The sequence below is a fragment of the Hyperolius riggenbachi genome, chromosome 9 (genome assembly GCF_040937935.1).
Source record: "Hyperolius riggenbachi isolate aHypRig1 chromosome 9, aHypRig1.pri, whole genome shotgun sequence".
In the NCBI taxonomy this organism is placed as follows: domain Eukaryota; kingdom Metazoa; phylum Chordata; class Amphibia; order Anura; family Hyperoliidae; genus Hyperolius; species Hyperolius riggenbachi.
The window spans coordinates 105,020,626-105,092,714 of NC_090654.1; the positions used below are offsets into that span (position 1 = coordinate 105,020,626).

At 43.8% G+C, this 72,089-nt stretch overlaps 1 protein-coding gene across 3 annotated transcripts; it reads left to right on the forward strand.

Moving 5' to 3' along the window:
* The first annotated feature begins 1,366 nt into the window (after positions 1-1,366).
* On the forward strand, positions 1,367-41,305 carry LOC137531696 (receptor-interacting serine/threonine-protein kinase 2-like). 3 transcript variants are annotated; one of them, XM_068251653.1, is made up of 10 exons: positions 1,367-1,512; positions 7,914-8,232; positions 14,888-15,015; positions 18,386-18,435; positions 21,765-21,923; positions 26,427-26,533; positions 28,881-28,935; positions 35,200-35,246; positions 39,838-39,874; positions 40,647-41,305. In XM_068251653.1, exons 1-10 carry the CDS (start codon positions 1,379-1,381, stop codon positions 40,904-40,906), a joined length of 1,296 nt encoding a protein of 431 aa, XP_068107754.1. In that variant the 5' UTR covers positions 1,367-1,378; the 3' UTR covers positions 40,907-41,305. The 3 variants fall into 3 exon arrangements, with proteins under 3 accessions (XP_068107754.1, XP_068107756.1, XP_068107755.1); XM_068251654.1 differs by having other exon boundaries at positions 1,472-1,512; positions 7,919-8,232; XM_068251655.1 differs by lacking the exon at positions 21,765-21,923.
* Positions 41,306-72,089: the final 30,784 nt, after the last annotated feature.

Here is a 72,089-nt window from a genome sequence, read left to right on the forward strand (position 1 = left end):
TTTTGCCCCAGGGCACCATTGTAGCTAGAACTGGCCCTGATTCCTGGACATAGTGAGTGAGTGGCACTGACACCTGAAGCTTTCCGATTTCTCTGATGAATATCTGCATATTTCTTCTTGAAGTGCTACAGATAGCTTGAAGCAACAGTGTATAATCATCATTCCTCATACTCTTTGACCAAATTAACTTACTGATAAGGAGAACATTTCTAGATTTTCCTTGGCAGATTTGATTATAGTGATAGAATCTGCCGGAGATTTGTGCGCGCACATGACTACCAGATCGTAATTTTGACTCACTTCCGGACAGATTAAAATTATCGATCACGCAAGTGGGAAAGATGTTGCTCAAACACATCCCCCAGTCTAATATGTGCTCCCCCTGCCATGCAGTGTAGCAGTGTTCACGCTCACTTATCCGCTGGTGGGATTCTTTGTTGTCCTCTATCCATCGTTGCCTGGGTGCCTGTACCCCATAACCCAACACCACATATGTGGTCACGTAAGGTATGTGCCACCAGATCAAGGGTACAGGTAACCCAGAGGTGATGGTGAGAAGACGCAGGAGTGTTGTGCACCAGTGAGCTCTGCCAGGGACGGATCTAGGGGGGGGCAGACGGGTCTCTTGCCCCAGGCGCAGTTTGTTGAATTCTTAAAAAGGCGGCAAAATTTGGATGGGGAATGGCAGTTTAGGCGCCAAAACCTGATTTTTAGGCATCAAAACCTGACCTTTAGGCGCCAAAACCTGACCTTGCCCAGGGACGGATCTAGGGGGGAGCAAGCGGGGCTCTTGCCCCAGGCGCAGTTTGTTGAATTCTTAAAAAGGCGGAAAAATTTGGATGGGGAATGGCAGTTTAGGCGCCAAAGCCTGACCTTGCCCCAGGCGCAACTTGGGGCAACTTGGTCTAGATCCGTCCCTGACCTTGCCCCAGGCGCAACTTGGTCTAGATCCGTCCCTGAGCTCTGCTGCAACACACATAAGTAGAACACATTACATGGAGGTCGACCTGGGGTGCCTGACGAGGGTGGGTGGCAGCTCCACAGATTTTCAATAGATTTCTTCTGAAATCTATTAAAAATCAGTAAACAATGTGTGGCATCAATAGATCCCTATCTGATCAGATTTTGAACACAAAGGGGATCTATCTGATGGCTGTGATCACCAGGCTCAGCGTAATAAAGAGGAAGATACTTTAGCCTCCTACAATCCAGAATCTGTGGTTGCAGCACACTCCTGAAGGTTGCACAAGGCTGCCGCCCCCGCCCCCTGGCGTTAGCTTCCTATGCTGGGGGCACCGAGCTGTCACTGTCAGCGCTGCGGGCGTAGGGCGGGAGGGAGGCTACGGGGACTCCGCTATACTCGCACCAGCGGGAAGCCATGGAGCAGCTGCCAGCGGGGGATCTGGAGGGGCTGGAGCTGGTGGCTCGCGGAGGGTTCGGTGGAGTTTATAAGGGGAGGAGCAGGAAGTTAGGAATGGACATCGCCTTGAAGATTCTGCATGGACACACTCGGTAAGCTTGAGCAGCAGGCTTATGTGAGCGGGACCTGTACAGAAAGCTTCTCTTTAGTAGCGAATCGATAGGAAGGGTTTGAAAAGCTGAAGGTTGTTTTTTTCTTTTTTAATGTACTTTTCACTTTGGTCTTGCTTTGATATCACATGAGGACATAAACCGAATGAACTTGCAATAAACTCTCCGTCACTTATATCTGATCCCTCTTGCATGTTCTGCACAGTGGTGATGTTACACTGGGGCACGTGCCATGCGTTGCACCTGCTGGTTACTTATCTCCAAGCAATAGATAATGGTGCTGCTAGTAGCTTCCATCTGAAAATGGCGCCTGTGAATAATGGCGCACAGTGTTGCCGCTAATCCGTTTGCCGCTTATCGCTATTTAACGTTAAAGCCTTATTGTTATTTAGCGTTAAAGCCGTATTGTTATTTAGCATTAAAGCCTTATTGTTATTTAGCGTTAACACACAGAACCCTCTCTGTACCTATCCCTAAACCCCCCGGTGGTGCCTAACCCTAACCACCCCCCTGGTGGTGCCTAACCCTAACCACCCCCCTGGTGGTGCCTAACCCTAACCACCCCCCTGGTGGTGCCTAACCCTAAGACCCCCCTGGTGGTGCCTAACCCTAACCACCCCCCTGGTGGTGCCTAACCCTAAGACCCTCCTGGTGGTGCCTAACCCTAAGACCCCCCTGATGGTGCCTAACCCTAATCACCCCCTGGTGGTGCCTAACCCTAACCAACCCCCTGGTGGTGCGTAACCCTAACCACCTCCCTGGTGGTGCCTAACCCTAACCACCTCCCTGGTGGTGCCTAACCCTAACCTTGACAGTGTTACATTAAATCCATTCATCGTTTTGCAGTTAAATAACTTCTGCAGTTTTGCTTATGTAGGGCGCTATTGATAAATAACGTTAGTGTGTGCCACTATTGATAAATAACGTTAGTGTGTGCCACTATTGATAAATAACGTTAGTGTGTGCCACTATTGATAAATAACGTTACTGTGTGCCGTTTTTCTTCTTTTTTTCCCTGTGCGCCATTATTATGCAGTACTAACGATAAATAGCGATAAGCGTATCTTTTTAATGCGGCGCCATTTCTATGCATAGGCACTGTGCGCCATTATTCACTGATCCCTACTTTATAACCCAGGGAGGGAGGCTAAGCATGGACAGTAGACATTAAATACTTAGTTTATGCTAGTAAGTAGAAATTGTACTTTTTGTTACAGTAGTCAGTTTTCCCTTTCAAAGTACATAGCTCCCAACTGTCCAGTCCCTCTTTGGGAGCCCTGTCCCTCTGTCTTCCTCATTTGTCCCTCTTTCAGGACTTTGTCCCTCTTTCTATGTAAATATATATATATTTCTCTACTAAAAATGTGTTTGATTGAGTCTAAACTTTATTCTCATCCTTTAAATTGATATATTACTAATATTAAAATGTTAAAGGGAAGGTTCAGGGAACTCTTGAAAAAAATAAAAATCCCTATCCACTTACCTGGGGCTTCCTCCAGCCCGTGGCAGGCAGGAGGTGCCCTCGCCGCCGCTCCAGAGGCTTCCGGTCGTCTTCGGTGGCCGACCCGACCTGGCCAGGCCGGCTGCCAGGTCGGGCTCTTCTGCGCTCCATGGCCGGGCTCTTCTGCGTCCCACGCGGTCGCGCTGACGTCATCGGACGTCCTCCGGGCTGTACTGCGCAGGCGCAGAACTACTGCGCCTGCGCAGTACAGCCCGGAGGACGTCCGATGACGTCAGAGCGCCGGCGTGGGACGCAGAAGAGCCCGGCCATGGAGCGCAGAAGAGCCCGACCTGGCAGCCGGCCTGGCCAGGTCGGGTCGGCCACCGAAGACGACCGGAAGCCTCTGGAGCGGCGGCGAGGGCACCTCCTGCCTGCCACGGGCTGGAGGAAGCCCCAGGTAAGTGGATAGGGATTTTTATTTTTTTCAAGAGTTCCCTGAACCTTCCCTTTAATATGAAGGAAATGACCCAGGATAGAAAGGACCAGGGCGGTTTGAATTATAAAACAACATATTTTTCTTAAGAAATCTTTATGGTATGTGTGACGGGGGCATGATCAGGGGCGTGGCCTGGCGTTCTATGAATTATTTTTTTTAAATCATGTAGCTAGCCTAGCGCTAGCTACATGATGCCCCCCTCCCTGCGGTGCCCCTCCGATCGCCGCCGGCGCGTATGCCCATAAGGAAATCCCGTTCTGAACGGTATTTCCTTTAGGGCTGCCCCCGTCGCCATGGCGACGAACGGAATGATGTCATCGACGTCGTGACGTCACAGGGAGTCCCGATCCACCCCTCAGCGCTGCCTGGCACTGATTGGCCAGGCTGCGCACGGGGTCTCGGGGGGGCCTGTAACGCGGCGGCGATCGTCACCAACCAAAAAAAAAAATTAAGAAAATCGGCCCAGCAGGGCCTGAGCGGTGCCCATTCGGCGGTTATGGACGAGCTGAGCTCGTCAATACTGCCAAGGAGGTTAAGTGTCCCTCTTTCTCATCTCAAAAAGTTGGGAGGTATGAAAGTATTACAGAGAGCAGGGAACTAAACTGAAATGGTGAACTACTAGTTATGCAGCTTGTTCTGCTGAAGGAGAAGTAATGGGGGAGATATATAAGGGGCACCAGTTTGAAGAAATTCCATTTGAAATCCCTAAAGCGACGTTCACAATAGTGCAGTGTATCGGCTGCTTTGTAACGTGGCTTACTACTGCAGTGCACATCTGTTCACAGTGTGGCATGTGCGTTGCGGTCCATGCAGTGCATTACCGGTAAACGTGCGCGTTAAAAGTAGGGGTGAAGCATACTTTTCATTGACTGTTTGCTTAACTGTACGCAACACAAGCATAACGTAGGGCGCCACTGTCCTGATCCATTGCGTTGCCCTCCTGCTCTCACATGGAACACAAAACAATGGCGACTGTGAATGTGGCCTTAGAGGGCCTACACAAAATAAGGGGGACACTAATCTATCCAGGTAGATTGCTATGTGGAGACCTGAAGGAGAATCTAAAATATGTACTTGTTCACATAGATTCAAAAGCAAAAAACACGCATTCAGTTAATTAACGACCAGCTAACGCCCATAGGCGTCGGCAGGTCTTAAGTGGTTTACCATGGAAAGCGGCCTTTCCATGTCAGTTCACGGAGGGTGTCTCCGTGAACAGCCGGAGAGCCGCCGATCGCGTCTCGCCGGCAAAATGTAAACACGCGGGGAAGAAATCCCCGCTGTTTACATCATACGCCGCTGCTGCGCAGCAGCGCCGAAAGGCAGATCGGCGATCCCCGGCCTCTGATTGGCCGGGGATCGCCGGCATATGATAGGCTGCAGCCTAGGAAGGAGAGGGAGGGACGGGAAGGAAGAGAGCGCCGAAAACGCTGCGGAGGGGGCTTTGAAGAGCCCCCGCAAAGCGCAGCAAGCCGGCGGCGATCAGACCCCCCCAGCAGGACATCCCCCTAGTGGGGAAAAAAGGGGGTAAGTCTGATCACCCTGGCATAATCCTGATCTGTGCTGCGGGCTGGAGAGTCCACGCAGCACAGATCAGGCAAAACACCCCTGGTCCTTAAGTGGTTGGACCACTATCGCAAAAAAAAGTAGAATTTAACTACCTAACGACCGCGTCACGCCAACGGGCGTGAACGCGGCGGCAGCCCCAGAACCGCCTAACGCCAATTGGCGTCAGGTCCTGGAGCTGGCTACTGAAGGAGATCGCGCGCAGGGTGCGCGCGCATCTCCTTCTCGGGGGGGCGGAGCTCTGCCCCGTTTTCAGGCTCCAAGCGGCTATTGCCGCTCGGGAGACTGTTAGACGGCGTGATCGCCGTCTATTTACACAGTGCAGCGCTGCGATCAGCAGCAGCGCTGCACTGGGCACAGCCATGTGACACGGCTGTCCCCCTGGGGGACAAGAGAGTGATCAGCTCTCATAGGCAGAAGCCTATGACAGCCGAACGCATGATTGGCCGGCTGGGGGGAGGGAGAGGATTTCATAGAAACAAAAAAAAATAATAATTAGTAATAAAACATTAAAAAAAGTAACATAAATATTCATTAAAAAATAAATAAGCACAAGGGGGGGCAATCAGACCCCACCAACAGAGAGCTCTGTTGCTGGGGAGAAAAGGGGGGATCACTCGTGTGCTGTGTTGTGCGGCCCTGCAGCTTGGCCTTAAAGGGATACTGTAGGGGGTCGGGGGAAAATGAGTTGAACTTACCCGGGGCTTCTAATGGTCCACGCAGACATCCTGTACAAACGCAGCCACTCACCGATGCTCCGGCCCCACCTCCTGGTCACTTCTGGAATTTCAGACTTTAAAGTCTGAAAACCACTGCGCCTGCGTTGCCGTGTCCTCGCTCCCGCTGATGTCACCAGGAGCGTACTGCGCAGGCACAGACCATACTGGGCCTGTGCAGTACGCTCCTGGTGACATCAGTGGGAGCTAGGACACGGCAACGCAGGCGCAGTGGTTTTCAGTCTTTAAAGTCTGAAATTCCAGAAGTGACCAGGAGGTGGGGCCGGAGCATCGGTGAGTGGCTGCGCGGGCACAGGATGTCTGCGGGGGACCATTAGAAGCCCCGGGTTAGTTCAACTCATTTTCCCCCGACCCCCCTACAGTATTCCTTTAAAGCTGCAGTGGCCAATTACACAAAACACAGCCTGGTCTTTAGGGGGGTTTACCACTGTGGTCCTCAAGTGGTTAAAATACATGTGTTTAAGGCAGGGAAAAAAAAAAAATGAGTTTTACTCACCTGGGGCTTCTATTAGCCCCTGCAGCCATCCTGTGCCCTCGCAGTCTCGATCGGATCCTCCTGTCCCCCGCCGGGAGCTACTTTTGTTTTCGGCGATAGGCCTGGCCACGATACTGCTTCTTTGCGTTCCTATCCGCAATAGCATGATAGAGGGCACTATTGCGGACAGGAACGCGTAAAAGCAGACGTGTGGCCAGGCATGTTGGGCCTGTCGCCACAAAACAAAAGTAGTTACTGGCAGGGGACAAGAGGATCCGATTGAGACTGCGAGGGCACAGGATGGTTGCAGGGGGCTGGTAAAAGCCCCAGGTGAATAAAACTCATTTTAAAATATTGTATTGAATTTGCAGCTAGATGAAGTAGATTTTATGCTGGTGGTTGCTGTTTAAAATTCAGTGAGACGTCAGGAAAGTACTATTTACTGTTAGTACAATTAATTCTCATGCATTTTTTGGAGTATCTCCAGTATAAAAGACAGAACCTGTCATTTCAGGCTCTCTCTTAATGATGCACGATTGGTCAGGTCACGGCTGATCCGGTAAGATATTAACCCCAAGACCCCGCCCTCAATCCTGCACCAGTCCTGCCTGACATGACAGCCTCTGTCTTTTATATTGGAGGTACACTTAAGCTTTAACTTACAGTACTTTGTGACTTGGTAGAGAAGCATGCCGGCACTCTAGAGCAGTGCCAACAGGCGGTGCGTGATCTCTTACCAAAAAATCCTCCACTATGTGCAAGGGACTGTGTGTGTGTGTGTGTGTGTGTGTGTGTGTGTGTGTGTGTGTGTGTGTGTGTGTGTGTGTGTGTGTGTGTGTGTGTGTGTGTGTGTGTGTGTGTGTGTGTGTGTGTGTGTGTGTGTGTGTGTGTGTGTGTGTGTGTGTGTGTGTGTGTGTGTGTGTGTGTGTGTGTGTGTGTGTGTGTGTGTGTGTGTGTGTGTGTGTGTGGTATTGGGTATCAGTGTGTGAGGGATGCTAGTATGAGGTTACCTGAAATAACCTTAAAATTCAGATTGTAGTGTATAAATCAATCCTGAACAATCACATTACCAATTATTTGATTAAACAAATGGTCGATCGGCGTAGCATTTTTTTTTCATAGGTACGATTGCCACTGGTTTAGATACAATCACAAGTTGGTTGCTGAGGATCCTTTAAAAGTAATGTTTCTTTTAATATGAATGATTGTATTAAAAATCTGATTGTTTGATTATTGGGCATCTAGTATAGAAGGATTGTTATCAGGGCTGTGGAGTCGGTACAAAAAATCATCCGACTCCAACTCCTTCACTCTGAAACCCAAAATGGCTCTGACTCCTCAACTCTGACTCCTTAGTCTAATACTTACCAGGGCTGTGTATTGGTACAAAAATCATCCAACTCCTGACTCTTCAGTTTATGAAACCTTTGACTCCAGGTACCCAAAATGGCTTCGACTTTTTGACTCCGACTCCTTAGTCTAAGACTTACTAGGGCTTTGGAATTGGTACAAAAATCATCTGACCTTAGTTTATGAAACCACTGACTCCAGGTCGCCAAAAGTGCTCCAACTCCGACTCCACAGCCCTGATTGTTACCTTGAAATGTTGCATCTTATATTTGTGGATCTACTGTCACCCTGTAAGATGGTTTTCTTCTTCAATTTCAGTGCAGATTTTGAAAGTCTCATGAAAGAAAAAGACCTGATGTGCAAAGCAAATTACACGTATGTTCTTCGCGTACTTGGCATATATGAAATAAAGAATGGGACTCTTTTGGAATATGGACTGATGATGGAGTACATGCCCCATGGATCGCTACACTCTCTTTTTGGCAGAGTAAAGGACATCCCGTGGGCCTTGAGGTTTCAGTTTCTTCACCAGGTGGCTCTAGGCATGAACTATCTCCACCATGCTCTTAATCCACCAATAATCCACCGAGATCTAAAGCCCCACAACGTCCTGTTAAACAAGTTTTTAGATGTCCAGGTTAGCGGTATAAATAAAATGTTTTATATGATCAGGGTTAAAGTGGAACTTAACTCAGAACTTCCTTTTTGCTTCAAAAAATTACAATATGGTAATGTCTTCATTACGTCTGAAAATCCTAAACAAAAACCTGACATTTTTTTAGGTTTCATTTTGGCAAGGAGCACTAAAATGATTAAGAAGAACTGTAAGGAGATCTTTTTTTTTTTTTTTTACAAAACAAAGGAATAGAAAGTGTGTTATGCGGAGAAGAAGAGGAGATAAGAAAAAGAGAGAAAAAAAATCCATGTCAGCGTCGTGTAGAAAAAGTGCCCATTGCAGTATGGGAGGAATCATGTTCACTACTGGCATGCAGGGCTAGAGGTTTTTTTTTATTCCCATAGATGAAAACTTGCCCCTTTTTTCTATATATAAAAGCCCAGGTTTATCCACTTAGCTTAGGGCCTTGTTTTATACAGTTTTTTTTCTTCTATTTCTCTGCCCTCCACTATGCTGACATGTCAGGGCTGTGTCTGATCCTGTGCTGCTGTTGTTATTTCTCTGCACTCCACTAGTTGCTATGCCGATGCTGTGTCTAATCCTCCTATGTCTGCAGTATTATATTATGCTACTGATATTTATATTGATATCTCAGCACTCATAGCTTCTACACACTCCAAATTTTGAGGGTAGAGAGGGGACCCCCCTCAAACTACCTCTGTGCCCTCCAGTCCTACTAGTTCCTGATAGAAGGTATATCGTATCTACCTTGTTAACCAGTGCGGCTGGGGCGCTGTACTTTGGTACAGAAGTGGGTCCCCTCCCTATCCTCAAAAAGTGAAAAGTGTAGGAGCTAGGAGTTATCAGGAGCTATGAGTGCTGAGATATCAAGCCTTTAATGCTGCACAGGGCTGTGGAGTGGGAGTCTAGGAGTCTGAGCAATTTGTGGGTACTCGGAGTCGGAGTTGGGGAAAAATACACCGACTCCGAATGAATTTAAACTGTAATTAAAATAGAAAATATGATAAAATGTTCTATTTCTCAGATAATAGTCATCATAAATAATTTATATATACAGTAATTGCTGTGCTTAGTCCACAAAAATGAAATAAACCAATCAAAAAATAGTTACTTGTGCTGCTTCAATAAAGCAGTCCCCGTATTTTTAAAATCAGATATACATATCTGATTGTGACTGTATATATGATGTGTGCACATGAATCTTTTATATATACTAAATAACATCTATGCTGTAAGAATAAAGCATGATGTGTAGCTGTGTCACTAATAGAGATGGTCACTGAGATGAAAATAATTCTGCGTTGATGCTGGTTTATGCAATTTTATGCACTCCCTTTGCTCATAAAATCAAATAATTTTATGTTAAATTATTTGGTTTGGTGACTACAAATTAAAGGGTACCTGAGATGGATGAAAATAAAGTTTTATACATGCCTGGGTCTTCCTCCAGCCCCTTCAGGCTAATCAGTCCCTTGCTGTCCTCCTCCGCCACCTGGATCTTCTGCTATGAGACCCGGTAATTCAGCCAGTCAGCGCAGTCCCACCACAGGCCGCTCCCAAAGCCAGGAGCATTCTGCACCTGCGCAACAGTGCTGCACAGGTGTAATACTCTCCCAGCGGCAGAGTGTGTGCATACGCACTACGCCCGACTGGCTCAAGTACCTGGACCCATAGCAGAAGATCCAGGTGGCGGAGGAGGACAGCAAGGGACTGATATGCCTGAAGGGGGCTGGCGGAAGTCCCAGGTGTGTATAAAACTTTAATTTCATCTGTCTCAGGTTTACTTTGTTACACATTAGTACTATACGCTACATATGCACTCCCCACAGAGCTGCAAGGAATCCACTGAGAATGTTGTGCACATTGAACACAGAGGTGTTGTCTATCACCCATAAACCTGGTTCAGATTGTACATGAAGAATGTGTAATAGAGGAAGAATAGCCTTATTCCCCTGCAGAGTACCTGCACATCACTCTTACATGTACCCACAGTCACATTGCCTAGGGCCTGATCCATTTTCAGATGTGTAATAGAGGAAGGATAACCTCATTCTCTGGCAGAGTACCTGTACATCATTCTTACATGTACCCAGAGTTACATTGTCTAGGGCCTGATCCATGTTCAGATTGTGCATGAAGAATGTGTAATAGAGGAAGAATCCCCTCATCTGCAGAGTACCTGCACATCATTCTTACATGTACCTACAGTTACATTGCCTAGGGCCTGATAGATGTTGTTTGTTCCTGTTTGTACTGTCTACAAGTACTCTTACCAAGGAAGGACTAGTTTTAGTCTATGACTAAAAGTATTAGAGGCAGAAGATCAGCCGGCTAGCCAGGTAACTGGTATTGTTTAAAAGGGAATACATATGGCAACCTCCATATCCCTCTCACTTCAGTTGTATTTTAAAATTCCTAAGCGTTGGCAGTTAAGAGATGCATTTCATGTTACATAGTTTCAATCAACAAAATTGTAATATGCAAATTAGAGGAGTCGGAGTCTGTGGAATCCTAACCTGAGGAGTAGAAGTCGGTGGATTTTTGTAATGAGATGTCATTAGCCACAAGGCTGTGCATCAGTAGGCTGAATATTAATTAGGCCTACACCGTGGGAGGGGTTTCAACTTTTCCTGCAGTGCGATTGCTCTACCCTTTGTCTCATTTTTGCTGCATTGTTGAAGTGTGTCGCGGGGGGGTGGTGTCACTGCAGGGAGAGCGAGGTATCGGCGCTGGAGACTTGGGCGCAGGCCACAGCCAGTATATATGGCTGTTCCTGCTGCTGCACAAGTCCGGCCGTGTTAATTACTATTCCCCCTCCTCCAGGCCGCCATGAATAGTAGGGGAATGAAATAAAGCAATTGCTGGAAGCCGAATTATTGTTTTAAAAGCAACTTCAGCTGAAGTTAATCCCTGTGCCTGCTATAGCCGTAGTTCCTATTACGGCCTATGGTGGCGCCGGCTGCGCCCAAGTCTCCAGTGCTGGATTTAGCGTGTTCAAATGCAGGGCTTAGCACCGATGTAACTATGACATAGTCCAGTTAATTCTGACCACAGGAGGGTACCTACTTGTACTTCAGTTGCTTGATCCCAGTTTAAGACCTGGGTTTACATTCCTTTCTGTATCTACTACAATGTCTTAAGGTCGTACCCACAACACCATTTTTGCAGTGACTTTTGTGGGGACGAACAACCTTTTCCCATGACGAACAATCATCTTTTGTGATGTGTAACATTGTTTAATCTAGATTAAACAGTGTTTAGTCAGACAATGGGACTAAGATCGTGCACACAGTCTCAAAGATAAAGAGATACACTATCTCATAGTCTGTGGCCCAAGAAGATCCAAAAATCGTGAAGGCTGGGTTTACACTGTAAAAGATCGACACTTGTTGTCTGTCGCTCTCTAGAGCCAGACCCTCACCTTATATGCAATAAAAAACAAACAAATTCATCACATAGCGTATAACTGCCAGGACCAATCTCCAAACACCTTTCCTCTGTTCTTACTCTGTCACCAGGAACCCGCCCGCACTCACCCTAGAAACCTCCAAAATACCCGGAGGCAGGAATGACAGTGTTGGGGGATAAAGATCCAGCAGGCAGATACTCAGTTGCCACTCTTCTGAACAAGTTACTGCAACTAAAAACACTCATATAGTGTAAAACCAGCGTTTAATTCGAGATAAAAAAGTATTGCACTCACATGAGGTTAGTGGAAAACAGGCACATAGTATACAGTGATGGTCCCAGGGAAACCACTCAAACTGATGCTGCCTAAGGTCCACGCTTGATCGCACGCTGCTCTGCTCTCCTTCCTTTGCCAAGCATTTTTACATATTGTTTTAGCATATTTTGCTTTACACAGGCAGTTTTTTGAGAACGCGAACCACGTGTGCAATCTTTTTTATCAGGTGGACTTCATAAGCGCATACTGTTTTTAGAAAATCTTATAAGTGTTTATTCAGGGCTGTGGAGTCGGAGTTAAGGAGTAGCAGTCGGAGCAATTTTTGGGTACCTGGAATCGCAGTCGGGAAAAAATGCTCCGACACCTAATGAATTTAAACTGTAATTAAAATAGAAAATATGATAAAATGTTCTATTCCTCAGATAATAGTCATCATAAATTATATATACAGTAATAGCTGTGCTCAGCCCACAAAAAAAATGAAATAAACCAATCAAAAATAGTTACTTGTGCTGCTTCAATAAAGCAGTCCCCGTATTTTTAAAGTCAGATATACATATCTGATTGTAACTGTATATATGATGTGTATGCAGGAATCTCTTACATATGTTTCGGCCAGAACCCAAGGTTTGTCCACTTTGCGTTCTGGCCGACCACTTTGGGTTCTGGCCGGCCAATGTGCGAACTGGCTGCGGCGGTGCAGCCAATGTTGGAAATGAAATGATTCCAGTAAAGATTACTGCATGTTCTGGCCGTCTCGCTGCGGCCAAATGTGTCAAAAGTGTGTTCATTTAATGAAATAAAGCCGGCGGCAATGTAACAAATGAAGCCGCCGGCTTCAGCTTTCTCTCGTCCCCCTGCCCCTCTCTCTCTCTCCTGGCAGCCGGCGGGGACATGCGTGTCCCCCCAGAGTCGTTTGTCGCAGCAGAGAATCCTGCCGTTCGTTCCTGCAGAGCGGGTGCTGGCAGAAGAAATGTCTGCAGCCTCGCCGCTCTGCTGCCCTGGCGCGACGAACTGCCCAGTGTTCTATAGGAGAGAGAGGCGGGGGGAGGAGAGAGAGCTGAAGCCTGCGGCTTCATTTGTTACATTGCCGCCGGCTTTATTTCATTAAATGAACACACTTTTGAAACATTTGCCCGCAGCGAGACGGCCAGAACATACATTAATCTTTACTGGAATAATTTCATTTCTAACATTGGCTTCACCGCCACGGCCAGTTCGCACATTGGCCGGCCAGAACCCGAAGCGGCCGGCCAGAACGCAAAGTGGCCAAACTTCGGGTTCTGGCCGTAACATATATACTAAATAACATCTATGCTATAAGAATAAACCCTAATGTGTAGCTGTGTCACTAATAGAGATGGTCAATGAGATGAAAATAATTCTGCGTTGATGCTGGTTTATGCAAAATAATGCACTCCTTTTGCTCATGAAATCAAATAATTTGATACGTTGTTAAAATTTGGTTTGGTGACTACGAATTAAAGGGTACCTGAGACGGATGAAAAGAAAAGGTTTATACATACCTGGGGCTTTCTCCAGCCCCTTCAGGCTAATCAGTCCCTCACTGTCCTCCTCCTCCGCCACCTGGATCTTCTGCTATGAGTCCCGGTAATTCAGCCAGTCAGAACGCTTCCACAGCCAGGAGCGTTCTGCATCTGAGCAATACTGCTGCGCAGGTGTAGTACATTCCTGGCAGCGGAGTGTGTGCATGCGGACTGCGCCCGACTGGCTCAAGTGCCTGGACCCATAGCAGAAGATCCAGGTGGCGGAGGAGGACAGCGAGGGACTGATTAGTCTGAAGGGGGCTGGAGGAAGCCCCAGGTATATCTGTCTCAGGTTTACTTTAAGTTACACAGTAGTACTATACTCTACATATGCACTCCCAACAGAGCTGCAGGGAATCCACTGAGAATGTTGTGCACATTAAACAAAGAGGTGCTGTCTATCACCCATAAACCTGGTTCAGATTGTACATGAAGAATGTGTAATACAGGAAGAATCCCCTCATTCTCCTGCAGAGTACCTGCACATCACTCTTACAAGTACTCTTACCAAGGACTAGTTTTAAGCCTTGTTCACATCTATGCGGTGCAGATGGCCATGCGATCAGAATGCAACGTGTACAATCGCACGCCATCTGCACTGCTACCCGCTGCACTGCTGATCACATCCATTGACAGTGAATGGGTCAGCTCTGCGCTAGTGGGCAGAATGCATGCAGCAATACGCAAGTGCATCATAGCGCATCGTACTGCTGTGCAGCGCATTTGATGTGAACGGCAGAAGGCTTGTCTATACCCTTCTGCCGTTCTTGCATGTTACCATGTCATACGAGCTTCCAAATGTGCACGGAAGCGCGTATGATGTGAACGGAGCCTAAGTCTATGACTAAAAGTACTAGAGGCAGAAGATCAGCCGGCTAGCCAGGTAACTGGTATTGTTTAAAAGGGAATAAATATGGCAACCTCCATATCCCTCTCAGTTCAGTTGTCTTTTAAAATTCCTAAGCATTGGCAGTTAAGAGATGCATTTTATGTTACATACTTTCAATCAACAAGATTGTAAAATGCAAATTAGAGGAGTCGGAATCGAGGAGTCGGAGTCGGTGGAATCCTAACCTGAGGAGTCGGAGTCGCAGGATTTTTGTACCGACTCCACAGCCCTGTGTTTAGTGACGATCCCAACCATCAGGTCGGATCATTCAAGAACAATCGTTCAGATCCCCATTGACCACTGCGGATAATTTAACCTCAGTCCACCAGTTACATGATCGTTTGCGCGATCGTGAAGATGGATCGGAGAACAATCATTGGTCGCCGCTAATCCCCCGATCCATCTTCACGTGGGTACTTAGCTTATCATTTGGGATGCAGAGGAATGTACTATCTTCACAAATCACTGATTACTGTATTTGTACCTTTTTAGTTTGACTTATATGCACCTTATGAAACTCTAGTCTCATTCTAGTTGACAGATTTTGGCCTAGCCAGAAGTGAAGCATCTGTTTCAGCCACATTTGCTGGTACACTTTCCTACATGCCTCCTGAAGCTTTTAGGCCCGGTTACAAGGCAACGCAGAAGTTTGATGTCTACAGGTGGGTTTTATTCAGGTTTCATTGATCCTTTCAAAACAAACTAAAATTTTTATGAATAAAAGTGCTCAAGAATACAAGAATACTTACCAGCAAAGGGCATGCAGAAGAAAGCCCCCCTCCTCCCTTCTCATCTACCTGAACCTGAACTGAGAGGGATATGTAGGCTGCCATATTTATTTCCTCTTAAGCAATACCAGTTGCCTGGTTGTCTTGCTGATCCTATGCCTCTAATCCTTTTAGCCATATACCAAGCTGGGTGCCACAGAGCCCTGGTGCACCTCCTGGGGTGCCTCAGCCTTCATCCTCATTCTTTGTACATCAGTAATGCAACCGCACATTAATATACAATGCAGCTGAACTACCTGCCGGTTAAGCCTTAGTCCCGGCTGCCATAGTTGACATCAGAGGAATTGGGAAGGAGAAACGGATCAGTGTGGCTTGGCCTGGATAGGTAAGGAAATATTTGTTGAGCTAATGGTGGTGACTTACAATCTGGAGTGTGATGTGAGTGATGCTGCATAATTAAAGTGGGTGTTAGGAACTGCAGTCCCCATATGGGGAAATGTCTATGTGCTCTACAAGATTGACCCTTTATCCTTGTCATTTTCTTGCCTCACTGACTAATTGGAATGGGGGATGCTGCTTAATGGGGGGGTCACTGATTATTTGGATGGGGGGGCTGTCCGTTGGGGAGTCAATGACTATTTGGATGGTAGTTACTTTTGACGAGGGGTGCCTTGAAAAATATTCAAAGCCATCAAGTGTGCCCTCACCCTAAAAAGTTTGAAAACCACTGAGTTATATGCTTGTTTCAGATGTGTGATCCAGATACTATTGTAGCCAAAGAGATCAGCAGGACTGCCAAGCAATTGGTATTGTTTAAAAGGGAATAAATATGAAAGCCTTCAAATCACTCTTAATTCAGGCGTCCTTTTCATTTGAACCCTCCGCCCTGCTTCCTAAAATGACCACCCCAAGCATTAACCTAACTTCCCCTCTCCTAGTACCAAAAGGGAACAACCCCACCTTATGCCTAAACCTTATCCTGCCTCCTAGTGCCTAAAACGAAGCCCCCCCAATACCAAATACTAATCACCCCTTCCCATGCTGAACCTAATTCCCCCCTTCGGCACCCACTATTTTACCCGATCAGCTACTGTAATACAAACCTATAAAGTATCTGATTAGCTACTTCAGCATCAGGCATCCAACTCAACACATGGATGCCCGATACTCAGTACTGGTGTCAATATCAGACTCTTTCTGAGGTACGTTCTCAAATTACCTGTTTTGCTCCCTGGGCTTTTTTGTCCTCTTGTCGCTAAATTGTGTTGCACACCACGTCCTGCATGCACATGGGAAAACATGGCCACATTTCTGCCACCCCGTTTTGGTGCACAATTTTGCCCACACTCGCCAGTTTGTACCAACCACCCAGCTAGATAAGCCAGACACGCCGTTGTTAAACTTGCTAAAATATTCACTTAATCCATCCTAGTGTAAGTAGGCCAGAAAACTGAGCTTCCAGGCTAAGATGTGCCTTGCCACTACCCATACCAAGTGTTCGGTGGTAGCATCACACTCGGTGACTTCATAGCCTTCAGCCTCCTGTGGGACAGAGGGCTAATTCTGTTTAACTCTGTTATGTTTTGTTTCTGATACAGTATAATTTGTGACAGTACTAGCTGCGGAGCCTTGTAAAGTGAAGGGCTACTGGTAGGGTCTACAAATGCAAGAGACATAAGGGATTGCTGTTTATATCCTCTTGTGCATAGCTACTGCCATGCAGTTAATAGCCCACAGTGGGATACAAAACAGAAAAGACATTCACGGTCTTGACCTACCTGCCTCTCAGAGATGTCCTAGCTATCGAAGGGTGCGTACACGCATGCAATTTTTATTGTCCAATTTAACCACTTTCATGTACACATGTCTGTACACAATCTGTTCATAGTATTCAGGATCTGTTGGTCCTCCAACTACATGGAGGTGGTAACATTGGTCTGATTGGCCAATCAAAATTGGATGTGTGTATGCACCTTAAGGGTGTGTACATGCATCCACTTTTGATTTGACAGTGATTTGCCAATTTTAACACTGCCAATGTAGTATGAGAGCCAACAGATCTTGAATGCTATGAACAGATTGTGTAGGTAAGCTTTCTTACTACATGCAGGTGATAATTGGCCAGAGATGGGTTGATAAAAATTGAATGTGTGTGTGCCCCCCTATAGTCTGGTACACACTTTCAGTTATGATTGTCCAATCACTGACCAATTTTACAACTTGCATGTAGTGTAAGGGTTTAACTTCACAATCTGTTCATAATAGTCAATATCTGTTTACCATCATAGTACATGAAGATGGTAAAATTGGTCAGTGATTGGCCAATCATAATTGGAAGTGTGTACCAGGCTTAAAGAGACTCCGTAACAAAAATTGCATCCTTTTTTTATCATCCTACAAGTTCCAAAAGCTATTCTAATGTGTTCTGGCTTACTGCAGCACTTTCTACTATCACAATCTCTGTAATAAATCAATGTATCTTTCCCCTGTCAGACTTGTCGGCCTGTGTCTGGAAGGCTGCCAAGTTCTTCAGTGTTATGGTTCTGCTATGAACTCCCCCCTCCAGGCCCCTCTATGCACACTGCCTGTGTGTTATTTAGGATTAGAGCAGCTTCTCTCTTCTCTCTTATCTTTTACAAGCTGGATAAATCGTCCTCTGAGCTGGCTGGGCTTTCACATACTGAAGAATTACAGACAAGGGCAAAGCTGTTTGCAGGAAGAAAAGAGCAGCCTGAAACTTCAGTGGAAGATAACTGCAGGGGGAAAGAAACACACAAATGATCTCTTGAGATACAAAAGGAAGGGTGTATACAGCCTGCTTGTGTATGGATGTATTTTCTATGTGTGGACATACTGTACATCAACCTACTTCCTGTTTTGGTGGCCATTTTGTTTGTTTATAAACAAACTTTTTAAAACTGTTTTTAACCACTTTTAATGCGTCGAGGAGCGGCGAAATTGTGACAGAGGGTAATAGGAGATGTCCCCTAACGCACTGGTATGTTTACTTTTGTTTGTTGTTGCTCTGTACAAAGTGGCTGTCCCACACACTTACAGATTTGTGAGTTCCTGAACCACTGATCAGTCTTTCAAAACAGTAGAGGTCTGTGCAGCATCTTCTTATACAGACCACAGACTCTTCTTGGCTACCTCCAACCACCCAGAGCTCCCAGGTCAAAACTCTCCCTACCTGTATACTTATTACAAAATCAGCATCAAAATCAGGTTAGACAAAGCTGAACTCGGAGAAATATACAAACACAACTGAATTGTCTGTTTTACTTTGTTCCATCTTGTTTTTCAGCTTTGCCATTTTAACTTGGGGAATACTGGCAGGTCAGGAACCGTATAAAGGTATAGCTTATCACTTTTCAGCTTTCTGTGTCTTTTTTTTTAATACAATGTAATAATCTGTATTTATATAGCACTGGCATTTTATCCAGCATTTCACAGAGCATATAGTCATGTCTCTTAAAGTGAACCTGAACTGAATAAAATTATTTACCATAAAATGAGCACATGATGTATCTGCAAATGAATATTACATACTTACCTAGCCATCCGTTCCTCTCAGAAGCTCACCATTTTCTTCTTACAACGATTCCTCCTAGTTCTGACAAGATGTTGTCAGAACTTACATTTATCAGTTGCTGTCATTTATAACTGAAAGGACAACTGATGAGCAAGGTAATGTACATGTTTCCATATGGCTCAAATGGGTGATATTACAGTTTAACTGTGTGCTTACCAGGAAGCTGTTATGGGGTAATGGCCATTTTCAAAATGGAGGACGGAGAACTCCATTGATCACAGTGGACAAACAGGACACAGGAGAGGAGAAAGATTGATGAGTAGACTACGCGGTAGGTAAGTATGACATCTGTATGTTTATTTTGACTTTTAATTACAAAAAGCATAGGCATAAAGTAACCATTAATGATACAATCTTGACCGTAAAATCCAGGGCTGTGGAGTCGGAGTCGTGGAGTCGGAGTCGTGGAGTCGGGCAATTTTGGGTGCCTGGAGTCGGAGTCGGGAAAAAATGCACCAACTCCGACTCCGACTCCTAATGAATTTGTAACTGTAATTAAAATAGAAAATATGATAAAATGTTCTATTTCTCAGATAATAGTCATTAAAAATAATGTATATATACAGTAATAGCTGTGCTTAGTCCACAAAAATGAAATAAACCAATCAAAATTAGTTACTTGTGCTGCTTCAATAAAACAGTCCCCGTATTTTTAAGGTCAGATATACATATCTGATTGTGACTGTATATATGATGCGTACACAGGAATCTCTTATATATACTAAATAACATCTATGTAAGAATAAAGCCTGATGTGTAGCTGTGTCACTAATAGAGATGGTCAATGAGATGGAAATAATTCTGCACTGATGCTGATTTATGCAAATGTATGCACTCCCTTTGCTGATGAAATCAAATAATTTGATATGTTATTAAAATTTGTTTTGGTGACTACAAATTAAAGGGTACCTGAGACGGATGAAAAGTAAAGTTTTATACATACCTGGGGCTTCCTCCAGCCCCCTTCAGGCTAATCAGTCCCTCACTGTCCTCCACCACCCGGATCTTCTGCTATTAGTCCTGGTAATTCAGCCAGTCAGCGCAGTCCGGCCGCATGCCACTCCCACAGCCAGGAACATTCTGCACCTGCGCAATAGTGCTGCACAGGTGTAGTATGCTCCTAGCGGTGGAGTGTGTTCATGCGCACTACGCCAGACTGGCTCAAGTACCTGGACTCATAGCAGAAGATCCAGGTGGTGGAGGAGGACAACGAGGGACTGATTATCCTGAAGGCGGCTGGAGGAAGCCCCAGGTATGTATAAAACTTTAATTTCATCTGTCTCAGGTTTACTTTGTTACACAGTAGTACTATACTCTACATATGCACTCCTCACAGAGCTGCAGGGAATCCACTGAGAATGCTGTGCACATTGAACACAGAGGTGTTGTCTGTTTACAATCTCCTCATTCCCCTGCAGAGTACCTGCACATCATTCTTACATGTACCCACACTTACATTGCCTAGGGCCTGATAGATGTTCTTTGTTCCGGTTTGTACCTTTTACAAGTACTATTACTAAGGACTAGTTTTAGTCTAAAGGGAATAAATATAGTAGTCTACATATCCTTCTCACTTCAGTTGTCTTGTAAAATTCCTAAGCGTTGGCAGTTATGAGACGAATTTCATGTTACATACTTTTAATCAACAAAATTGTAATATGCAAATTAGAGGAGTCGGAGTCGTGGAGTCGGAGTCGGTGGAATCCTAAACTGAGGAGTCGGAGTCGGTGGATTTTTGGACCGACTCCACAGCCCTGGTAAAATCTTTCCACTTCTATTTAAGTATTCATTCAAAGTATATTACTTCATTTTACCCTTCTATTACATACCTTTGGTAAGATTGTACAATTACAATTTCATCATTGATGGGAATTTTTACTGTCCCTCTCACTTCATAGAGCATATAGTCTATCTCTCAAGCCTGGTACACACCTTAATTTTTCTTGGCCCTTCACTAACTAATTGTATCACCTCCTTGTAGTATGAGTTTATGTACTCAATCTGTTCATAGTATTCAAAATCAGTTGACCCTCATGGTAAAATTGGTCAGTGATTGGCCAATCACAATTAAAGGTGTGTACCAGGCTTAACTATCACTAGGAGGAGTCTACAATCTAAGGGTGCATACACACTTCCCATTTTGATTGGATAATCAATGGCCAATGTTATCACTTCCATGTAGCAGGAGAGATTAGCTACACAATCTGTTCATAATATTATATCATAATATATGTGGTGGCCCTTATACTACATGGAAGTGGTAAAATTGGCCAATCAAAATTGGATATGTGTACCAGGCCTAATTCCTGCCACAGACATAGCAACATTTTCTATAATAGACTATTGCCAATTTTGGGATCATACAGTATAATCTCATTATGGTAAACAGTCAGTATATTAAACTAAGTGTCCAGGTCCTGACCAAGCAGCATTTTAAGTATATGGGGGTAACGCCTGGTATAGTAAAGACTGGTATAATAGAACATCTGTATTAGTAACCCTGTTTTTGCCCCCTTCGGTATTCTGTATCTGGCTATTGGGGAAAGTGGGTGTGGCATGCATCATTTGTCAGTTGGAGACCCATGAGCCGTGGTCAGTGGGCGAGCTGGCAGCCACTTGTAGGCTTTGGGCCTGCATGAATATCTTCAAAAGCCGGTGAGAGCTATGCATCCCATATAAGCTGCTGCCTGATTACTGAGGGAATTGCCAGTCATCTGTGATGTGCGTGTGCATGGCTGCAACACTACAGTATCATCCAGGCTGCATAGAAATGTTAACAGGGGAGCACACTATCAGTACTGCACCTGCATTAACTGGTGTGACCTATGCTTCCTATGGAAGCTGTTGCGTGATTATTACATGATGACTGCATATTGAGGACTGCACATTTTGATCTAACTTAGACATTGTCTGTGTCTCGCTTGCTAAAACATTGAAAAGAAAAAAATGATTCCCAATTATTGTCTGAATTAATATCCAGTACTGTAGTATATTTTAAATGCTTGAATATGACCATGTCTGATATAGTGAACTTCTGATCTAGTAAACTACTTTGCTTGGTCCCTTGGAGTTCATTTTTCTTTCATTATAGTGGTAAACCAAGAAGTGGTTGAGCACCACGTGTGTAAAAATGACCGACCTGATGTTCAGCAGCTCGCCCAGTGGAAGGATGTGAAGATGGTCCCTGAAGCCATACAGATGATGGAGAAATGTTGGGATGGTGATCCTGCAGCACGACCGACTTTCAATGGTAGAGATTTAAAAGTACATATTAAAAATGTACCCTCTCCAGAATTTATTTTAGGTGCTAAAATAAAATCGTCTAGTTTGTAGCAATTAGCATTATATTGGTAGATAGTAGGTGGAGTGGGGGGACAGTTCCTGTACGAGATGCCCTTTTTTAATTAACTTAATATATTTCCAAAACAAAGATTTCAAGAACACTAAAGTTCTTGTAAAGTTAGATGTTCTAGAAATGACCGAAAAAACAGACTCTTCTACCTAGTGTGCATAGTGTGTAGTGGGATATTGGGCCGTATTCACTAAAGATTCTTGTATATAGATATTGGGCTGTATTCACTAAATATTCTTGTATAGCAAGATTGAGCCATATTCACTAAAGATTCTTGTATATAGATATTGGGCCATATTCACTAAAGATTCTTGTATATAGATATTGAGCCATATTCACTAAAGATTCTTGTATATAGATATTGGGCCATATTCTCTAAATATTATTGTATAGTGATATTGGGCCATAATCACTAAAGATTCTTGTATAGAGATATTGAGCCATATCACTAAAGATTATTGCATAGAGATATTGAGCAGTATTCACTAAATATTCTTGTATAGAGATATTGGGCCGTATTCACTAAATATTCTTGTATAGAGATATTGGGCTGTATTCACTAAAGATTCTTGTATAGAGGTACAAAAATCCTCCGACTCCGACACCTCAGGTTAGTATTCCACCAACTCCGACTCCTCTAATTTTCATATTACAATCTTGTTGAATGAAAGTATATAACATAAAATGCATCTCTTAACTGCCAACACTTACAGAGACTCTGAAGTCTCGCTAAAATTTTGTTTTTACTTAACTAACTTCATTAGCACTAATGCCCTACCTAAAACGCTGCATCCCGTGGCTAAAATCGCTATAAAACCCCCCAAATACCAGGGCAAAAATCCATGACTTTCTTGGTCAAGGATTTTGCTGCTGGAAGAGGCAGAGCTTGGGGCTGTAGCTCTGTCTCCATTCTCGTCAATCAGCGCTAATCCCCGCCTCTCCCCTGCCCCTCTCAGTGAAAGAAGACTGGGAGAGGCGGCGATCAGCGCCAATTGACAGGACTAGAGGCAGAGATACTGCTCAAAGCTCTGCCTCTACAGGAAGCGCTGCCCAAATCTCCCCCCCCCCCCCCCCCCCAGGGATTTCAGGGGGTTTTCTAGCAATTTCAACTGCAGGGATGCAGCATTTTAGGTGAAATGTAAAAATGTACAGTGGAGGAAAAACTTATTTCACTCAATGAAATGCAAATCAGTTGCTATCTTTTATTTAAGGTTATTTTTTCGATTTTCCTTTTGATGTGCTATCTGCCACTGTTAAAATAAACCTACCATTGAAATGATACTGTTCTGAGACTTTTCATTTCTTTGTCATTGGACAAACTTACAAAATCAGTGAGGGGTCAAATAATTATTTCCTCCACTGTATGTGTTAATGTGCCTGCACTAGCGGGAATGCGTAAAAATGTACGCAATGCGGCCTCCGAGGTCGGCAAAAACAAAACTTGCTGCCAGCGGGGGACTGGAGCAGCAGTGAGTGGCTACGAGGGCACAGGATGGCTGCATGGGGCTGGTAGAAGCCCCAGGTAAGTGAAACTCATTTTTTTTTTTTGCCTGGACCTTCCCCACAGCATTTTAGTGAGACCTCAGAGTCTTTTTTAAAAGACAACTGAACTGAGAGGGATATGGAGGCTGCCATATTTATTCCCTTTTAAACAATATCAGTTACCTTGCTATCCAGCTGATCCTCTGCCTCTAATACTTTAAAGGGAACCTTAACTGTAAAAAAAAAATGAGTTTTACTTACCTGGGGCATCTACCAGCCCCCTGCAGCCATCCTGTGCCCTCGCTGTCACTCATGGCTAAATTTTTACGCATTACACCCGTAACGCATAAAAATGTACTTGTTGATGTCTGCAATAGCTTCCTGCACCAGCAGGAATGCGTAAAAAATGTACGCATGGCGGCCGGCCGACTCCCAGTCGGCAAAAACAAAACTAGTTGGCAGCGGGGGACCAGAAAGCCTATTAGTGACTGCGAGGGCACAGGATGGCTGCAGGGGGCTGGTAGTTGCCCCAGGTAAGTAAAATTCATTTTTTTTACAGTTATGGTTCCCTTTAAGTCATAGACTTAGGCCTCGTTCACATCATATGCGCTTCCATGCGCATTTAGAAGCGCATATGAAGTGGTAACATGTAAGAACGGCAGAAGGGTATAAACAGCCCTTCTGTCGCTCACATCAAATGAGCTGCGCAGCAATACAATGCGCTATGATGCACTTGCGTACTGCTGCATGCATTCTGCCCGCAAGCGCAGAGCTGAGCCATTCATTATCAATGGATGGGATCAGCAGTGCAGTGGGTAGCAGCGCAGATGGCGTGCGATCGTATATGTTGCGTTCCGATCGCACGGCCATCTGTGCTACATAGATGTGAACGAGGCCTAAAACTAGTTTTTGGTAAGAATACTTGTAGAAGGTACAGACCGGCACAAAGAACATCTATCAGGCCCTAGGCAATGTAACTGTGGGTACATGTAAGAGTGATGTGCAGGTACTCTGCAGGAGAATGAGGGGATCCTTCCTCCATTACACATTCTTCATGTACAATCTGAACCAGGTTTATAGACAACACCTCTGTGTTCAATGTGCACAACATTCTCATTGGATTCCCTGCAGCTCTGTGGAGAGTGCATATGTGGAGTATAGTACTACCGTGTAACAAAGTATACCTGAGACAGATGAAAGTTTTATATATATACCTGGGGCTTCCTCCAGCCCCCTTCAGGCTAATCATAATCAGTCCCTCGCTGTCTTCCTCCGCCACCTGGATCTTCTGCTATGGGTCCAGGCACTTGAGCCAGTCGGGCGCAGTCCGCATGCACACACTCCGCTGCCAGGAACGTACTACACCTGCGCAACACTATTGCACAGGTGCAGAACGCTCCTGGCTGTGGAAGCAGCACTCGGCCGGACTGCGCTGATTGACTGAATTACCGAGACTCATAGCAGAAGATCCAGGTGGGGGAGGAGGACAGCGAGGGACTGATTAGCCTGAAGGGAGCTGGAGGAGCCCCAGGTATGTATAACACTTTTCCTTTCATCCGTCTCAGGTACCCTTTAATTCGCAGTCGCCAAACTAAATTTTAACAACATATCAAATTATTTGATTTCATGATCAAAAGGAGTGCATAAGTTTGCATAAACCAGCATCAACGCGGAATTATTTGCATCTTATTGACCATCTCTATTAGTGACACGGCTACACATCAGGGTTTATTCTTACAGCATAGATGTTATTTAGTATATATAAGATTCCTGTGTACACATCATATATACTGTACAGTCACAATCAGATATGTATATCTGACTTTAAACATACGGGGACTGCTTTATTGAAGCAGCACAAGTAACTATTTTTGATTGGTTTATTGTATTTTTGTGGGCTAAGCACAGCTATTACTGTATATATAATTTATGATGACTATTATCTGAGAAATAGAACATTTTACCATATTTTCTATTTTAATTACAGTTTAAATTCATTATGAGTCAGAGTCGGTGCATTTTTTGCAGACTCCGACTCCAGGTACCCAAAAATTGCTCCGACTCCTCAACTCCAACTCCACAGCCCTGCTGCTGATCTATTTGACTGCAGTAGTGGCTGAATTACACCAGAAACAAGCATGCAGCTAATCTTGTCAGTTCTGACAATATTGTCAGAAACACCTGATCTGCATATGCTTGTTCAGGGTGAATGGCTGAAAGTATTAGAAGCAGAGGATCCGCAGGATTGCTTAAAAGGAAATAAATATGGCAGCCTCCATATCCCTCTCATCTTGGGTTCATTTTAAGAACTGTTCTCTCGTACCACTCTAGCACAGTGTGGGTTGGTGAACATGTTTTATCAAAATAATTATTATTTATGTGGCTTCAGACGTATGTAGGTCCTTACCATTTCTGTTTTATGTTACTGTATCAAATAAACAGTCTGTTCTGGGTTGAATGTTAAAAATCTTTCTGTAAATATTGTTAACAGGTGAAGTGACACACCACTGCCTTTTTTGGACCACTCCATTCTCCTCATGGGAGATTCTCAAGGTTTTCATTATTTTCGAAAGCACTTACTGAATAGCGGTAGAAGTAAGGCTGGCCAACATGTTTGTATAGATCCTTTCCAGGGAGTGTTTTTGTAAAGATTAAAGGAAATACTAGAAATCCTCCATGAGGAAATGGACTAGTCCAAAACTTGGCAGATTTGTCAAATTTTTACTGTCGACTATAAGTGACAGTGACATAGGATAAGAGAAAGGTAATTTATAATGCATTGTACTCTTGTATATCTTATATGTACTTGTTCACATGTGTTTTGGATTGTAACCATTTTTTGTAATAGTGGTCCTTTAAAAATGGTCAAAAACACATTTGATCAGTGTTCATCTCTACATGTCTTTATGTTTCTTACAGAATGCAAGGATCAGACATGGGAGATGAACAGACAGTATGTTGATGAAATTCAGGATGCAGTTATCACAGTTTTGAATCAATTAAGAAGTAATTCTTCATCATCACAGGTACAGTGACATGTTACCGGTGCTATGGACCTCATCAGGGCTGGATAGGCTTCATTTAGGATTTATGTAATAGCGACATATGGAGCCTGGTTTAGTAATGACGGCAAGGTCTCACCATAAGGAAAATTTCCTGATCATGTATTTAAAGTGAACCTGAGCTGGAGCTCGGGTCTGAAAGGAAATGCTTACCTAAGGAGAGGGAAGCCTCAGGATCCGATAGAGGGTACCTTGGTCCTCCTCGTTCCTGTTGCTGCTTCCCGGGACCTTCCAGCTGATAGGGGCCACGTGTCTCTTCAAGCATGAGCTAGGTTGTGCTGCACCCAGTCAAGCATGGCCGCGCCTGCACAGTAGTATAAAGCTGCTCGTGCACGGGCGGCTTCGGTTTACTGCACAGGTGCGGCCGTACTCGCGCAGTATGGCCGTGCTTGATGAGGAGCGGGGCCGCAATCAGATTTCCAAAAATTCATTGTGCAAAAACTTTGGGGGTCCGTGAGCAGCAGCGGGGGACCTGAGGATGCCTCCCGTATCCTGGGGCTTCCCTTTTCTTAGGTAAGCATTTCCTTTTTGACTCAAGCTTTGGCTCGGGTTCACTTTAAGAAGCTAAAAGTGCCTCGCACTGGCATTTATATTACATACACAGTACCTTTGATGGCTGAAAGATCAGAATTCATAAAGTGATTCTGAGCTATTGCTGTGCTCTTGACAATGGCTGCAGTACTTGCAAGCTCAAAGCTGGCGGTGCTTCTACGCTCACATGTTAAAACATGCAGTGATATTTCATAAATTGTTTTTCTGACATTTCAGGCCCCCTGAAGCTTTAATGACTCCTAATGCCACATTCTGGCTGGTATTAGACTATAAGGTAGAGTCAGCGTGGGCTCCACCTCAGTAATGCCTTCCCACATGGTTCTTAACCACATTGCTACCATTTGTGTATGACACACAGATGTTCCTTCTGGTCTTTCTGCCACTAGTAGAATACCATTAAAATCAGCAATATTCTACTACTGAATTCCAATAGTAAAATATCAGTTATCTTTTGCCGATATTCTACTATGACTAAACCTAACCCTACTCTCACACAGAACCCTCCCTCTACAGATGCTTTACTCAGATGCCACCCTTTACCAATGCCTAACACAGGACTGTCCCTCTACCTATGCCTAATCCTTAACCCCCCTGGTGTCGCCTACCCCTTAGCCACCCCCCACCCAGTGGCACTTAACCCTAACCCCCCTACCCCCGATGGTGACTAAACCTTAACCTACTCCCCGCCGCAGAGCCACGATTTGCGGCAACGAAGTGAAGTTCTGGCACCCAGAGGCTTCCCACTATGAAAATTGCAGCATTACATAGCGGGGATGAAGCCGCGGAGCAAAGCTTGCCAGGAGATGTAGTCCGTGGATGCAAGTACACAAATGTTTTCACAACCACTGACTACATCTCTCGGAATGCATTGCGTCAGACGCGCGTGCAACATTTATCTGGGAAGTTGAAAATTCGGCACATCTGCGGATTCTCCTTAGAAAAGATGGTGCATTCCATACGGGTCAGGGGCCAGAGGAGCAGCACCTCATAGGTAAGTAGCGACTGGAACGATTTTGCACTTGTGTAATTTTGCATTGTAATTTTGCATTTACGACGCAAAATCATAATTTTTAGCAAAGTCGTAATGACCAATTTCATTGTAATGTTGAATCGTAATTTTGTGCGTAAGTTCATGTTTAGTCATAATTTCGCTTAATTTATCATAATTACGTCAAATTAATTGCAAACAAGTGTAATTACGTGAAAATTGGTTATAATTACGTGAAATTGTGTAATTATGAATTGGCTATTATGAAAATAATCGTAATTCCGAAAGTATTTGAAGTTATGAAAACTACACATATACTTGTAATTGGGCTAAATTTCACATAATTTTTTGCAATTCCGATTTTGCTATTACGGTCGTAATGACGAAAATTACACGTTAGTGAAATGTACCATTGCAATCTTCACTAGTAGTGACGCTCACTCCAAACCCATCCCCCCCAACGGCACACTCCATTACAAACCTCTCTTATGACGAGGTTCATTTTAAAAAATATTATTGCCAGGTGCTCAGTTACCTTTAAACCTCCCGTCCCCCTACTTATACACACGCTGGTGCAGTTTTGCTTCTTGCAAAACTGTGTCCCGCTCAACCTTACATCCTTACATTGATAGATGTAGTTGGGAATCCTTGGCTTGAAAAACCTGAAAATTGGGAGCTGCCTGCACTTGTGAAGTACAAATGCCCCTCATACATGCTCTTGTATGCTATTGTATTTCCATGGTATATTTCATGTAAAATTATCTCTTCCAGAGAGTTCAAGTTTCAGATGTGCCTGATGGTGCTACTCCTGAGACCAGTGATACAGGTTGGTAATTGCAGATATACTGTATCTTGGCTGCCCATTAGGACCAACACTAGCAATAATGGCTTAGTGAAAGACAGACTATCAGCGACAATAAGTCTCTTGCTAAAGTTGAATTTTTTGAAGTGTGGTGCAATTTGTGCATGGTCTTTTTTTTTTGAAAAATAGCAGTCAGTGTTCAGGTCAGGGTCTTACTTCACAACCTTGGCAATTGTAGAAAGAAATGAGCCGATGATTGATCCTTCATTTTTACCTGATTGAATGTTACATGTATATCCAGTTGATATAACCACTTCAGGACCAAATGAATTTTCACATATCAGCACTGCTCCCATTCATTCGCCAATAACTTTATTACTACTAATCAACCCTAAATTATATATATATTGTTGTTTTTTTTCAGGACAAATTAGGCTTTTAGTGTGTGATAATTTTGTTTAGTAATTACCTTTTTTTCAATGCATTTTAAAGGGAAAAGTAGAGAAAAAAAATGAAAAACAAACTATTTCTCCATTTACATACATTATAGCTTTTCAATAAACAGATAAACAGTGCTAACTATAAGTTAAACTCACTAATTTTATTTGCTTATACATCCTGGTTACAACAACATTTAGATGATGTTCCTAGCCCAATGTATGGTGTTTTTGTTTTCTCATTGTACACTATTGATGATTATAAGACCTTATTTGCAAAAATAATAGTAACATACCTCTATGGCAAACATTTAAAAAGCCACATTTCTAAGGTAACAATATATGTTGTTTCTTTCATATTCTGTCACTTTGAGTTCATTTTATAAGTCTTTTTTACTTTTGTACAGCATATGCAAACAATTAATTGCATTGATTGATTCAGTTTGCAACTAAAAAGAATACACAAGACATGAGCCTCAACCCTAAAACTTTCTCAACTCTATTCTACTACTTATCACGGTTGAAATGTTACTACATATGTCTCTTGTAGTTTTGCTAAAACTTTCCCAAATTTGATCATAATTTAGAAAATGACTTTTTACGTTGGATTGAGTTTGTCCGTACCTATTTTTTAGGTGATGTGTGCCCAAGCTTTAAGACACTCCAAAATGTATTCTACAACTCGCCTCGGCTAAAAATGATACCATATGTGCCTCACCTAGTAACAAACTGATGGTGCGCTTTCCACAAATACACTGGACGTTTATAAATGTCCAGTTGTCATTAACCTCCAGAGCGGTATGCCTGACACTGTGTCGGGCAAGGAAAACTTGCTGAGTATCAGTGCCAGCTGCCCACCCGCTATGGCTGCAAAGGGAGTGAGAAGAGCTAGAGGGAGAGGATTGAGAAGGGGGGTGATCACCAAGGGAATGGGGAGGTCACTGTATCAGCTTTGGCTGCAGAGGGAGGGAAACGAGGAGAGGAGCGATCGCTGGAGAGGGAGGGAGAGAGAGAGCGGGGAGATGCTCCAGGGGGATCCTGTATTGGGGCACTTATAGCTATCCGGCCCTGTGAAGCTATACTACCTGCACTGTTGCACCAATACTAGCTATGCTGTACTGCGGCACCTATACTAGCTATGCTGTACTGCGGCACCTATACTAGCTATGCTGTACTGCGGCACCTATACTAGCTATGCTGTACTGTGGCGCCTACACTAGCTATCCTGCACTGTGGCACCTATAGTAGCTAACCTGTACTGTGGCACCTATACTGGAGGCACTCCTACTCACCATCGGTGTGCTGATTCCTCATCGCGTACATCCCGATAGTGACATGTTCCCCGGCGATAAATGTTGATGACGCCAGGGTCACGTAGCGTCAACATTTAGTGACAAATTATTATTTTTTTTGTATTGAATCCAATACAATAACCTGCAGGGGGAATTCTGAAGACATATGAGCACTGCACAGTGGGAGACACAGGACAGGTAATGTATAAATGCACACACGGCGGGGAGTACATTTATAGACTGGGGGGGGCAGCGGCGAGGCAACTCCCGAGAGATTTCATGCTGAAATTGATCAGGAATTGCCCTGCGGTGTATGGGCAGCCGACAGATCTCCTCTTGGAGATTTGCCTCTTGGTCGAATCTGCCCATCATCACTAGGTGTATGGCCACCTTTAAATTCGTATCCGCGCAGGTTGAGCAGCTGAAGCTCGGAAATGTAAATGTTCAGAGATTTTAGAGAGCCATTTTGAAGTTTTAGTTTTGATTTGATTTTGTGTTTTGAGCTTTTATTGTACTCAAAATGTATACTAGACCCTTGCTTGGCACATTTTGATAAGTTACAGAAAAAAGGGATGTGAAAATTAATAAGATCACTTTTTGCACAGAAATCTAGGAAAAACTGAACGCCAGGGAGGTTAAGTGGTTAATATACTCAAGAGTCAGAACTCCATACACTTGTTGTTTTATGTTCAAATAAAGCCACATATGCACAGAGTGCCGACTCTTGACTATATTATATAATTTCTTCATGAGTGGCACCATCCATGCAAAGAGTAAGGTGCACCCACAAGCTGTGTTTAATGAATAGCGGGGATGCCGCCGCGCGGTCTGGCGGCGGGGCGGCTGTCTCCGCGTTCAGACCGGCGGTTTCCGCACAGCAACATGTGTCTGGGCCTTCTAGTGCACACAGATGGAGAGATATGCGCGCACGCGCTAGAAGACAGGACCTTTCTGCCAGCAGGAGAGGTATCAGCTGATCAGGACGATCAGCTGATCCCAGCGGAACTCCTGATTGGCTGAGTGGCTGGGGGCGGCGCTGCGGAGCTCTGTAGTATATATAGATCTTGCTTGTCAGTTGCTGGTTGTCTGCCATTGCGAATACTTACGTGTGAGCACTCAGACCTCAGTCAGATCCTACAGTGTGTTAGAACCAGTTGGAACTGGGAATTCACACTTAGCCAGATTCCGCTCTTGATATTTACTTTGTCATTACTGTGTTATACTTTAGACCAGTTCCAGGGTGTTGGGACCAAGGACCTCACACCCAAGCATAGGATTGCTGTGTCATTACTGTGTTATACTTTAGATCAGTTCCAGGGTGTTGAGACCAAGGACCTCACACCCAAGCATAGGATACTGTGTTATTCTTTAGACTAGTTCCCGGGTGTCGAGACCAAGGACCTCACACCCCAGACTAGGATTGTGCTTGATATCTGTTATAACCTCTGGCTCTGTTGACCTCTCTCTTGCTTTCTGATTCGGTACCTCTGCCTATCTGTCTACCAGTTGCCAACCTTGCCTGTACCCAGTTACCGAATCAGCCTTCTGTCTCTGTACCTTATCTGTTCGTGTGTTGCCAACCTGGCCTGTCCGACCCTTCTGGCTGTCACTCATCCCTTGAGTGGTCAGTCTGTCTGTACTACCCGTGACACTAATCCACCAGGTGTCAGTTAGCTGCAAGGACCTCCTGCTCCTCAGAGAGTCCTTCCCGCAGTGCAGCCAGTGGCCTCTATTCCATAGGAGTCCCCTGGCTGCAGTACAGTCTGATTCCTAACCCATCTGGGAATCCTGGGCTGCAGTACAGTCTGATTTCCAGTCTACCAGGGAATCACTGGCTGCAAGATTATCTCTATCTCCTCCTCTTAAAGAGATAGTCCCTGCACAGCCGGAGGCCACCTGCTCCTCAGGTGGTCGCTGGCCATAGTAATATCTGTGTCTCCCGCTCCACGGGAGATAGCCTACAGTTGCACCAAACACTGACACTTCATTAGGTGTCCAGAGGTTAGTCATACTTGTATTATCGGTAATTCCGCAGATCATCCATAATCAGGTATACATCTGTATTGTTGATTCTGCAGATCATCAATAATCAGATTCTCTCTGTGTGCTGACACCAATCGTTACACTATGACTTGCAGTTCACCCTCCTAAATTGAATGTGTATATTCAGTCACAGAGTAAGGCTAGCTGCACATAACATCATGGGCTTATTTAACCAGTCCAGGTTCCTGGCAATGTTGACATTGTAGCTGTGTCGCTATTGAGATTAGGAATGGTCAATGAAATGCAAATAATTTTGAGTTGATAATTATGCCAATTTTGTATGCAAATTTATGCAGCTTGTAAATGGACTAATCGAATTTTACCTCAGCAGGAATTGATTGGTTAATTTTCAAGCTGCATACATTTACATACAAAATTTGCATAATGCTGCATCAACTCAAAATTATTTGCGTCTTATTGACATCCCTGATTGAAACCGCAATAACTTATACAACACTTATGACATTAAGTGATGTATAAATTGTTTTTTAAGGACAATACAAGGATAATTAAGCTTAACATAATTGAACACAAAATGCAGTTTTAAATGATGGTTTTTATTATTTAGTGAGAAAAAAAACTCCAAATCTACATGGCCCTGTGTGAAAAAGTGATTCCCCCCCTTGTTAAAAAATAACTTAACTGTGGTTTATCACACCTGAGTTCAATTTCTGTAGTCACCCCCAGGCCTGATTACTGCCACACCTGTTTCAATCAAGAAATCACTTAAATAGGAGCTATCTGACACAGAAAAGTAGACCAAAAGCACCTCAAAAGCTAGACATCATGCCAAGATCCAAAGAAATTCAGGAACAAATAAGAACAAAAGTAATTGAGATCTATCAGTCTGGTAAAGGTTATAAAGCCATTTCTAAAGCTTTGGGACTCCAGCGAACCACAGTGAGAGCCATTATCCACAAATGGCAAAAACATGGGAACAGTGATGAACCTTCCCAGGAGTGGCCGGCTGACCAAAATTACCCCATGAGCGCAGAGAAAACTCATCAGGGAGGCCACAAAAGACCCCAGGACAACATCTAAAGAACTGCTGGCCTCACTTGCCTCAATTAAGGTCAGTGTTCACGACTCCACCATAAGAAAGAGACTGGGCAAAAACAGCCTGCATGGCAGATATCCAAGGCGCAAACCACTTTTAAGCAAAAAGAACATTAAGGCTCGTCTCAATTTTACTAAAAAAACAAAACATCTCAATGATTGCCAAGACTTTTGGGAAAATACCTTGTAGACCGACGAGACAAAAGTTGAACTTTTTGGAAGGTGCCTGTCCCGTTACATCTGGCGTACAAGTAACACAGCATTTCAGCCAAAGAACATCATACCAACCGTAAAATATGGTGGTAGTGTGATGGTCTGGGGTTGTTTTGCTGCTTCAGGACCTGGAAGGCTTGCTGTGATAGATGGAACCATGAATTCTACTGTCTACCAAAAAATCCTGAAGGAGAATGTCCGGCCATCTGTTCGTCAACTCAAGCTGAAGCGATCTTGGGTGCTGCAGCAGGACAATGACCCAAAACACACCAGCAAATCCACCTCAGAATGGCTGTAGAAAAACAAAATGAAGACTTTGGAGTGGCCTAGTCAAAGTCCTGACCTGAATCCTATTGAGATGTTGTGGCATGACCTTAAAAAGGCGGTTCATGGTAGAAAACCCTCAAATAAAGCTGAATTACAACAATTCTGCTAAGATGAGTGGGCCAAAATTCCTCCAGAGCGCTGTAAAAGACTTGTTGCAAGTTATCGCAAACGCTTGATTGCAGTTATTGCTGCTAAGGGTGGCCCAACCAGTTATTCGGTTCAGGGGGCAATCACTTTTTCACACAGGGCCATGTAGATTTGGAGTTTTTTTTTCTCACTAAATACTAAAACCCATAATTTAAAACTGCATTTTGTGTTCAATTATGTTATTTTTGACTAATAGTTAACGGTTTTTGATGAGCAGAAACATTTAAGTGTGACAAACATGCAAAAGAATAAGAAATCAGGAAAGGGGCAAATAGTTTTTCACATCACTGTACATGTGCTAAACTTGACACAGTGTCCGCTACCTCTCCTACAGTCATTGTTTTGAAACTAAGAGCTATATCAGATTTTTGTATTGGTAAAACTTCCTGGTACAGGAAGAGTATAATTGCACCTCCTCCAGCCCATACACCATTTTTTGGGTAGACAGGGTGACATGACGATATCCTGCAACGCCCAGCACTGCCTATCCCTACCTACCTATGGCTTTCCCAGGTCCATGCACGGCTCCCGGCGTGTCATGTGTGTCATACACAGAAGACGCCGGAAAGCCACTGGGAGCTGCAGGATGTGTAGCAGATTGTGCCTGGATGACCGGTAAGTTGTTTCTATTGCTCCGCTGGTGGGAGGTTAGTGTTATTCTATCACCGGCAAGCACATGTATAGGCAATCTCCGCCAGTGCCGGATACCGGGGGCTTTGCTGTATTGCATATTAGAGGAGAATACAGTGTAATATCATCTCTGTTCATTTCAGATCTTGATACTTACAAGATAAATCTCTTCATCAAATCGCTTAATCGTGTAAGTTGAAAAACACTGAAGGTCAACAACAGATACAACAATACTTTGAGGAATGAAAGTTACACTTTTACCATTTTAGATAAGGTGTTAAAATAAAGCAGTAGACAGTGTTCTCCCAATAATATTTTTTTCAGCTGAGTGGCATGAAAAAGTAGCCGGGTGGGGAAGTAAGGGCCCTTTTCCACTAGGAAGTGCAATCGCAATTGCGCTGCGTTTACGCAACCTACAATTTCCACTACCCGTTATTGCAGCATATAGCTGCCAGGAACAGAGCACGATCGTACGACAATTGCGATTAAGAAAGAAAATGATGCATGCTAATGGGAAATGAGAACCGCGATTAACATATCATCGCAGTGCTCATTGTGACCAGCAAAACTGCTGCAATCTGCTTTTTTAAGCCGATCACAGCTAGTGAAATAGGGCATGATGGATGGAAAGGGAGGGTTACACCGAAGTGGGGTGGGTGGGTAAGTAGATCAGGCTGGTGGCTAGTGGGTTGGGTGTGTAAGTAGGTCAGGTGGGTGGGTAGGTCAGGCTGGTGACTAGTGGGGTGGGTGTTTATGTAGGTCAGGCTTGTGGCTAGTGAGGTAGGTCAGGTTGGTGTCTAGTGGGGTGAGTAGGTCAGGCTGGTGGCTAGTGGAATGGGTAGGTAGGTCAGGCTAGTGGGGTGGGTAGGTAGGTCAGGCTTGTGGCAGGTGGGGTGGGTGCTCCAGTTGGTGCAGCAGTGTCTCTTGATTAAGCCAATTAGGCCAAGTTTGCAAAGCCATATATATCAGGTTCTACTTGGTTTGATGCACACACCTTTCTCTTGTTGTGAATAGGGTGCGTAGGTGGTCAGGCTGGTGAGGTGGGTAGGTGTTCAGGCTGGTCGCTAGTGGGGTGGGTGGGTAGATAGGTCAGGCTAGTGGGGTGGATAGGTGGTCAGGCTGGTGGCTAGTGGGGTGGGTAGGTGGTCAGGCTGGTGGGTAGGTGGTTAGGCTGGTTGTAGTGGGGTGGGTGGGTAGGTGATCTGGCTAGTGGGGTGGGTGGGTGTATAGGTGGTCAGGCTGGTTGCTAGTGGGGTGGGTAGGTGGTAAGGCTGGTGGTTAGTGGGGTTGGTCAGGCTAGAAGTTGGTGTCTAGTGGGGAGGGTGGCTCGGACTGGAGTCTGGCCACTGGGGGGTTACACTGGTGAGCTAGTGGGGAGGGTTTGCAGCTCACCTCGGGCCCCCCACACGGTAGATAAAGCTTCACTGGCTCCAGGCTCTCTCAGACGCTGGAGCACCAGCCAGTTGCCTTGTCCACGCTGTCTGCTCTGTGCAATGCTGCGAGCAGTAGTATATGCGGCATCGCAGAGAGGATCAGATCAGAGACCGCGTGGATCAGGCAGCTGGCTGGTGCTCTAGTGCCTAGTTTCTCAACGTGTGGTACGCGTACCCCAGGGGGTACATCTGTTGGTTCCAGGGGGTACTTGGGCTTGATATACTTCACCAAGAATAACAAATGTAGAGTTTCAGAAAATGATAAATCTTATTTCAACAACACCAAATTAGTGTTTTAACTAATTAAAAGCAATAGTAAATGCTTGGAAATAGTTTAGAACCAATTATAGTGTACTACAATTAAATATATATTTGCCAAGGGGTACTTGTGATAACGTTTACTATGCTAGGGGGTACTTGGTGAGTACAGGGCTTTAAAAGGGGTGCATACCGATAAAATGTTGAGAAACACTGCTCTAGTGTCTGAGAGAGCCCAGAGCCAGTAAAGCTGTATCTACCGCCCGAGGAGCTCATTGAGCAGAGAGGGAAGGGGGAGCTTCTTTGCTCCGGACGAGCATTCCCCTACCCCACACTGCTCGGCACTGCTCCTGGCCGAGACTCCCTGCCCCCCGCCAATAACAACGCGCCTTGATCAACCCGCCCCAGCCAATCACAATCCACAGCACCGACTTTTGGCAGCCGAGCAGGGCTTCAAAACACCTGGGCGGCCCGTTCACCTAATTAGGCCTGGGGAGAACACTGAGTAGAAGATTGAATTACTTGTTAATTGATGTGTTTGATCCCCATGGGTGGATATACCCCCAACATTGATGTTACTATAGAAATCCCCCCCCCCTCCCCGAAGGGCACAGGAGTAGCAATAAAAAAAGATATGTTTAACTTAATGTGGTGCAAATGATCATAAAATGTATCTATGCTGCATCCTGTCACGATTGCTTGTGAACTTACCTCTCCTCGTAGCCTTCTCCGGCTCCTGTCAGGTCTTGCAGCAATAAAGAAAGGAAAGACTGGCACTAGTTGCGAGTAGGGAGGTCATGGGTTAACCCGGATTGTGTACTTCATCTTGCAACGTGCTCCCGAGAACAAACAATGAACGATAAATATGGTAGAGAGAAGCGAGGCACTGATGCAATGAAAAGTGTACCTTTAATCCACGGTTGCAGACACAGCGGGGTGTACAGTGGGGGTGAGGGGATGCCTGACAGCTGTTTCGCTTAAAAAAGCTTCTTCAGAGGCACGTGGTACCACGTGCCTCTGAAGAAGCTTTTTTAAGCGAAACAGCTGTCAGGCATCCCCTCACCCCCACTGTACACCCCGCTGTGTCTGCAACCGTGGATTAAAGGTACACTTTTCATTGCATCAGTGCCTCGCTTCTCTCTACCATATTTATGGCTCCTGTCAGGTCGGCGGAGTGTAACGATCACTCGTTACACTCCAGCCACTAAGTCCCAGACTGTCTCTGTCTTCCTACATGGCGGAGGACGCCACCTCGACGTGCTTTCGGGCCTGGCGTCCTCTGTTGCTATGCGAGTGTGCTCGCATATTTATGCAGTGGCCGAGGACAGTACTGCACCTTCCCTAATTGAGAGCCAGGGTATTTAAACCCTGCACTCCCACAGATGGATGCTGTTGCATTCCTGGTCACAGTCTTGGCATTTCGCCACCGTACTCCCTTCTCTTTCCTTTTTTTCCTCCCTGTTGGCTACTCCCTCGACTAGGCTGTCCCTTCCAGGATCCCCTTTGCTAAATCCCTGTCGCTACACTTGTCTGCCTGCAGCCTAACCTGGTTCCCTGCCAGTCAGCCTTCACTTTCCATCCCTGTTCCCAGCCTGTGTAATCCCTCCTTGAAATCTCTCCCCTCAGTCATCTCCCTGTCCGCTGCACCCTGGGGATTCCCCCCAGCCTGCCAGTTCCCTCCAGTAACTCTCCAGTCACCTGCAGCATCCCGGGGTTACCCTCTGGCTGTGAGTATCCCTCCTGGGAGCTGTTCAGTTGTCTGCCAGCAGCATCCCAGGGATTCCCTCTGCCTACCAGTTCCCCTCTGGGAACTTTCCAGGCACCTGCAGCATCTCGGGTATTCCTCCAGCTGCCTGTTTCCTTCCAGGGAGCCCCTGCAGCTGTGTACGAGAGGATTCGCTTATGGCTTATATGGCTTATCCTGCTGCTGCACAAGTCACGGCTGCGTTAATTACTATTCCCCCTCCAGGTCCACGTGGATGGTGGGGAATGATGTAATTCGGCTTACAGCTATTGCTGGAGGCCAAATTACAGTGTTTTAAAAGTAACTTCAGCTCCGTCTTGTGACGGCACCGAAGTTACTCACTGTGCGCCGCTATAGCCTTAATTCCTATTACGGTCTATGGTGGCGCCGACTGCGCCCAAATCTCCTGGGCTTGATTGCCAGTGTTCGCTACAGCTAGCTCCCTTCCTGGGGTTTCCTCCAACCTGTCTGTTCCCCTCCTGGGTTCCCAGCCTGTCAGCTTCCTTCCTCAAGGTTATGCTAGACTGTCAGTATCTCTGGGACTTACCCCATCAGTCAGTATCTTCCTGTGATCACTTGCTGTCGGCTCCTGTCCCAGAATCCCCCTGCCTGCTCACTGCCCTCCTGGGAACCCCTTCAGTCATCTCCCTTCCGAGTTTATACTCTCTGCCCACTCCCCTCCTGGGAACTCCTCCTGTCCGTGTAATTCCTGGGATCCCTAGAGGTTAGGCCTTCCTGTCCAGCCAGCCTGCCCTGGTCCTATAGCTCAACGGTCTAGTCTGCTCTGCTCGAGACGCCTCCTGTCCCGTCAGGTACCCTTTATTCTTCCTGTCACTGGTGCGGTAGTCCTGGGGGTCGTGACCTGGCTAGCACCAGGCAGTAAAGTATTCTGCCACCCACTAGGGGTGATGGCCCATTATCCCTTGTGGGGTGTGCTGGTGAAGACCCGTGCTAGCTTAGACCCCATGCCCTGGGGCTGCTCACCCCTTGATACCAGTGATGAGATCAACAGAACCCAGATGGTTCGCAGGAACGCTGACAGATCCCATTGCTGCCATGCCACTTCCACATCCCATAAGCTCCTTACAAAATGGCCACACATGGTTTCATTATAAATAAGAGGTAGAATTTATTTTTTTTAGTAGTGGGCCACATTGTTAGTATGCATTTTTAATGTGCTATTAGATGCCCTGAGTGCTAAATATGGTGCTTGGTTCACTTTAAGGTTTGTCATTTTCACCACAGTTCCTCTTTAAGCTAGCCACTTACAAATGGCCACTCAATGTGATAAGCATAATCGCTTGCACACGTTTTGTCAAATTTCTAATTGTCTTGTTTCTCTTCAGGTACCTGATGATACGATTGTTATTGAAGATCCTCAAAGTGAGTTTTTTTCCCATCCATCTATTGTCAAAATAAGCAATGCCTTTGTGTGATGGGGATGGCACATGGCAAAACTGCAGTACCTTCATTTTCTAGCATTAGGAAACGCAGCACAGTGCATTTGGGAGGAGCAAGACCTCTTTTCCTCATTCTATTCATTTTTCTCCCTGAACAAATGTTTCCATAATTACTGTATTTTTTGGACTATAAGATTCACTTTTTTCCCCCCACAAGTGCCTGCCAATACAAACCTCCAACCCGCCGCAATGTCGGGGACTCCCTGTACTGTGCCCATACAGAGAAGGACACGGGGACAAACGGAGGACACAAGGGGGACTCAAAGGGGCATAGAGGAGGACACAAGGAGGACAGAGGCAGGCATAGGAGGATGCAAGGGGGACAGAGGGAGACACAAGGTACAAGAGGGCATGAGGTACAAAGAGGGAATAATCCACAAGATGCCACTTCACCATGAATGCACTAGGTTGCGACTTATGGTCATTCCTGTCTTATAGTCCGTAAAATACGGTAATTAAAATCCGTGATTTCTTTCCAGAATAGAAAATTCCCATTTTTGCAATGTAATAGACGGCTCAGCCCTAGTCACTTAACTGCATTCAAAATGACGGTTTACATTCTTTTGAGGTGTTGGAGGGCGGTTAGTGCATTTAAAAGAATCTCAGAATTCCAGTGAAGTTACATGCAGGCTCTTGCGAGCTTTCCTTTAGTATTTAGAGCCATGAAACCTTATATATTTTTTTCTTTTTTACAGAGTTTTTAAAAGAGAACTTTTCTAAGATTATCCAGGAAAAACCTGAGTTGACCGGTGTTTGGGATGACCTCTTTGCACAAAATTATTTAACAGGAGAGGATATGGACAGGATAATTAAATCTGACTCTGTGCACGAACAAATCAGGAAGACTCTACGTCTGATGATGAACAACGGACAACACAGTTGTACGGTTTTTCTGCAGCTTTTGAGACAACACTGCCCTTCGCTGATGAGTAAACTGGAGGTTAAGCAGCCTTAGTTATAAGACCGTCTGTTATAGGGCTCAGCAGTGGTATTTACATAGTAAGTGCAAAATCAGTCGAGACGCCTCTGGTGGTATGTTCTTCAGGTTTAACATAGCACCAGCAGATGGCACTATTATAGCTGTTACAACACTGCTCTGATTTTAATCGGTTGAACAATTCCAGCAAAGGTTAATGAAGTTAAAACAAACCTGAAATCAAAGCACTGAAATACTGCTGGATTTCAGAAATGGTAAATTATTATTATTTATTTATTTTTTTAAACAGTTGATCTGTCAAGACCCCAACCAAGGCAGGGTGTGTGCGTTTTGTCTCCTTAATCATTTCTTTGCATTACAGCCTCTGACAATAGTGTTAACTTTAAATACAACAGATGTCTCTGGTCTGCTTAAAGCGAACCTTAAGTCACCTAAAAAAAAATGAGATGAACTCACCTGGGGCTTCCCTCAGCCCCCAGCAGACGATCGGTGCCCTCGCAGCTCCGCTCCGATGTCCCAGGACCCGCCAGCGACGACTTCCGGTTTCGCCGTCACCGGCCGACAGGCATGGGAACGCGAGTGATTGTTCGCGTTCCCAGCCTGTATATTGCCCCCTATGCTGCTATGCTACTGGCCGCAATAGCAGCATAGGGGGCGATATACAGGCTGGGAACGCGAACAATCACTCGCGTTCCCATGCCTGTCGGCCGGTGATGGCGAAACCGGAAGTCGTCGCCGGCGGGTCCTGGGACATCGGAGCGGAGCTGCGAGGGCACCGATCGTCTGCTGGGGGCTGAGGGAAGCCCCAGGTGAGTTCATCTCATTTTTTTTAGGTGACTTAAGGTTCGCTTTAAAGAGGACCTCCATACAAAAAAAAAATCCATTTACACATGCGCTTCCACCCCACTGAATCCTAGCGTTTTTGGGCCTAGTGTGAGTCGCCCGACCTCCACCCAAAAAATAAAAATCTGTCAGCGCTGCTGTAATGAAAAGTTATATTTACCTCCGGAGTCTTGTTCCATAAAGCCGCCCCGAAGACCCCGCATCACTCCACTTCCGCCGCTTGGCCCCACCTCCCCTCTCTCCTCCAAGAAAAAACGCCCGGAAATTTAATGCAGTAAATATTTTGGCATTTTTCTCAGAGGAGAGAGGGGAGGCGGGGCCAAGTGGCAGAAGTGGAGTGATGCGGGGTGTTCAGGGCGATTTCTTGGGACAAGACTCCGGAGGTAAATATAACTTTTCATTACAGCAGCGCTGACAGATTTTTATTTTTTGGGTGGAGGTCCTCTTTAAGGGGCGACTCACACTAGGCCCAAAAACGCTAGGATTCAGTGGGGTGGAAGCGCATGTGTAAATGGATCATATGTTAAGCACATACATTCACACTTGCCATTTAAAACGGAGTGGAGCGAAGGGGGAGCAGAGTGCATGTTTATGACAGGCATGAAGCTGCGGATGCCCACAGAATCAGTGCAAGCCTGTGGAAACATACAGTGTCCATTATCAATAGGCTTTTTTCCTCTTCCTGCTTTTCTCAGCTATCTTCTGTGTCTTCCGCCCATATTCAAGCACACCGCTGCTGCTGGCACTGCCAATTGGGCTCAGGAGACAAGTTCGGTATATAGCTATCAGAGTTCCGATCAGGGGGCACCAGGGAGGATTTTGATTGGTTCATTGAGTGGTGGACCAATGAGAATCCTCCCTGTTGCTAGGGCTGGTTCCCATTGGTCTTTTGCAATCCAATGGGAGCCTGCCTCTGGCAAGACTCTGTTCTATGTACCAGCGCTGAAGAGGACAGGATGCACATCTGTGTTTAGTGTGAATATCTCGCTGGACACTGTGACGGGGCACAGCGTATCCACTCAGGATACACTGTGAACACACCGTTGTGCATCCAGCATAGTGTGGACCTAGGGTGAAGGTAGCCACACATTTATTGAGCAGAGATGGATCCCTCTCTGATCTGATTCTGATCAGAGGGATCTATTTCTTTCACACTATACAGATTTTCAGTAGATTTCAGCATGGAATCTTTTTGGCAATTTTTTCGATGTTTTAACATCCTTTAAAGAGAACCTGTAACAAAAAAAAGTTCCCCTGGGGGTACTCACTTCGGGAGGGGGAAGCCTTAGGGTCCCAATGAGGCTTCCCCCACCCCTGTAGCTGCAGGTAGTCCAGCGCTGGCTTCCCGAAGTGTCCCGGAATCCTCCCTCGACAAGCGCGCATAAGCGCTGATTTATTTACCTTTCCTGGCTCCAGCGTGGGGCGCTGATGCGGCTCTGCGCACAGAGATAGGCGAAAATAGCCAATCTCCGTCGGGTCCGCTCTACTGTACAGGCGCAGGAGACTTGCACCTGCGCAGTAGAGCTGCCCGACAGTGATATGCTATTTCCTCCTATCTCAGAGGCGGAGAACCGATACTGCGCCTGTGCTGGAGCCAGGAAGGTAAATATTTACATCTCCGCTGTTCGGGGAGCTTTATCACCACTGGACCGAGGAGGATGGGGGAAGCCTTAATAGGATCCGGAGGCTTCCCCCACCCGAGGTGAGTACCCCCAGGGGAGGTTTTCTTCGTTACAGGTTTTCTTAAAGAATACCTCCCTGTCATGGTTTACAGCTTAGATAATGTGACAATGCTTGTGAAAGCTCATTTAAACTCCCTCAATGATGCAGAGTTTTCAATAGCAAAAACAGTGTTTTTATTATACGACATGAAATACAGTATTCAAAACGTAATTACAAAGTTGGTAGAAAAAGGATATGCTTTTATTTATCATACCCTAAAGTTATCCTTTAACTACACCCAATAGAGTAATATTTTGGCGCTATATAAATCTAATGAATAATAATAACAAATTATGCCAAAAGGACAGAATAATGGTAATTACTTTTTACAGTAATTACAATGACTATTGCATATTCTGTGTTTGTAACAGATTGCATGTGTTTGGGTACAGCTTGTAGATTTGTAAGCTGAAAGCACTGTTTACATCAAGTGAAGGACATAAGAAAAATACATATAGTCCCCTGCTTACAAATGGGTTCCGATCTGGGAGGTTTTTTTACAAGTCGAATTTGTTTGTAAGTTGAGTCATGTGTTATTCTGGTACGTGTGAATAAATAATGTGTTTTTGTACATAAAGTATAAACAATGTTTTTGGTTGTTTTTTAAAGTTCAACTTGCAACACTTTATAAAATACTGTAATATACAATAAAAATATGTAATAACAAAAACCATGCAGCTCAATTTGTTATTTTGTTCATGAGAACAACCTTGTATGTCTGAGATGTTTGCAGCTCCAGTGTGTGTAAGTAGGGGGCTATCTATTTTCATTTTATCTCACCTTCAGTATAAAAACAGGAACACATTTACAGGTTTGAGGCTTTGTTTACATTATAAATCGCCAGTGCAAGCGCCGAGTGCTTTCGTGAGCGCTTTTGTAAGTGCTTTCCCCAGCACTTTCAGGGCAATTTGCACTTTTCCAAGCACTTTTGTTAGGTTTTTTTTTTTTTTTTACTTCCTGATGACATAAAAAATTTTTTTTTTACAAAGCGCTCACCAAATCGCTTTGCGGTTTTCCTATACCTTGCACTGAAGCGCAAACATTCTAGAAATGCTGCAGAAGCTGTGTTTGCGATTGGGAAAAAAAAAGCGTTTTTATGGCGATTTCAAAAATCACCAGCACTTAGAAAAAAAACAAAAACTCTCACCGTGTGAACAAGCCCTAAGACACTTCAGGATTTTTCCACTATCAGGATTTTGGTATGGGATCACAAAACGCATGCGAGTGTTTTCATTAGTGTAATGCGATTGCAACACAATTTTACCCGATCCCAAGTGTCTGTTGGATTTCAACTTCATTGCGTGTATTATGTGCAAAAGGAATCGCAATTACTAGTTGAAGACAGCCCAAATATAAAAGCATACTTCTGAAAAAATTGCTATTAAATTACTATCCACACCAGAATAAAACTCGGCAGTTGGTCAGTCACTGATCATGATTTAGGAATAAACTGCCAGTCACTAACTAAATGTGCCTGTGGGCCAGTGCGCACCAAAAACCTCTAGCAGAATCGCAAAACGCTAGAGGTTTTTGAAGCAGATTTTCAGAGCGATTCTAGGCATATTTAGAGATTTTCTAAACATGACTAGCATTTTTTGGAGCGTTTTTGTGTAGCAGATTACAAATATTGTTACAGTAGAAGCTGTAACAGCTTCTGTAACAAAAACGCCTGGAAAACCGCTCTGATCTAGCATTTTTTAGAGCGGTTTTCCACTTTCCTATACTTAACATTGAGGCAGAAACGCCCCAGAAATCTAGAAAATGATGCAGGACAGGAGTTTGCATTTGGGGGCAAAACGACCTGCTCTGGTGTGCACCTTCACTTTCATTAGCCAAGCGGTTTTCCCCCTGCAAGCGCTTTATAGCACTTTATTTTGGAGTACCCAATAAACGTTTTTTGACTGAAAATCTACAGTCGTGTGTTCTGCTTGGAGGAGGTAAGTCCACCACTGCCTCCTCTATTACCAAATTGTTTTTTAAGCTCATTTAGTCCCTTTTATCCTTTTGGCGCCTCTGTTATCTTATTGCTACATTGAGTCCACCCTAGGTGGGGGTTGTACCCACTTCCTTCTACTACAGAGAGCGACTTCTTAATCCTGAATGGGGTCAGGACAATCTCCCCTGCAACCACCTGCCTAGACAGTGATTGCCTAATGGTAACCCTGGTTTTTATTACATTTTGAATTTCTCTACAAATCTTCCATTACCAGTACATACTACACTATACTGGGCTCTTGGTGTTCTCTTCTCATCCCAGAACTCGGAAATTGGATTTCTGCGGATACACAGCATTACCGCAACTCAGTAATTTTAGGCCAGTCACAGAACTTGGAAGCATTGGACCAATCAGAGAATGCATAGTCAACTCTGAAGTATTTGGCCAATCAGAGAATGCAAACAATGACCAAAAAAATTACTACTCGGAAATCCGTGGATTCGGTTATCGGTAATGGCGGAAATCAGAATTTCCGCGGAATCGGAAATCGGCTTTTCCGACCATCCCTGGCAAAGATAAAGCTTTCTAATAGAAGAATTTTAAATAGACACTGAAGCGGAAAAAAATCATCATGATATAATGAATTGGTTGTGTAGTACAAATAATTACTAGACGATTAGTAGCAAAGAAAATATTCTCATTTTTATTTTCAGTTATATAGTGTTTTTATAACATTGCATCATTCTCTAATATTTGCAGTTTACACACTACTCAGCATTCCAAATGTTTTTACAGAGCAATCTTGCGAACTATTGACCTGTCCTCTGCTGAAGAAAAAAACATTACAATGACTGACAGTTGAGATAATAAACTTTAAAAGACAGAGCTCTCTGCGACTTTGAAAGGCGTGGTGCTCAATTGCTTTTTTGCATAGATAACAACTGGAGTTTCTTAAAGGAATCATCAGGCGATTTGACAAAATCTGTGTTACTAACCTGGGGCTTTTTCCAGCCCCTTGCAGCTGACTGTCCCACGCTGTCACCTCTGCTCTCCTTCGCTGCCCCGCTGTCGCCACAGTGCTGAGGATGATCGCGAGGTCGCCCTTACTGCACCTGTGTCAAGCGCCGCTGTCAATCACGGCCACGTTGTCCTAGGCTTACTGCGCAGGTGCAGTGCTTTTGCGCCTGCGCAGTAATCCGCGAACAACGTAGCCGTGATTGACAGCAGCGCTTGACACAGATGCAGTAAGGGCGACCTCGCAGTGGTCCTCTGCACTGTGCGGCGTCAGCAGGCAGCGGAGGTGACAGCGTGGGACAGTCGGCTGCAAGGGGTTGGAGAAAGCCCCAGGTGAGTAAATGAGATTTTTGTCAAATCGCCTGATGATTCCTTTAACTCTTCCTGTACTGGAAACAATATTAGACTTATGTCTCTGCTCCTATTTTTTTATTTCTTAGCTGTACTACACATACAAATCATTATATCATATTTTTTTTCCGCTTCAGTGTCTCTTTAAATGCACCTTTGTACTCATTTACTAAGACATTAATTACATAGATATTAAGGTGAACTGGGGATTAAAGCTTCTGTTAAGCTGTAACAATACAAAACACAATCACTTGTACAGATATGCCTATTCAAATGTCAAAGAAACAGTTTTTTTTAATAGCATTTGAAATTACAGCTATTGTGAAGGCCTTAATGTCTGCCATAATGCCAAAGTTGGAAATATATTTCCAAAATGGCACAACTATTACGAAAAAGAGCAAAATAAAGTGTTGTTATATGTTGCAAATGTCCAGTCCTGTAGTTCTATGTTGTAAAAATGAACTGGTAATCTCTGATTTTGTTCAACACGCTTGCTTTTAGTGGCATCTTGTGGCCAAAAAGAAGAATTGCAGGTTCAATACACCAACTGTAGTCTAGTTTAGGTAACACTACCACTCTTTACAACAATAGAGATGTAGCGAACATAACATTTTCCATTCGCGAACAGCGAACACGAATTTCCTCAAAAACTTGCGAACCTGCGGATTGCAGCAGGCTTCATAGACTTTACTGGCTGGGGAATGGCTGCCGACTTTACCGGTTAACAGCAAAGCCCCCTTAAATGTTAGAAACACCAAATTTGCAGGGGATGTGGATAAGAGGGGTATAAGAGGAAAAAAAAAACCTTATATAGGTGTTTAATTTCCCACACTCTGAACATAAAAAAGTGTAAAAAGATAGGAAAAGTTGTCAGGGATCTTCATACAGCCATATTGCGGCTGTACAGCGATCCCTGGCCAAAGCATTGTGGCTCCAGAGGGGTTTCCAGGGGGTCCATATGCACTACGCAATTTTGTACCCACTGTCCCTATCCACATACCCTGCAAATTTGGTGTTTCTAGCATGTACGGGGGCTTTGTTATTAACCGTTAAAATTGGCGGCCATTCACCTGCCATTAACCACTTGAGGACCACAGTCTTTTCGCCCCTTAACCACTGGGTTAGCTGCCGGAGGGTGCCGCTCAGGCCCTGCTGGGCCGATTTACATCATTTTTTTTTTCAAACACGCAGCTAGCACTTTGGTCTGATCGCCGCCGCCGATTCGCCGCTATCCGCCGCGCCGCGTTGCCCCCCCCAGACCCCTTGCGCTGCCTGGCCAATCAGTGCCAGGCAGCGCTGAGGGGTGGATCGGAGCACCCGCTGACGTCGATGACGTCTGTGACGTCATCGCAATCGTCGCCATGATGACGGGGAAGCCCATACAGGGAATCCCGTTCAGAACGGGATTCCCTGCAGGGCAAAAGCGCCGGCAGCGATCGGAGGGGTGGGAGGGATAGCGAAGGGAGGGGGGAAGCATGTAGCTAGCGCTAGGCTAGCTACATGCTTTTAAAAAAAAAAAAAATTTAAAAAAAGGTGCTGCGCTGCCCCTGGCGGATTTTTTTGTACCGCCAGGGAGGTTAAGGACCAGAGCGTTTTTTTCCATTCAGACCACTGCAGCTTTCACGGTTTATTGCTCGGTCATACAACCTACCACCTAAATGAATTTTACCTCCTTTTCTTGTCACTAAAACAGCTTTCTTTTGGTGCTATCTGATTGCTGCTGCGAGTTTTAGTTTTTATTATATTCATCAAAAAAGACATGAATTTTGTCAAAAAAATTACTTTTTTAACTTTCTGTGCTGACATTTTTCAAATAAAGTAAAATTTCCTATACATTTGAGCGCGAAAGTTATTCTGCTACATGTCTTTGATTAAAAAAAAACATTCAGTGTATATTTATTGGATTAGGTAAAAGTTATAGCGTTTACAAACTATGGTGCCAAAGTGAATTTTCCCATTTTGAAGTATCTCTGACTTTTCTGACCAACTGTCATGTTTCATGAGGTGCTAAAATTCCAGGATAGTATAAATACCCCCCAAATGACCCCATTTTGGAAAGAAGACATCCCAAAGTATTCACTGAGAGGCATGGTGAGTTCATAGAAGATTTTATTTTTTGTCACAAGTTAGCGGAAAATGACACTTTGTGACCCAAAAAAAAAAAAAAAGTTTCCATTTCTTCTAACTTGCGACAAAAAAATAAATAAAATAAAATCTGCCACTGACTCACTATGCTCCTCTCTGAATACCTTGAAGTGTCTACTTTCCAAAATGGTGTCATTTGTGGGGTGTGTTCACGGTCCTGGCATTTTGGGGGGTGCCTAATTGTAAGCACCCCTGTAAAGCCTAAAGATGCTCATTGGACTTTGGGCCCCTTAGCGCAGTTAGGCTGCAAAAAAGTGCCACACATGTGGTATTGCCGTACTCAGGAGAAGTAGTATAATGTGTCTTGGGGTGTATTTTTACACATACCCATGCTGGGTGGGAGAAATATCTCCGTAAATGACAATTTTTTGATTTTTTTTTTTACACACAATTGTCTATTTACAGAGATATTTCTCCCAATCAGCATGGGTATGTGTAAAAATACATCCCAAAACACATTATACTACTTCTCCTGAGTACGGCAATACCACATGTGTGGCACTTTCTTGCATCCTAACTGCGCTAAGGGGCCCAAAGTCCAATGAGTACCTTTAGGATTTCACAAGTCATTTTGCGACATTTGGTTTCAAGACTACTCCTCACGGTTTAGGGCCCCTAAAATGCCAGAGCAGTATAGGAACCCCACAAATGACCCCATTTTAGAAAGAAGACACCCCAGGGTATTCTGTTAGGAGTATGGTGAGTTCATAGAAGATTTTTTTAGTTAGCGGAAGTTAGCGGAAAATGACACTTTGTGAAAAAAAAAACAATACAAATCAATTTCCGCTAACTTGTGACAAAAAATAAAATGCAAGTTAGCGGAAAATGACACTTTGTGAAAAAAACCCAATACAAATCAATTTCCGCTAACTTGTGACAAAAAATAAAATCTTCTATGAACTCATCATACACCTAACAGAATACCTCGAGGTGTCTTCTTTCTAAAATGGGGTCACTTGTGGGGTTCCTATACTGCCCTTGCATTTTAGGGGCCCTAAACCGTGAGGAGTAGTCTTGAACCCAAATGTCTCAAAATGACCTGTGAAATCCTAAAGGTACTCATTGGACTTTGGGCCCCTTAGCACAGTTAGGCTGCAAAAAAGTGTCACACATGTGGTATCGCCGTACTCAGGTGAAGTAGTATAATGTGTTTTGTGGTGTATTTTTACATATAACCATGCTGGGTGGGAGAAATATCTCTGTAAATGACACATTTTTGATTTTTTTTTACAAACAATTGTCCATTTAAAGAGAGATTTCTCCCACCCAGCATGGGTATGTGTAAAAATACACCACAAAACACATTATACTACTTCTCCTGAGTACGGCGATACCACATGTGTGACACTTTTTTGCAGCCTAGGTGCGCTAAGGAGCCCAACGTCCTATTCACAGGTCATTTTGAGGCATTTGTTTTCTAGACTACTCCTCACGGTTTAGGGCCCCTAAAATGCCAGGGCAGTATAGGAACCCCACGAGTGACCCCATTTTAGAAAGAAGACACCCCAAGGTATTCCGTTAGGTGTATGGTGAGTTCATAGAAGATTTTATTTTTTGTCACAAGTTAGTGAAAAATGACACTTTGTGAAAAAAACATTAAAAATCAATTTCCGCTAACTTTTGTCAAAAAATAAAATCTTCTATGAACTCGTCATACACCTAACAGAATACCTTGGGGTGTCTTTTTTTCTAAAAAAGGGGTCACTTGTGGCGTTCCTATACTGCCCTGGCATTTTACGGGCCCAAAACCGTGAGTTGTCTGGAAACCAAATTTCTCAAAATGACTGATCAGGGGTATAAGCATCTGCAAATTTTGATGACAGGTGGTCTATGAGGGGGCAAATTTTGTGGAACCGGTCATAAGCAGGGTGGCCTCTTAGATGACAGGTTGTATTGGGCCTGATCTGATGGATAGGAGTGCTAGGGGGGTGACAGGAGGTGATTGATGGGTGTCTCAGGGGGTGGTTAGAGGGGAAAATAGATGCAATCAATGCACTGGAGAGGTGATCGGAAGGGGGTCTGAGGGGGATCTGAGGGTTTGGCCGAGTGATCAGGAGCCCACACGGGGCAAATTAGGGCCTGATCTGATGGGTAGGTGTGCTAGGGGGTGACGGGAGGTGATTGATGGGTGTCTCATGGTGTGATTAGAGGGGGGAAATAGATGCAAGCAATGCACTGGCGAGGTGATCAGGGCTGGGGTCTGAGGGCGTTCTGAGGGTGTGGGCGGGTGATTGGGTGCCCTAGGGGCAGATAGGGGTCTAATCTGATGGGTATCAGTGACAGGGGCTGATTGATGGGTGATCAGTGGGTGATTAGATGGCAGAACAGATGTAAACAATGCACTTTGGAGGTGATCTGAGGGTAGGTCTGGGGCAATCTGATGGTGTGGGTGGGTGATCAGATTGCCCACAAGGGGCAGGTTAGGGGCTGATTGATGGGTGTTAGTGACAGGGGGTGATTGATGGGTGATTGATAGGTGATTGACAGGTGATCAGTGGATTATTACAGGGAAGAACAGATGTAAATAATGCACTGGCGAATTGATAAGGGGTGGTCTGAGGGCAATCTGGGCATGTGGGCGGGTGATTGGGTGCCCGCAAGGGGCAGATTAGGGCCTAATCTGATGGGTAACAGTGACAGGTGGTGATAGGGGGTGATTGATGGGTAATTAGTGGGTGTTTAGGGTAGAGAACAGATGTAAACACTGCACTTGGGAGTTGATCTGACGTCGGATCTGCGGGCGATCTATTGGTGTGGGTGGGTAATCAGATTGCCTGCAAGGGGCAGGTTAGTGGCTGATTGATGGGTGGCAGTGACAGGGGGTGATTGATGGGTGATTGACAGGTGATCAGTGCGTTATTACAGGGAAGAACAGATGTAAATAATGCACTGGCGAATTGATAAGGGGTGGTCTGAGGGCAATCTGAGCGTGTGGGTGGGTGATTGGGTGCCCGCAAGGGGCAGATTAGGGTCTAATCTGATGGCTAACAATGCCAGGTGGTGATAGGGGGTGATTGATGGGTAATTAGTGGGTGTTTAGAGGAGAGAACAGATGTAAACATTGCACTTGGGAGGTGATCTGATGTCGGATCTGCGGGCGATCTATTGGTGTGGGTGGGTGATCAGATTGCCCGCAAGGGGCAGGTTAGGGGCTGATTGATGGGTGGCAGTGACAGAGGGGGATTGATGGGTGGCAGTGACAGGGGGTGATTGATGGGTGATTGACAGGTGATCAGTGCGTTATTACAGGGAAGAACAGATGTAAATAATGCACTGGCGAATTGATAAGGGGTGGTCTGAGGGCAATCTGAGCGTGTGGGTGATTGGGTGCCCGCAAGGGGCAGATTAGGGTCTAATCTGATGGGTAACAGTGACAGGTGGTGATAGGGGGTGATTGATGGGTAATTAGTGGGTGTTTAGAGGAGAGAACATATGTAAACACTGCACTTGGGAGGTGATCTGATGGTGTGTGTGGTGTGGGTGGGTGATCAGATTGCCCGCAAGGGGCCAGTTAGGGGCTGATTGATGGGTGGCAGTGACAGGGGGTGATTGATGGGTGATTGACAGGTGATTGGCAGGTGATCAGTGGGGTATTACAGGGGGGATAGAGGCATACAGTACACAGGGGGGGGGGGTCTGGGGAGAATCTGAGGGGTGGGGGGGGTGATCAGGAGGGAGCAGGGCGCAGTTTAGGGTTAAAAACAAATAGCGTTGACAGATAGTGACACGAAGTGATTGGTGGGTGATTAGAGGGGTGACTGGGTGCAAACAGTGATCTGGGGGGTGGGCAGGGGGGGGGGGTCTGAGGGGTGCTGTGGGCGATCAGGGGGCAGGGGGGGGGGAATCAGTGTGCTTGGGTGCAGACTAGGGTGGCTGCAGTCTGCCCTGGTGGTCCCTCGGACACTGGGACCACCAGGGCAGGAGGCAGCCTGTATAATAGGCTTTGTATACATTACAAAGCCTATTATACGTGTGTCATGCGGCGATCCGGGTGCTAGTAACCCGCCGGCGCTTCCGAACGGCCGGCAGGTTACAGCGCGAGGGGGGCGGAGCCAGTCGCCGGCGGCTGATCGCGTCACGAATGACGCGATCGCCGCATAACCACGCCTGCCGCCGCCCCCGCCGATGGGCGTACTGTGGTCGTTTAGGCCCAGTCTTTGCCGCCGCCTATCAGCTGGGGGCGGTCCTCAAGTGGTTAAAGTCTATGGGAAAAAATGTGAACGCAAATTTTTTTTTAAATTATGTTCAAGGCGAATTGCGAACAGGCCAATGTTCGCAGAATACTGCCGAACTGTTCAGGCCATCACTATACTACAACGAATAACATTTGTAAAGCTCTTTTCTCCCAAAGGACTCAAAGCGCATAAGCATAGCTCAGACCAGTAATTGGTTGATTGGTTAATTGTGGTACAGAGGAAAAATTCTACAAGTCTGCAAATGCCGGCTAAATAGGTGGCTTTTCTGTCTGGATTTGAATAACTCCAAGGATGGGGCTGTCTTTTCTGGGTGTGGTAGGGAATTCCAAAGGGTAGGGGCAGCATGACAGAAAGCTCTGGCTCCAAAGGTTTTTTGAGGTGCACTCTGGGAGTGACCAAGTTTTTGGATCCTGCTGAGGTGAGAGGTGTGGTGCAGTTTCACCAAGTCCTTCATGTATCCAGAGGCCAAATCGTGTAGGGATTTGAATGTCAATAGTTCAATCTTGAGGAGTATTATCCTTTATACAGGTGGGCAGTGCAGTGAGCGAAGAATCGGTGTAATGTGACAGTGCTAGGCTGGTTTGTTCGAAATCTGGCAACAACATTCTGTATTAGTTGCAGGCAATACAAGTCCTTGTTTGGGAGGCCTGCATAGAGGGCATTGCAGTAGTCCAGCCGTGATGTGATGAAGACGTGAGTCTGTGGGAATGAGATGTATAATTTTTGCAATGTTCCTTAGATGAAAGTAGAAATATTTGACTACATCCGAGATCTGGTTTCTGAAGCTCAATTCCCCATCTATTAGCACAACAAAGCTCCGCACAAAGTCGGAGCTGTTTATGTTTGAATTCCCAATCCTGATTGGTGTTGATTTAGAATAGAGCTATTTTGATGTCAAGCACTAGCCTTTGACAACAAGGACCTCAGTTATTTCAGCATTCCATTTCAACCAGTTGTCATTCATCCACTCTTGTAGCTCAGTTAAGCAAGAATTTAGTTTTGGAGTAGGGTCTGTTCCACCTGGTTTGAAGGACAAGTATAGCTGCTTGTCATCGGCATAGCAGTGGTACATCAGGCCATGTCAACGGATAATTGTACCAAGTAGTAGCACGTAGATTGGAAATAGCTAAAGGGATAGGATTAAGGCTTGTGGCACTCCAAATTTTAGAGGTGCAGGTTTGGACATGACAGGTCCTAGGGATACTCTCTGTGTTGTGTAAAGAAAGATCTGAACCACTGGGGGACTACACATTGACACCATACTTGTGTGTTGTTTTTAGTAACACAATTCTCTCAGTATGTCTCCTCTCCTGGAGGAGCATACAAATTTTACAATATGTACAGTATGTGTGTGTTACGGCCAGGGCCAGAGGTAGGCTTAACTCCTTCCTGACTGCCTAACGCTGATAGGCGTCGGGAAGCCTACTTCTGGCCCTGGCCGTAACAATCAAACATTGCAGCAGCGATCAGTTGCCACCAACAGAAAGATCTGTTGGTGGCAAAAAAGGGGGCAAGAAGAGGGAAGGTTAATGTTAGGTACAGTAGGCGGGAGTTCATTTTAAGCAAAGGAGAGGAGAGATTAGTGTCAGGCTAGTTAGTTGCAGAATGATTCTTCATGTCGACTCACTGCCCATACAATTCTATGGGCATGTTCGCAGTACCGTGTTGTAAATGATCACATTATTTTAACTCGCTGCATGCATGCTTTGTATTAAGGTCTATGTTCAGTCGCCATTGCAGTTTACACTCATTATAACGTGTGCATAATGCAACTGACCACTGTGAACCATTAGGCACCATAGAGGTGAAGGTTAGTGTTAGGCATAGGCTTCTAGGTTGCACATTTGGAAGAAAACTCTTTATTCTAACTTGCTGAATGCAGGCTTGGCTTTGTATTAACGTCAATGTCCAGTCTTGATTGGAGTTCACACTCATTATAACATTATTAGCTAACCTTCAGAGCGCAGTTTCTTTGGCTTTCAACCTCCAGCTCCTCTTGTTACAGGGCCATTTCTGACTTATTTGGTGCCCCAGGCAAGGTAACCTGTGTTACTCCCTTAAAGAGAACCCGAGGTGGGTTTGAAGAATATTATCTGCATACAGAGGCTGGATCTGCCTATACAGCCCAGCCTGTGTTGCTATCCCAAACCCCCCTAAGGTCCTCCTGCACTCTGCAATCCCTCATAAATCACAGCCACGCTGCTGACAAACAGCTTGTCAGAGCTGGCTGTGTTTATCTCTATAGTGTCAGTCTGCTGCTCTCCCCGCCTTCTGCAGAACTCCAGTCCCCGCCTGCATCCCTTCCCTCCCTGCTGATTGGAGGGAAGGGACGGGGGCAGGGACTGGAGCTATGCAGGAGGCGGGGGAGCAGCTGAGACTGACACTACAGATGTAAACACAGCCTCACAGCACGGCTGTGATTTATGAGGGATTGCAGAGTGCAGGGGGACCTTAGGGGGGTTTGGGATAGCAACAGAGGCTGGGCTGTATAGGCAGATCCAGCCTCTGTTTGCAGATAACATTCTTTAAACACACCTCGGGTTCTCTTTAACCTTCTTTGTATGCATCAACACAGGGAGAATATGCAAATTCCATGCAGATAGTGTCCTGGCCAAAATTCAAACCAGGGATCCAATGCTTCGAAGTGAAAGTGCTACCCACTACGCCGCAAGTTACCCACTCAATATCACAATTGATACACAGATAATACGTTATAGTGGCAGCCTGATGCAATAACTGTAGTGATACAGCCTGATAGTAATAATTAGATTGTTGCGGTAGGCAAGTAGTGATAGGTGAAAGGATATGTAGGTATATATGTATATATATATATGTATGTATATATATTAGTATATAGATCAATTTCATATACAAGCATACATGTATCTAAGTCTGTGCCTCATGTATCTATTCAGTGGGATATTAATGTGTCTATAGAACAATCAGCCACCCACACACATCTGTGCAGGAAGAGCTGGCTGATTGTGGTAGAGAATAGCCAAATTCTTCTCTCTGGGCAAAACCCATAAAATGCCCCAACTGGGGACACCTGGAATGTCATAAATAACATGTTTTCCCGTGATCATTGAACTGTGTTAATTCTCGTAAATCACATGACTTTCTGTAATTATGGTGACATATGATGATAAACTGCGCATGAGCAAAATCCTGTATTGAGTAGGATATAAGGAAAGCAACTGTAATAAAGATTCAGCATAATTTGTGCTCACAACTCCTGTGTGTGTGTGTGTCCTGTTAACCACGTTATGTGACATGTCCTGGCGCCAGGAAATGAAGTAGTCTAAGGCATCTGATATCTGATATGAACTTAAATAGATCCGACTCCTTTCAGCTGAGGGCTCGCCGCGGATGGTCTTCTGCAGAGTTCACGTAAGTAATATGACTATACTTCTCTTTTTGTTTTTTTTAAAGAGAGAGGTGTCTATATTATTTATGTGAAATTTCTGTTGATACCAAAACGAATCCGGTGTTGGAGTTTGTGTTTTTTGATAGTATAATTTAATTATATACATTATAAGGTTTTTAGAAGGCCTTAGTTTAAAAAAAAAAAAAAAAAAAAAATTTAGGGAAAATGTAGACTTTTGGTAAGTCTATTACACTTCTCTTAGTAGGTCTAAGGGAAATATAGATTTTTTTGGGAAAAATCTAGCAAATTTGAAGTCTGATCAACTTCAATACATTTTCTTTTGGTAAGAAAATAGAGTTCATTTGGGAAATGAACAGGACACCATATAGTATGGATTTCTGGGTATTTGTAGTTCTTCTTAGGTTTTGAATGGGTTTATTACAGTTTATTTTTGTAAGGTTTTTATAATGTCAGATAAGATTCAGATGTTTTAGATTATTTGTCTGCGTTTGTTTTGTAACTAATAATCTGTTTTATTAGTAAGGTTAACAAAAAAGTTATTAAACTCTGAGAAACAGTTTGGGTTTAGTGAGGTTGTAGAAAGATAAAATCCCTAGACAAAGTTTGTTTTGTTCTCATGAGATGGGAATTATAGATAGAATTATTGATAAATAGTAGTTATTGATAAAAATAGTGTTGATAAATTTTAAAAATATATAAATTATAATTTATCTAGATAAGAATTGTCTATTGGTACGGCAATATCTTATATTTGTAGTTGACACACAGATTTAATAGAGGGCCAATAAATTACAGTGTAAAACTGGAATTAGATCAATGGGTCAAAATATTGTCAAAATGTTTCCTATCCCAATCCCTAATATAGATGAAATTTATGAACCTTTGTGTTGCCAGAATATCTGGAAGAAAAATATTTTGTTCATCTTTGGGTAGAATATAATATAGTATATTAGTCTTGGGCTGTCATTCCCTTGGGGGGGAGAGAGGAGTAATAGTTCAATCCATATACAATTGGTTAACCACTTAAGGACCGCAGTCTTTTCACCCTTAAGGACCAGAGCCTTTTTTCCATTCAGACCACTGCAGCTTAAATGGTTTATTGCTCAGTCATACAAGCTACCATCTAAATGAATTTTACCTCCTTTTCTTGTCACTAATACAGCTTTCTTTTGGTGCTATTTGATTGGTGCTGCGATTTTTACTTTTTATTCTATTCATCAAAAAAGACATGAATTTTGGCAAAAAAATGATTTTTTTAACTTTCTGTGCTGACATTTTTCAAATAAAGTAAAATTTCTGTATACATGCAGCGCGAAAAATGTGGACAAACATGTTTTTGATTAAAAAAAATCCATTCAGTGTATATTTATTGGTTTGGGTAAAAGTTATAGCGTTTACAAACTATGGTGCAAAAATTGAATTTTCCCATTTTGAAGCATCTCTCTCATTTCTGAGCACCTGTCAGGTTTCATGAGGTGCTAGAATTCCAGGATAGTATAAATACCCCCCAAATGACCCCATTTTGGAAAGAAGACACCCCAAAGTATTCACTAAGAGGCATGGTGAGTTCATAGAAGATTTTATCTTTTGTCACAAGTTAGCGGAAAATGACACTTTGTGACAAAAAAAATAAATAAAAAAAAGTTTCCATTTCTGCTATCTGGTGACAAAAAAAAATGAAATCTGCCACTGACTCACCATGCCCCTCTCTGAATACCTTGAAGTGTCTAGTTTCCAAAATGGGGTCATTTGTGGGGTGTGTTTATTGTCCTGGCATTTTGGGGGGTGCTAAATTGTAAGCACCCCTGTAAAGCCTAAAGGTGCTCATAGGACTTTGGGCCCCTTAGCGCACCTAGGCTGCAAAAGAAATGTCACACATGTGGTATCGCCTTACTCAGGAGAAATAGTATAATGTGTTTTGGGGTGTATTTTTACACATACCCATGATGGGTGGGAGAAATATCTCTGTAAATGAGATTTCTTTTGATTTTTTTACACACAATTGTCCATTTACAGAGATATTTCTCCCACCCAGCATGGGTATGTGTAAAAATACACCCCAAAACACATTATACTACTTCTCCTGAGTACGGCGATACCACATGTGTGACACTTTTTTGCACCCTAACTGCGCTAAGGGGCCCAAAGTCCTATGAGTACCTTTAGGATTTCACAGGTCATTTTGAGGCATTTATTTTCTAGACTACTCCTCACGGTTTAGGGCCCCTAAAATGCCAGGACAGTATAGGAACCCTACAAGTGACCCCATTTTAGAAAGAAGACACCCCAAGGTATTCCGTTAGTAGTATGGGGAGTTCATAGAAGATTTCATTTTTTTTTCACAAGTTAGCGGAAATTGATTTTTATTGTTTTTTTCACAAAGTGTCATTTTCCACTAACTTGTGACAAAAAATAAAATCTTCTATGAATTCCCCATACACCTAATTGAATACCTTGGGGTGTCTTTTTTCTAAAATGGGGTCACTTGTGGGGTTCCTATAATGCCCTGGCATTTTAGGGGCCCTAAACCGTGAGGAGTAGTCTAGAAACCAAATGCCTCAAAATGACCTGTGAAATTCTAAAGGTACTCATAGGACGTTGGGCCTCTTAGCGCACCTAGGTTGCAAAAAAGTGTCACACATGTGGTATCGCCGTACTCAGGAGAAGTAGTATAATGTGTTTTGGGGTGTATTTTTACACATACCCATGCTGGGTGGGAGAAATATCTCTGTAAATTAAAATGTTTTGATTTTTTTTACACACAATTGTCCCTTTACAGAGAGATTTCTCCCACCCAGCATGGGTATGTGTAAAAATACACCCCAAAACACATTATACTACTTCTCCTGAGTACGGCGATATCACATGTGTGACACTTTTTTGCAGCCTAGGTGCGCTATGGGGCCCAACGTCCTATTCACAGGTAATTTTGAGGCATTTGGTTTCTAGACTACTCCTCACGGTTTAGGGCCCCTAAAATGCCAGGGCAGTATAGAAACCCCACAAGTGACCCCATTTTAGAAAGAAGACACCCCAAGGTATTCCGTTAGGTGTATGGTGAGTTCATAGAAGATTTTATTTTTTGTCACAAGTTAGTGGAAAATGACACTTTGTGAAAAAAAACAATACAAATCAATTTCCGCTAACTTATGACAAAAAATAAAATCTTCTATGAACTCGTCATACACCTAACGGAATACCTTGGGGTGTCTTCTTTCTAAAATGGGGTCACTTGTGGGGTTCCTATACTGCCCTGGCATTTTAGGGGCCCAAAACCACGAGGAGTAGTCTGGAAACCAAATGCCTCAAAATGACTGTTCAGGGGTATAAGCATCTGCAAATTTTGATGACAGGTGGTCTATGAGGGGCCGAATTTTGTGGAACCGGTCATAAGCAGGGTGGCTTCTTAGATGACAGGTTGTATTGGCACTGAAGTGCAGGAATGTTCTCAAATCATGACCTGGACATGGCAATTAAGTCGTACCAGCAGTGATCAGAAAAAAAATTTCTGTCACTGCGGTGGGGCGGGTGAGGGTTTGGCCGGGTGATCAGAAGCCCGCAGGGGGCATATTAGGGCCTGATCTGATGGGTAGCAGTGACAGGTGGTGACAGGGGGTGACGGGGTGGTTGATAGGTGATCAGTAGGTGATTACAGAGGAGAATATATGCAAGCAATGCACTGGTGAGTTGATCAGAGGGGGTCTGGGGGGCTAATTTAGGGTGTGGGCAGGTGATTGGGTGCCCGCAAGGGGCAGATTAGTGTCTGATCTGATGGGTAGCAGTGACAGGTGGTGACGGGGTGATTGATGGGTGATCAGTGGATGATTAGAGGGGAGAACAGATGTAAACAATGCACTTTCAGAGGTGATCTGAGGGTGGGTCTGCACGCAATCTGAGGGTGTGGGTGGGTGATCAGGTGCCCACAAAAGGCAGGTTAGGGTCTGATCTGATGGGTGGCAGTGACAGGTGGTGACAGGGGGTGATTGATGGGTGATTGACAGGTGATCAGTGGGTGATTATAGGGAAGAATAGATGTATACAGTACACAGGGGGGAGGGTCTAGGGAGGATCTAAGGGTGTGGGGGGGGGGTGTGTTCAGGAGCCCCAAGGGGGCAGTTTAGGACCTAATCTAAAAAATAGCGTTGAGATAGTGACAGGGAGTGATTAATGGGTGATTAGGGGGGTGATTGGGTGCAAACAGGTGTCCCAGGGGTGGGCAGGGGGGGGTCTGATGGGTGCAGTGGGCGATCAGGGGGCAGGATCAGTGTGCTTGGGTACTTACTAGGAGGGCTGCAACCTGCCCTGGTGGTCCCTTAATCACTGGGACCACCAGGGCAGGAGGCAGCCTGTATAATACGCTTTGTATACATTACAAAGCGTATTATCCGCTTTACATGCGGAAGATCGGGGGTTAACAACCCGCCGCCGCTGCTAATTGGCTGGCGGGTTGACGTCGCGGGTGGGCACATCCAGCGTGCGATCCCCGGCAGCTAGTCCGCAACGAGCCGCCGCCGATCGGCGTATTGCGCGGTCGTTGCGGGCTCCACTTTGCCGCCGCCCCTAGGTAGGGGCGGCCGGCAAGTGGTTAAAATCACAATCCAGTAATATATATATATATATCTATATATATATATATATATATAGATCTATATATATATAGATCTATATATATATAGATCTATATATATATAGATCTATATATATATAGATCTATATATATATATAGATCTATTTATATATATAGATCTATATATATATATATATAGATCTATATATATATAGATCTATATATATATATAGATCTATATATATATAGATCTATATATATATATATATAGATCTATATATATATAGATCTATATATATAGATCTATATATATAGATCTATATATATATAGATCTATATATATATAGATCTATATATATATATATATAGATCTATCTATATATATATATAGATCTATATATATATATAGATCTATATATATATATAGATCTATATATATATAGATCTATATATATATATATATATATATATATATCTATATATATATATATATATATATATATAGATCTATATATATATATATCTATATATATATATATATATATAGATCTATATATATATATATATATATATAGATCTATATATATATATATATATATATAGATCTATATATAGGTGGTTGGGAATGGGAGGGGATCAAGGGATACATGGGGGGGGGAGAGCTGGAAAAAAGTTTATTTTTACACTAAAATCGCACAGCCTGTCACGGCTGCAGGCTGTGCGTCTCTCCCTGTCACACAAGATCCACAGTGACAGGGAGAGGGAGGCGGAGAGGGAGGCGGAACGGCAACTATGTTGCCTTTCGGAGGGTGATCGCTGTGATTGGCTCACAGCGATCACACGGCAGGGAGCCAATCAGTGACGGCTCCTGCCGATACCCGGAAGCCTTAGCTGTCATAAGACAGCTAAGTGCAGCCGGTTCGGTGCGCGCGATCGCGGCGGGGAGCGGCGGCGCCGGTGATAGAGATCTACGCCTTGCCAGCCAGGAGCCCATCAAAACAGGGCGTAGATCTCTATCACTGCGGTCCGGAAATGGTTAAAGAACTATGTCTAACGGTGATTAGAATTATATATGTCCAAGTCTGTCTTGTTTGGGTGTTAATCTTGACTAGTAATGTGTGTTTTATGTCTGTTTTCCGTCTGGTTGCGCCAGCGATGAAAAAAAGTATTATATAAAGTGTTATAAGATTCTTACTGTATTTCCGAGAGATGGTTAGTAAAATTAATATTAAGGACACTCATGAAACTCAGATAAGAGCGGTCACTTGCAGAAAATCGCCAGTATAAATTCTATGTACGTACAAAACTGGTTTCAGATGCCACCTTGGGAAAAATTCTGTTATACTGGACTTTTTGTAGATGACCGATCATTAATATTGTCTGAATTATCCATGGGTCATTTAATACAAACTTCGTTGAAAAAAAACATTTCCGAAATACAGTAATATAATTAATTTCCTGCAAATTTGGGTATAGTTATAAAATAACATGTATCACAATGTATTCATATGTATTATGTGTAAACTGACACATATGTGTGAAAATTGAGAGATTGTATCGAGTACATGATTGTCATATGTATGGTAGAGAGAGGTAATATCCGCAGGGACGTAGCAATAGGGGGGGTACAGAGGTAGTGGCCGCACCTAGGCCTTTGGTCCACAAGGGCCCCGAAGGGTCCACCCTCTATCGCAGTATTAGCTCTCTAGTTGTCCTGTAGTGGTAATAATCACTTCTATAGATGCTTTGAATAGTAGCAATCCCTAATCCCCTTCTTGTATCTCTGACGCTGTAGTTGTCTTTGATAAATTTTGGCGCGCTGTATCAATTGCCCTGTATAGAGTTCTTGGGGGAGGGGGGCCTGATGTAAAATCTACACCAGGGCCCGCAGTTCCTTAAGTTACGTCACTAGGCACCCGCTAAATTATATGTTGAAACTATGGGTATATCTGCCTCAATAAAATAGATTTTCTTAGCAAATAGTTAATTAGACAGATACACACTCCAATAGGTAATGATTTTTAGAGGTAATCTTGAAATCATCAGAAATACTTAAATTGTCTTATTAAATAGTGTTAGAATTCCCCTTTAAGTTTGAAAGGGTTAAAAATTAGTACACGTCATTTTTAAGGGATCTAATCTGCGCCCGCCAACATCTGCGTGGGTTCCTCCTCTGAATCAGTCAGTGACAGCAAAATAAAATGAGGAAGTAAAAAGTATTGCTTTTTAATCTAATGGGGTCTAACATTAAAACATTAGATTAATTAGGAAACATATATGTCCGTATGTATGGATTAATGTCAGGTATACTACTTGCCTTATAAAATAGTAGTATTTTTAACTCTTTTTATCTGTTAATAATGATTTCTGCATATATACGGATGTATTCTTAATAATTAGAAATAAAAGAGTTAAATTGTATCTAAATAGGCTTGGTTCTGTGACAAAGGATTCATTTTTTTTCTTTTGGTGTTTCCGGGTGGCTGCACAAAACGCCTGCTTATGGGTTTTTTTCTGCCAGCAGAGAGAGAAAAAAAAGAGGAACTAGCGTACTACTGTGCAGAGAGAGAGAAAAAAAAAAGCACATTCAGAAGTCTTTTCTGAATATTGAATATACCGTATATCTGTATACATATGAGTTATATTATTGGAGTATTTGGAACAGTGAATAATTTATTTATATATATTTCTTTTGTCCCTATCTTTCTTTAATATACCTGCTACTGTGTTGTTCACTACACACGTGGCAGTCTGTAAATAAATCCACACGTCTAGTATAGGAAGTTTTAAGGAGAATGATTTTTCTCCTGAAACTTAGTGTCCTTAAATTAAACTAGATTAATTAATTGATATCAACTGTCACCCAGGTCTATACGTATGTGAGTGAAGGTTCCCATGTTACAGAATAGATTTGTCTGTGTTTTATGCAGACACGGGGAGGACATGCAGACTCCGTGCAGATGTTGACTAGTCAGAGATTTGAGTAACATTACAAGGTGAAAGCACTGGTTGTTACACCACCATGTTAGTATAGTTTTTTTGTGTAAAATGAATTGAGTTTTTAGTACAACTTAATAATTTTATGGATATGATGGCAATTGTCACTTGGACTCATAAAAACGTGTACTTAAAGGTAGAAATTGTATCACATTTATTTAAAGTAATAGTTAATGGTGTTCATTTGAACAGAATTTCTATGGACTGCTGAAATAACATTGTATTTCAGAGTCATATAGGATTCATATATTATATACAGTGGTTCCATGCAGATCAATCCTAGACACATTGAGGAAAAACTTTTGCTCATATGTTGGTAGGGAATGTTCTAATTAAAACTCCTAACAGATAGATATCCTATATAAAAATGCACCTACCTTTTTGTTGAAATGCTGCCTCTGTAAAACCTCTGAAAGTCCTCCATACTGGCCTAGTCCACCAGAATACAAAAATAATAATAAATCCTCATCACAAATCTATCTCTCTTCGCCACACAGAGAGAAAGGAAAAAAATGCTCCTCCACATTGTTAAAATGAAATGCAACTGCCTACACTCTGATTCAAATAGGTATCACTGTTACGGAGATATTGTATCTGATCGTAGTTCTGTAAAACAATGACTGCAATTTTGAGATCCGTCAGCATGATTTGCATATAAACACTGAATTTCCTGTATTTGAGTTTCTGTGAGTAATATGCTGTAACTGCATAATGCTTTAGCAGAAATGCCATTTTGGGCTTCATATATGGGTCCAGGCCATTATTGTGATCATTTCCTGTATTTAATAAAAATATATGTTTTTTAAGCCCAAAACTCTTGCAATTAAAATTAAATTAAAATTAAATCCTTACACTCAGCATAGGAAAATAAGTACATTTTTCTTAGCCTTAGGAAAATAGCTTAGTTTAATGCTTGAACCTTTTTGACAAACTGCAGAATCATTTGATGTTGATATGACAATTATTTGGATGGATTTTTGGATTTTTGACTGAATTTTTCACTGTTCTGAAGACTCCAGGAAAAAAATACACTGTTTAATTTTATAGTGTAATGATTAGAAGCTTTACCTCTGGCAGAATTTTAATTTCAGTTCTGCTTGATCTGTAGGTCAGTGTCTGTTTAGTAAGGAGGCCTTAGCCTAGTCTCTGTAGTGCTGTTCTTTGTATGTGTACCTATAGAAGTGTGTCTCGGGGACAACCATAGGTATAATACCTTAAGCGCACTATGAGGAAAAAGACACTATAGATATTCTTTGTATGTCTGTAGCTTTAAATCTAAAAGGGGACCCAACCCTACTACAGGGAGACAGTGCTGGCCACTGTTCCACTTTACTGTAACCCTGCCATATAGCCTTTTTGCTAACTCTGACTCTGACCAGACATTAAAATAACTTTAATGTATGGTCAAAGAGGGGAAAAGAGCCCGCCCTGCCCAGGCCTAGTGATCTGTTTCATGCAGTGGTGTAGTAAGAAGGGGTAGTGAGGTAGATATTGCATTAGGGCCACCTAAGCTCTTTAAATACATCGCTATTGTTTGTGGTCATTGTGGTATGATTGTGGAAGGTATGATGGAATGAGAGGGTGACTGGTAATGGAAAAATGAAAAATGGGAATTCATTATGGTGTAAAAAATTCATTGGGAATTTATCCTCTCTGCCATGTATGGAGTCACATACTCGCACGGGTACAGCGACATGACGTCATGCGAACGGGGTATTGCGAGAAATCCGCTAGGGTCATAGAAAGATCCGCTAAGTATGTTTTGAAGTTCATGGTGGAGAGTATGAATCCTATTAGTATTACAACTACTAGGAAAAATAAATGACTTATTGGATTTTGGGGAAAAACCTGATGCTCGCACATGTCTCTTTATTCTTTCAGAAACAACTTGCCAGACATCTATCCTGAGGAGGATAAGGGTTGACTACCTGACCAGAGCCATCCGGAAGTCATCCATCCAGAGGGAGTCTGAGGCTATCCTGAGTCTATTCTCACAGAAGGATTTTCTATTGGATCCACTGTTTTGGGTGAAAAATTCGACTAAGGCCTGAATCCCAAAAAAAGAGACTTTTTCATCAACTCCATAGTTGCGTGTGTCATCTGTTGAAGAATGGAACAAGATCTGGATCTCAGACCCAGGAAGATTGTATGGATTGTGGGACATTCTTATGTGTATTGGGCTCGTAGGAAAGCTACTAATAGTGACTATGGGGAAAACCTTGGGTTATCTAGAAATAACTTCATGATCTATTGGTTCAGTATTAGAGGGATGATTTGGAATATGTTTTTTGGTAGGGTTACTTCTTTAATGCGGAAATTTCCTATGCCAGACATTCTTATTTGTCACTTGGGTGGGAATGACGTGGGTAAAGCTAACACTATTGATTTGTTACACCGCATGAAATATGATTTGATATGAGATCATTCCCCAATGGGTGTTGGTTTTTTCTGAAATCATTCCCAGACGGGTGTGGATTTTTCCCCAAGATAGATTAAGGGCCATTAAGACATTCATTAATAGGGCATTATCTAGATCCCTGCCAGCTATAGGGGTTTTTTCTTATTGGCATAATAAACTTGAGGGTTCGCGGCCTAACTTATTCCGCCCGGATAGGGTTCACTTGTCTGATCAAGGCTTGGATATTTTTAATGCCGATCTTAGATCAATGATTGAATCAGCTGCTATGAGGGGTGGGTCACTATATTAAGGATATGATAGAAAGAGAGCTGGTTGTAAGTTAGATAATGGGTTGATATGTAATGAGCTGATATTTTTATCTCAATTACTAACTAAGGCCAAATGCTGAATAATCCAGGGATTTTTTCTGATTGCCATTGTGGAGTCAGGAAGGAATTTTCCCTTTATGGGGCTAATAAAACTATGCCTTATGAGGGTTTTTCGCCTTCCTCTGGATCAGCAGTGAAATGGGCCGGTGTGGTGCTTTGTTTTGGTTAAACTTTATGTACACACATCTTTCTTCAACCCAGATAACTATAAAAGTGTATATTTATCAGACAGTAAAATATATATATATCTACATACCCACGCTTACGTGTTGCTACACATATAATTCAGCAGGCCTGATCTCAGTGGGCAATTTTCAGGGAACAAGTCTCCTATTCTCTGATACCTTGGTCTTCAGTAGATTCAATCTGGCCATAATTGTTTTGTGAAGGGTCCATGTTGCTATTGTGTTGTGTCCTATCCTGATTGAGAATATAGTTGGTGAGTGTTCATATGTGTGATTAGCAGAGTCCTTCTAGTATGGTTAAATCTGAAGGTAGCCATCATTACAGTTGTCCTGTTAGTCCTGACCTTGAAAGAGTATCTTTGGCAGCGGTTGCTATTAGTTACATCTTTTTCTGCTTTGATTTGTAGTATGTCTGTATAGATATTTACCATTACTGTGGTAAAAAGTCGATTAGCTAACATTCCCTTCCCTTGTTAAATCAGAGTTGTATCTGTTTGTCTGAGCAAGCATAACAGGCTTCGGTCGGTATGATTGGTGTGATGGACTACAATTTCACAGCAACACAGTTGCCTTGAGCAACCGGATTGGTATATTTAATATGGGATAATTGGAAGGCCAGAGATGTTGATGGTCTCATGCAGCCTTGTTCCCTAGACTTCTGCTGTGATCTGTATTCCCTCTCACAAATGTGTCCTGGACTGAGGCCTGTAGCTACGTTTTGACTTGCTTTGTGAGTTCTGGCAGTACTCCTGTATTTCTGACCTCAGCCTCTGTACTCTGGGCATTAAGACCTGAGTATGATTGTAGTTGGGTTGGTGTCCACCCCCTGGGTTAACAGGAGTGTGTGACTTTGAGTAAAGGATACAGAGATAGCTTGGAGTACAGTGGCTGATGGAAGGTGAGAAGTTTGCCATGCCTCACAAACGGTTGTCGAGTCAAGACCACTATCTCCCAAATATAGCCACCTTATGCATGAGTTAGTTGCCATCATAAGGGTTTTTGACCCTGGCCTTCCCGAGGCCTAGTATTTAGACAAGCCTTTTCTAAAATAGAGCAGATGGAAGTTTCTCTTGGAGTAAGTGCTGAGATAAGAAAGCTTCTTATATTGATCTAAGAGAAATATTCCTGCCGCAGGCTAAGTTAAACACATGAGTGTATCCTCACATGTAGTCCGCATAAGATCTTTACTAGATCACATCAGGAAAGAGAAATGTTCTTGCATCAGGAAAAATAATTATTGGGTTTTTTCCTGAATAATTCCTGATTTGGTTCTTTTCTGATTTTTCTGATTTGTTCGGCCATTAGATTGGCCAACATTGTTTAATTGATTATTTAAGGTTACAGGTTAGTTAATCATTTTCTTTGGTATGAGTACTTTACCAAATAGCTATTCGTGTTTTGACCATTAGGAGACTTCGACCAAAATTTTGCCCACTGTGATGCTAGCTCTGCCTGCTTTAGGTATTGGCTTTAGTATGGTCATCTTCTTCCTTTGGAAGAAATGACCAAAGGGGGGACTGAAAGGATATGTAGGTATATATGTATATATATATATGTATGTATATATATTAGTATATAGATCAATTTCATATACAAGCATACATGTATCTAAGTCTGTGCCTCATGTATCTATTCAGTGGGATATTAATGTGTCTATAGAACAATCAGCCACCCACACATATCTGTGCAGGAAGAGCTGGCTGATTGTGGTAGAGAATAGCCAAATTCTTCTCTCTGGGCAAAACCCATAAAATGCCCCAACTGGGGACACCTGGAATGTCATAAATAACATGTTTTCCCGTGATCATTGAACTGTGTTAATTCTCGTAAATCACATGACTTTCTGTAATTATGGTGACATATGATGATAAACTGCGCATGAGCAAAATCCTGTATTGAGTAGGATATAAGGAAAGCAACTGTAATAAAGATTCAGCATAATTTGTGCTCACAACTCCTGTGTGTGTGTGTGTCCTGTTAACCACGTTATGTGACATGTCCTGGCGCCAGGAAATGAAGTAGTCTAAGGCATCTGATATCTGATATGAACTTAAATAGATCCGACTCCTTTCAATAGGTAGAGAGATAGTGATAGGTAGATTCCAATAAGGCTCATGCAATGAAGAGTAGATTGTTTTGGTAGGCAGATATTGATAATTAAATGCTAGTGGCAGACATGTAGTGATAGGTACAGTGTAGTGGCTGGCAGGGGTGTAACTAGACTTAATAGGGCCCCCCTGCAAAAATGATAGCATGGAGCCCCCTAGGTCCCCAAACTCCATGCTGGTCACGTGATCGGGGGCCGGTGAATGGCAGCAAAGAGTGTTCTGCTGTGAAGAAGTGTCTGGAAGTAGGAAAAAATTGCGCTCCTGCACACGGTTTTTGTGAGCAAACAGGGGTTTTTTTTTTGCTAATTTGCTTTACATTTGCGGATGGGGAAAGAGATAGGGAGGAGGAGGGGCCACCAAAGCCTCTGGGCCCCCACTGCCATGGCAGGGGTCTCATGGGTGATTTTTACGCCCCTGGTGGCAGGCAGATATTGGAATCTACCAATTACATGCAGGCAGTCATCAATAGATTCTGGTGCTAGGAAGGTACTGAGCGGTAATGATAGGAAGACAAGTGTGGATAACAAGCATTGACAGGTGGTAGGCAATTAACCTCTTGCTGACCACTCCATGCTGATTGGTGTGAACGCATGGCAGCCCCAGGACCACTCCAAGCCAATTGGCGGGAAGTCCTGGGGTGGGGTTTTGCAGAAGATCACTCACGCATCTCCGCTCCGTCATCAGTCGCCGTTAGAGGACTGTTTAATGGCGAAACCGTTGTGTATTTACTCTGTACAGCAATGCGATCTACGGCAGTGCTGTACTGTTTATAGCCGTGTGATGATGAGAAGCAAATTCTAGCGGGTGACAAGTAGCAACAGGCAGCAGATGATGATAAGCGACCGCTAACAGGTGACAAAAAATGACAAATGGCAGATGAAAGAAAGAGACAGTTTTCTAGTGGCCAGAGTGAGGAAGTCACTCACACACAGTAGTCAAGAAGGATAGTGGATCATCCTGATGAGAGTGGATGAGTAACTGTTTAGCTTCCTTCTTTCCTCCTTCCTCTCCACTAGTGCCACTGTCCTTCTCCTTGCCCCGTTCGCTTTACTTCTTCCTCCTGCTGGTGGCGCTGTCCTCTATTCCTCGTGAGTAGGCGGTGCTTCTGCAGTCAGACAGTACACACCCTCTGGCTCTCCTCTTTCTTCATTTAGTTGTCACTGTCCTTATTTTCTTCATGAGGTGGCAGGGCCTCCTTAGCCAAGCTCACGTCGTCCTCCTCCTTTCTCTACTTGGGGAGGGCATTTGTCATATTAACCATGAACGTATTGGAGGAAGGGAGTGGATAGAGAAATCTCCCATGGGTTTAATGGGGCCTTGCCCCAGGGGATTTAATTGGCACAGAGTGTGCCCCTTTGCATTGTGGGCGCTCCAGCCATCAGACTAGAATGGCAGTGCCCAGAAATGACCTTGTCTTGTTAGAGTCTATTTACCACTTCCCGACTGCGTTGGAAAGCGGCGCAGGTATGCTAGTGTTGACATGAACATCATTCAAGTCAAAAGGAGAAAAATTGTGGTATTTATTCTGGTCACTGGAGGGCAAAGAACATTAGCCAAATGCACTATTAGGGCATGGAAAGTTCACCAGATGTCTGAAGATCATTGTGTTATTTTTAACAAAAGTTAGTATGTTTGTTATTTTGAAAATAGGGCCAAAAGTTATTGCTAGAGGAGAGATGTCTCATTTGTAGAATGTTGAGGTTGGTGATAACTTGTGTCAGTTTTTGTAATACATTTATAATATTTTCTCCCTTGTGGTTTCGACTGCTGGAAATTGCATAGCCGTGATTCAATTCCGATGTAGGTGGATGGATCCACGAAACTGTAGCTAAGGTATGTCCAGGGCTTGCTGTTGAAGTATGACCCAGTCCTTTAACTTGCTATTAATATTTCAGTCGATAGTCTTGGCCAGGTGTGTGCACAATGATATTTTTTTTTAGAGTCCTGCCCCCTCCCCCAACTGCCCCAAAGCTTTGTTAAAGTGAAAAGCTAAAAGCTCATTCAGAGTTACCTCAAACAAACATAATGGGATGTTTCTACACATTTTGACCAAATACCTTTGGTAGGTCAATGGAAATAATCTGGCAAAGACTAAGAAAATCTTATCAGATGCCTTCTGAAATCAAGATAGGTGGCTGACATTTTGCTTACTAAGAACTTTAAAATTCAGCTGAATAAGATCAGACATTTTCTAAGGCATATATTTCTGCCTGGATTTATGGGTCTAAAGCAGCGCAGCTTAGTGAATCAAGCCCATTGTCTGAAATAGCAGCCACTTTATACTCCTTATTACCAATATACACCCCATAAATATTTTCCTTTAGACAAAGGTTGATGACCAGCACTGGAATACTTCAGAATTAGCTTTATTCACATAGATTAATGAATAACTGGAACCTAACTACAGTGTGACACTACCCATTCCACCAGGTGACGCATCCATTCTTAGCATGAGCTATAACTACGTATATGAGCTATAATTGCATCTAACTTTTATATGGATGATGGCTGATGTTATTCACTAATCTATGTGAATAAAGCTAAATCCGAAGTATCCCCATGCTGGTCATCTACCTTTTTCTGAAGTCTAAGGTTAGATGCAAATTTAGCAGAAATGCTAGTGTTGTGGAAAACGCTGCATTTTTGCCGCTAATAGAAGTCTATGGGCCCCAGGGAAAAAACGCATATGCATTTTCTATGCATGCGTTTTTGAAAACGCTGATTTTGTTGCATGATATGCAAAAATGCATCAAAAACGCACATAATGAAAGTCGGCTGTCCAGAGAGAAGTTGCTAAAGGCTAACTGGACACATATTCACATCCAGTGTTGCTGCGGTTGGTGTTAATTTACGTGGCAGTGATTGGTGAAGGGGAGCAAGTGTTCCCAGAGCCAAGCGCAATGCCTGGAATGAATGGACGTGACCCCGTACATGGACCATGTCCATTCACAATAGTGACATT

Coding starts and splice junctions, on each gene's coding strand:
- LOC137531696 (XM_068251653.1), top strand. CDS start 1,379: ATGGAGCAGCTGCCAGCGGGGGATCTGGAGGGGCTGGAGCTGGTGGCT. Junction 26,534..28,880: donor GTAATTCTTCATCATCACAG/GTACAGTGACAT, acceptor TATCTCTTCCAG/AGAGTTCAAGTTTCAGATGT. Junction 35,247..39,837: donor TCATCAAATCGCTTAATCGT/GTAAGTTGAAAA, acceptor GTTTCTCTTCAG/GTACCTGATGATACGATTGT.